Source organism: Pan troglodytes, chromosome 21 (genome assembly GCF_028858775.2).
Source record: "Pan troglodytes isolate AG18354 chromosome 21, NHGRI_mPanTro3-v2.0_pri, whole genome shotgun sequence".
NCBI classification, from domain to species: Eukaryota; Metazoa; Chordata; class Mammalia; order Primates; family Hominidae; genus Pan; species Pan troglodytes.
Genome location: NC_072419.2, coordinates 46914734 through 46986390, shown reverse-complemented (window position 1 = coordinate 46986390; position 71657 = coordinate 46914734). Strand labels below are relative to the sequence as shown.

Genomic DNA, 71657 nt, shown 5'->3' with positions numbered 1-71657 from the left:
AGAAAAACAATGAAGGCATTCTCGTTTTATAAAAGTCGCTTTGAAATCTAATTAGAATATGAAAGTTGAGATCTTAGTCTATTTTTAAACAGAGCATGAGTTCAGCAGGAATAATCAATGCTGAAGCTGTGAGCCTCCCGTCAGCCTTTCACTGGGGCAGGCAACAAGCTTCCTTCTGGAAGTGTCCTTGGTAACGGGACAAGTAGATAGAGAAGCAAGAGACAAGAATCAGAGACAGATGAGGGCTCTACCTGTGTGGGAACAGCTAGGGGCAGAGATGGGGAAGGCCATGAAATCTCCAGACCCTCTCAAATGTCCCCTCTGACACACCTGAAGGCAAAGAGTGGGTAGCTAATGTGTGGTTGGTGTGTGGACTCCTCTGTTGGATTAGAGGAAGTAAATACATCTTATTTTGACTGTCAAGGATAGCTGTGGAGGTGGTTTTGCAAAAAAATGAATTGTTGGAGGCAGATCCTAAATTGAAGCCCAGCCCTGCTCACTGACTGTGTGATATGGCAAATCTTGAAATCTTTCTAAGCCTCAGTTTTCCCATCTGTAAAATGTTGGTACTAATACTGACCTTAGGAATGCTTAAATGAAATTATAATAGAAATCATAGCTAATATATATTGAGCATTTACTATGTGCTTTGTGTGCACACATTATTTCAGTTGGTCTTTACAACAATCCTATGAGGTTTAGGGAGGTAGAGGGACTTGCCTTATTAATGCAAGGAAAGCATTCAGGATAGTGTCTGGTACAGAATAGATACTCAATTAATATTCATTTCCTTTCCCCCTCCCAGGGGATGTTAAGGAGGCTCATTTTTGGAGAACTGAGAACTCTCTGCTGCATTTCCCCAGCAGGCAGTGATAGCCAATTGCTTAAGTCTCCTGAGCCATAGCAAGGGTTGCAAAATCACTGGTGGGGTATTTCTGATCCTGGGACTGTCAAAGGCATAGCAGGCAGATTTGTTGGCACCTGCATGAGCCAGATTGCATAGAACCCAGAGACACTCATGTGACAACTGTGGGGACTTGTCCCAGGAACATCCCACCCAGATTTGCCTTCCTTGAAGAAAAGTAATGCAAAAGGCCATTTTTCACTTTTAAATAGCTTTCATTCTACGTCTTAATAAATGCACGTTTGTTGATTTGTGTAAGCATGATGTGGGAAGTCTGCAAATGGATGTAATCTGCACCCAGGGCACATGTAAGCACCAGCGAGCACTTTTGAATAATGAATCCCTCCCGTAAAAGACGGACGCTATTCATAATAATTCCTTGCTTTTCTCATTTTGCTGCGTACAGTAGCGATTAATCAATTTGCAATGTTATGTCACCCGCAACAAATTGCTAGCACCAAGACAAATTTATTGCTTTATGATAAAAGAACTTGTTTAGGTAGAAATAAATTAAATTTGGGGGCTTGTGATTTGGGTTTGATGTTCATATAGATGACCCATGGAGAGTGGGCTGGGGAGGTGAGAGGTCCAGGTGATTCCTGCCTTGACCTGGCACCCAAGAGAGGCGTACAAATGCAAGAGGGTGTTTGCTCAGTTACGGACCCAGAGACAGTGCAGCTCTGATGGGAGAGAGTAATGCCGAGAGCTTGCGGTAGTTCTCGGGAACGGCTGCCGGGCTCTCCGTGTCAGTCAGTGTAATTTACAGCTTTTAACAGAGAGATATGGACAATCAGCAGTGCTCAAGGGAAGTAACCCTCTTCTCCTTCTAGGCTTCTCCTGAATCCTAAGATCCCAATTTACCTCAAAGTGACAGTGAAAGGAACCTACATGATAAGAACTGGGAATGAGGATCAGAGGTTAGAGGGTCAGAGAGGTCCTGATTCCTTTATTTATCTATGCTTCTGGAATATTAAATATCGCAGAAAAATAGGCCCAAATGGTATTATCAAAATTGTGGTGTAATAAATATTATATTTAGCCAATGAATGCTTTTAACACGCGCACACAATTTAATTCTGTATAATTATTGCCGACACTGTCAAATCTTCAATTTGAGGCCTTTCCTGGTTAAAAAAAAAAAAAAGCTGGACTGAATGGATGTTGTGGTCCTGGCCATGGCAAGGGGGATTTGGGGACATGCATTCCCATTCCTCTATATCAGATTAGTAGCAAAGCAGCTCAGGGAAGCACTTTGCCTGAGGACCCAGAATCAGGGGGTGTCACAGTAGCACTGGGCTTCCAGGACGCCACACATGTTTGTCATTAATTTATACTCCATTACTTTGGAATCTGCAGTGGAATCAAGGGTGGATTCATTAATTCTGCCCTCTCCCAATAAACACACACACACACACACACACACACACACACACACACACACCACTCTCAGGACCAGGGCTTTTTCTTAAGCCATCTGATAGTCTAAATGATTTGTGAAAAGCAGGTTTCAGTTAGGAACAACATCAGTTCCATTGCCCATGGAAATGGATTTCTCTGTCCCAGCTCATCAAAATCCATTCCTTTCTGTTCTTAAAGCAGGCCCTGGGATCACCTCCCTAAATGCCTTGATACACCCTGTCCAACTGCCAGGGAGAGAGCCCCTGTGAAATTTTAGGGCCATGGACTCTGTCATCCTAGTCTGGTTTCAGCCTCGAGGGAGGGGGTTGTGAAGGCCTGCTGCCTGCAGAGGCTTCTTCAGCCTTTCTACAGGATCTGGGCAGTCTCTTGGCCGCTCTGAAACCCGACGTCCATATCCAGAGCTTCGTGAACAATGCGGGGCAGAGCACTGAAGCCCTCTGGCAGCACCCTTTCCACTGCCTTGTGGCCAGGGGGGCCCACAGCAGCCTCCGAGGGTGCTGGACTCACCTGATGACGGCTTCTTTTATTGTCTTCCCTTCTGCCTGCTTGCTGGGCTCCAGCCGGCCCAAGTTCCCTCATGCGCCTGTCCGGGCCTGCCCAATCCGTGGCCACCTCCTCAGCTGGTCCTGCACAGGCTCCAACCCTGTTGGGGCTGCATATCCCCTGTTTGTGCTGCCCGCCCGCTGGCTAATTCTGATTATTTCTCCTTCTCCTTCCTCTCTTGGGCGCCTTTATTCCTGATCGTGCATTTTCTCTGGACTCAGGATTAAAAAAACCCACGCTGCTAATATCCTTGTCAGCCTTTTCCTGAATCATTGCTGTGCAGCTCCAGGGAGCCACGGGCCAGTGCCTTCTGACCGGCAGACTCCGTCCATGGGCCTTCCTGTCCTTGGGGTCCTGGAGCTCTCTGTCTGAGGCTCCTTGGCCACTGAAGCAACACCCAGAGGCCTGCATCCTCTGAGAAATGCCAGCCAGGGTTGCAGATGGAGCCAAGAATTGAAAATCTGGCCGAGTCTTTCCATCTCACAGGTGATTTCTCTCAAGCACCAGATAATTTTTAAATTTTGAAGTGCTTTTCTCCACGTGATCTCATTTGCTGTTATTGTCCCTGTTTTACAGATGAGCAAGCTGAACCTCAGAGGGCTTAGTGATGTGCTTGAGGCACAGCTACCAAGGATCAATGACTGAGGTATGGGGGAAATAATCATTTCTATCTGACAGATGAGGAAACTGAGGCTCACGTTGCTCAAAGGGCTTGTCCCAAATCATACAGCAGTAAGAGGTGGTGATAGAAGTGGGTTTCAGACACTGTAGCCTCCAGGCCAGAGGTACAGAGTCAAGCTCGGTTGCCCACACCAGCCCTGGTCACAGGGGCAGTGCCCAACTCTGGACAGGGGTCTGTTCTGCATTGTGCATAAAAAATCAGGTCAGTCCAGCAGGGAAACACCCACCAGGCAGTACTCAAGAGCCCCAAGTCCAGGAGTCAGAGGTGGCCAGGGGCTGTCCTGGTTACTCCCATCTCCTCCTATGAACACAGGGCTTGGTGGGGGGTTTGTGTTTGTATTTCGGGGGAAGAGGCTGGTTAACTCCTCAGCCCATCATGCTGCTTGGCCTGTCTCAAACTGCTCTGGGGACGACAGAATAAATATGACTGGGTGGTAACAGGGGTTTCCACACATTATGGTTCAGGTGCAGCCCATGAGAGACTCAGGAGGAAGGTTCCATGTAGCAAATGCCCCTTCATCCAGGCAGCCCTTCCTGACTCTTCAAGACAGAGCAGACCCTTCCTTCCCGGTCCCCCGGAACCTACTTCTGTGAATCATGACATTCCCACTGATGGGACCAACTGTTCCCCCATCATCCTTCACCTCAGCTGAGTCATAGGCACAAAGACCTCCACGGGTCCATAGATGCTAGTCCTGGGACCAGCCATGGTCACTCATACACATGCCCACCCACCCTCATCCTCACAGAGAGACACAACTGCAGAGAGACACTGTCCCACACATCACTCTCAGATGCTGTGTGGGCACATACGTGCACATGCACACACACATGCACACACCCCTGCAGACAAACACAGACCCACTTAGAGACAAAGTCTGTCCATTTCTATGCATAGACAGGCATCTGTTCCCTACAGCCGGTATTCTGTGTGTCCTCCTTAGAACAGAGGCCACGGCTGATGGCATGGCCTGTGGGGATTTGGGATTTGGCTTGCTCAGGTCTGAAGCTTCTTGGGTGTCAAGCTCTAATGCTGGGAACTTCTTTCTGGACTGGTAGCCTATTCCAGCTGGGGCCTCTCTTTGCCCTCTCTTCCCAGACAGCCCAGCCGCAACTATCTCTAGGTAGAATCTGCCCGCATGCACTCCCAATCAGATAAGCATCCTTCTTTTAGGCCCCTGGGGCCCTGTCACCACCAGCCTTGCCACCTCGGCACTTTCTCAATAACTCACAGAGGTCAGCTGTTGCTCACTTGGGGATTTTTTTCCCCTTCTCCTCTGATGCTCTGCTTTCCCTGAGAACAAATACCTGTCCCTGGGGCTCAATGGGTCAACTGGCTAAAAGAGGAAGGATAGGTCAGGGTCCCTGCTGACATCTGGCTTGTGCCCTGCCACAAAGGTGCTGTGAGTCCTAAGAGCGGGGCACAGTGATGAAGCACGGATCCTAGAGTCTGACCGGCTTGAGCTTAAACCCCAGCTCTGTCCCCTCTCAGCTGTGTCACTTTGGACTGCCACTTGACCTATGCAAGCCTCGATTTCTGCTTCTGTAAAGTGGGCATGGCCATTTGAATCTTACAGGATTGCTGAGAGGCTTAGATTAGGTTAAACACATGTAAAAAATACTTATATGATGAGTACTCAAAAAATGTAAGTGAATGACGATTATGGCAACTGAAGTGTAATTGAATTGTTGTTACAGGAATTGCCCTACCCCTATCTTCATGGTCTCTTAGGCCCTGTGAGACTCAGACAAGTTCTGAGCAGTGATTCAAAGAAGGTACAGCCTCCAGCCTTCAGCAGAGGAGGCAAATGAAAGGCTGGCAAGGGCCTGGGCCTCTCTTGCAAAGCAAGAAAGAGCTGGGATGGGAAACAGCTCCCTTTACTGACATGGGCTGTCTCTAGGAAACCTGTCACCAGTCAGTTACTGCCTGTAAAGCCCAGGGGATCACTCTTTTTCTATGAAACCAGGAGGGAGAAAACTCATGGATAAGGAGCCCTATCTAGATAAGAGCTTCATCTGCACTGATCATTTTCACATATATTATCCCATTTAATCTCAAAACAATTCAGCAAGGAGGAATTATTACAATGAAGGAAGCTGAGGCTCAGAACAATAACATGGCCTGTAAGTGACATGGCTGGGGCTTGAACCCTCAGTATCTGACTTCACATGATGGGTTGTTCCCCAGCGTCCTGGCCACCTTTAGAAAGTGAACAGCAGAAAAAGTGAACAGAATGGAAATGATGAAACCAGCTTCCTTGTCCTCAGAGGCAAGATGCTGAACAAATCCATCCTGTAAGCAATACTTAGAGCGAATCTTACTCCACAGAACAATTTAGACAAAGACCTAGTTTATGCAGCTGAATATGAAATATGGCTTGTGTCTTAAGACATTTGTATAAAAAGACTATTTCTTTACTGTCACAGCCTCAAAACCACCTCTTCTGAGAGTACTGCTTTCTTACCCGAGGATGGCCCATCAGGGTGATCTGGAAGGCAGAAGACGGGAGTTTTTCTGTGAACTCACTTTGGTGGGGGTGGTCCTTGGGTAAGTTTCATTCTGTCTGCACCCCAGTTTCCTCTTCTATAAAAGGACATGGTTTTCTGGGGTGATTTCTCTGGGTAACTTCTAATTTCCCCTAAACCATGGCTATATTCTCCAACGCAGAACTCATATGAGATCAACAAAGTATGTTTTTCCAACTTATGAATTTCTTTACTAGAAAATCCTAATAAAGGCAGACCACGTAAATAGCATTTGGTTAATGCATTTAGAAAATCCAAGAATAAATTCACATCGGGTATAGAGGCCTAGGTATAAATGGCTGCCCCCTGTCTGACTCTATGACCATCAGAAAAGAAGAACTTTTGGTTTCTGAAGCCTGTGTCCTTGTCACTGATTTAAGTCCTGGCTCTCCTCCATTTAGAGAAGGCAGCAAGGTTCCCGGCCTGAGGTGAACTATCCACCTTTATCCCTGTCTGTGGTGACTGAAAACTTTTGCAGGATTCTTCCTTCCTCCAGAAACAGAAGCACTGGGGGTGGGGAGGACATGGGCAGCAGGTTTGGCCCCCTGGCTGTCCCATGAGGGCTGCTGCTAAGGAAGACACAGGCCTGGAAGTGGATTCTTATGGCACCTTCTTTGGTGGGGGGGCCACGGGAAGGAAGGGCGTCAGCATCTGGCTACTGCTGCCAGCAAATCTGTGTGTTGACAGAGTTGCTCCCACATGTGTCCTTTTAAACGCTGATCCCTGCTAGGGATTTGAGTTGACCGACTCCGTTTGCCAAATGCAAATGCATTAACCTTACAATTGGCTAATCTAATAAAAAGGATCAATGGTCTGATTCGGTGCTTATGGAGTCATTTACTGCAAGTGAGAGCAATTGAGCCAGGATGAGCAGCGTTGGGGAGCCCAGAGAATGGCTTCAGGCGGCCATCCCTGCTGACTTCCCCAGGCGAGACCCACTCTGTCTGGAGGGGCTGGGCCGGGTGGTCAAGGGAATGAGGAGGGTGTTATTCATTCATTACTGCCACTTTAATCACTTAGAAGTTCAATTAAGTATAAATCATTAGTGGTATTTCAAGTTACTTTATCCAGGCCTGTGCGTAACACACTTGACTGGCGGTGGGGAGTTTTCTGTGACTAGATTTAGCGTGCGACTGAACAAGGCAGTCATATGGGTTTTTCTGCTATGAAATTGATAAATGAAGCGGGCATTCGAGGTACAGCAGTAATTTCTGTGGTGCAGTCAAGTGCTCGCTCCCTTGTCTCCTCTAGCAATGAGGGCATGGGCCCCTTTAATATGGCAGCTTTCCCCTGGGGGTCCAAAGGCCAGGCTGGGCTGCAGGCCTAGGGTTTATTTCCTTGCAGAAGTTCCCAGAGTGAGCCCTGGTTCATTAGCAGGAATATACCTGGGAAGGAAAAAAATAAATAAATAAAAGGAGAAGGGGAAAAAGAAGGTTCCCTCACCCTCGTTCACCAGCGCTGATGCTGTCATGATTTTTTTCAGAGTCGCAAGCAGGTAGTGCTGGAAGGATGGAATCGGGCTATCTCGGCAGCTCGTTCCGACTTCCCAAGGATGCAGTTGTCCCCAGTGGCCAGCATCCCTGTCTGGAAAGCATATTTTCTCCTAATCGGTTTTACAGCTCTTTTAAGGTAATATGTCAGATCATTTTCCCCATATACATAGTTAATGAAAGTAACCCTACAAATTCATTTTAAATAGATGGAAGTTGTTATAACCCTGATCCAGAATTTATTACGTTCATTACAATCTTGCTGAAGTAGGTAATGTAATGGACTATTACTTTTATTATCTTTTTAATCCCTCAGAATTATTAGGAACTGACTAATATTTGGCATCACCCTGTTAATGTTTAAACAGAAATTGATACTTTAATTCGTCTAGTAAATGATGGGGGCACTTTGAGTGGAAACAAAAGCCTGATGGGATTTATCTCGATCAGTCCCAAAGACTTTTAAGTGGGACTCAGGGGTCTGAATGCAATTATTTCCAGGCAGGGTATCTTCATCAAGTACTCAGAAAGGACAGAGGAACAGAGATGGCGATAGTGACAGAGAGACCCAGACGAACTCTCTTGTCAGACAGCAACAACAACAAGGCAGAAAAGAGAAAGAGAGAGAAATTCCACTCATACATTCACGTGTGAATTCTGATTCACAAAAAATTAGAGTTCAAGCTCTGATTTGGGCTGATAACTCCAGCAATGAGCTCTATGTATCTTTTCCTCCTTGCCCTTCATCTTCCCTTCCCCTCCTCCCCAGATTAAAAAGATTTTTTTCTTTATAACCATCCCTTTCTTAGTAATCAGCTTTATGGCTAAGAATTCTCAAGTGCTCTAGAATTCGTGCGTTGCCGAGACAAATGATTGGGCCACATTCTCCTAGTGAGGAGTGGAGACCCTGTTTGCTCCTTAAAAAATAATGATGGCTGCTCAATTTGCAAATTACCAAATCTCACTGTGCAATGGGAGGGGGCGGGAGGGGGCATACTGTTATGTCTATTCCAGAAGAGGCTGTGTTTACCCTCTAGAACTCCGTTTCCTGCCGGCGGGTGACAGGTAGGATTTAGGAGAAATTGATCTCTTGCACTTTCTAGCTTTTATAGGGCAAAATGCAAAGCTGGTTACTAAAAGAAAATTATTTTTTAAGTAATAAAAATCTATTAGTTCTAACAGGATGAGAGGAATAAAGTACTTCCCTTTCTGGTTTGATAATAAAAGACATTCGGGAAAGGAAAAGCTGTCATCTTGAAAGGCAAGAGTGTGTTTTCTAACAAAGAAAGCTTCCAGTTAGCAAAGTCATTAATTAGCACAGAGAAGCTCATTAGAATTTAAAGCTGTTTTACTGCGTAGTGTGGCTTGGCTCTCTCTAAATGCTCGGGGTTTCCAAAGCAAGAAAAGTATTGATTAAATTGACTCAGCATGAAATGTACCCCATTTGTGCCGACCCATAAAGAGGTGGGCTTCTCGGCTTTCTTAGCAGAAGAACCTGCCAGGTGTCCTGTGAGCTGGGCCCAGGTGGGTGGGCTGGGGACAGCATCCTGCCTGCCTGTACGCTTACTTACTTTGAGGGACCGACCGACTGCCCATCATTCGGCAAAAACCCGTTTTGATCAATGGAGGGGAAACCTGCCCTTAGTTAAGTTTATTCCCGATGCCTTACAAATCTGATTTTGTAAATGCTGATTGCATTCGTCAACGCTGAGTTGACAAGGGCTACACGTCATTTGGGGCTTGATAAAGAGACTAAGAGGCAGCTTCTCAGCATGTTTATTTTTAATAGACATAAAAAATGAAAACAAAAACAGGCTTTCTCACTCCTTGGAACTCTCGTTGACAGAAAAGTACTGAGTACACAGAAGTGGCGACGGGCAAATGGAGATCCTGGAAAAGGAGGTTTTCTACCAAAATATCCTTGTGAACATGAGGACAGCTTCCAAACTGAGAAAGAGTGGGCTCGAGAAAGCTCTAATGCTTCTTTCCCTGACACGAAGTGCTTCGTGCAGTGTTTGGCATCAACATGTCGGAGCCGTGGCAACGTTCTCCGTGCATCCCCGCTTGGGCGTCATTTTGTGAGTAGGACAAACCCCATCAATTCTTACCTCATCTATTAGAAATGCAGCATTGTGAATGGAAGCAATGTTTTCTGGGGCGCATCATTGGAAATGAAAACTACTTCATTTTTCTGTATCTTTACTGAATAGACCTAACCCTTCCCTTCAGCTTCACTGGATGTGGATGGCCCTAAAATACTCTCATGGAGACCATCAAGAGAGAAAGAATGTTGCTTTAAAAGCCAATTAGAAAATATTCACAACATATGTAGCAAAGGGCTAATGTTCTTCCTATAAAAATAACTCTTTCAAATGGATAAGAAAGATATTAAGATCTCAAAAGATAAATGAGAAAAGGGTGTGAAAAACAATTTGCAAAAGAAATTCAAGTAGCTAATATTTAGTGAACACTTACTATATGCCAGGTATAATTTACATGGGATTTCTCATTCATTCTTTACAAAGACCCTATGAGTTAGGTGTTATTATTCTCATCCCTATTAAAAGATGAGAAAACAAAATAAAGCTTTGAGAAGTTAAATAATCATCCCAAGATCACGCATATTGTAAGTGAGGGGCCAGGATTCAAAATCACTCAGCTTAATCTAGCAGGCAGGGGCTCCTAACTGCTTTGCTGTAACCTCACAAATCCACAGATACAATTGTAAAATAAGGTTTTTTTTTTTTTTTAAAGTTCATGCTTACTAGTAAACTAAAATATGTTAATTGAAAACAATCAGAAAAATTTCATTATCAGAATAACAATAAAAAATGTTAATATTCAGCTGGGTGTGGTGGCTCATGCCTGTAACCTCAGCACTTTAGGAGGCTGAGGCAGGCAGATCACTTGAGGCCAGGAGTTCAAGACCAGCCTGGCCAACATGGTGAAACCCCATCTCTACTAAAAATACAAAAGTTAGCCAGGTGTGGTGGCATGAGCATGTAATCCCAGCTACTAGGGTGGCTGAGGCATGAGAATCACTTCAACCTGGGAAGCAGAGGTTGCAGTGAGCTGAGATCGTACCACTGCATTGCAGCTTGGGTGATGAAATGAGACTCTGTCTCAAAAAAAAAAAAAAAAAGGTTGAAACAGATATTCTTAAATATGAATTACAATTTGACAATACCTATCAAGAGTCTTAAAAATGTACAAGTCATTTGATGCAGTAATGCTATTGTAAATAATTTATCCCAAAGGAATAGAAATGTAAGCAAAGATTTAGGCACACAAGTTTGTGCCTGCGGACATTAAATGCTCCCACATGAAGGGAGTGGTTAAGGACCTTATGGTCCACCCATTCAACAATATTGGTAACAATAAAAATGATGTTAAAGAGTTTCTAATAACGTGGGAAATGCTTATGCCAGGAGTTAAAAGCAAGATATAAAATTCCATGAATAACATAAACTGTGTAAAATATGGTTAGAAATAAGAATGGGAGAAAAGGAGCAAAAAAATGTAAACCAGGAGGTGTTCTCTGTGCAATGGGATTATGTGTGACCACGTCTTTTTGTTATAAATATTTTCCGAATTTTCCACGGTAAACATGTTTTATTTATCATTGGTGTGGGGCAGCGGAGAAGAAATCCTTTATGACTTTTAGAAGTCGACGTCTTAACTTGAATCTCAGACCTAATGGGAAGGAACCATGGGACCTCAAAGTACCAAATTAACCTAAGACACTGGACGTATTTGTTCTCTGAATCAGCCCAGGATGCCCAAAGATAGCCCTATGTGTTCTTCAACTCTCTGAGCCTTCCCCTCATCTGTAATGTGCCTACTCCTGGGGTTATTGTGAGATTACAATGTGAGTAAAGGCCTTAGAACAGTCCCAAAGTGTAGGCATTCAAAAGATATAAATGGTAATAATAAAGTAATACACTAATTGCGGTCACTGCAGCTGTTGTTTTGTTAGTAGGAAGGAAGAGTTGAGCATCTTGCAGGCACCAGGAAGTGTATACAGACTGGCTTGTCCTGAGAGTGCTAAAAGCATCTTTTACTGACACAGTTCCAGTCCTAGATCTGAGCTCTTGGTGCCACCCAGTCTTTTGTCCGCTGCTGCATAGGCAAAGGGGTGTTCTTCGGATTCGGATGTGCGCAGACTTATAGGTAGACCCTTCTTCAGCCTGCCACATCCTGGGCACTTTCTTGGGGCCAGGAACTGTGCTGAACCTTCTCATATATGGATTTTCCCACCCATAACTTTGAGAAGCAGGTTTCATTAGCATTTCTGCTTTATGGCTCAGAGACTACTAGACATCAGTATCATGGGTCACAAAGCCAGAAAGTGGCAAAGCTGGAATCAGAACCTACGTTGATCTGAATTCAGAGATGTCAGAGATGAAGATCAATAATGGCTGAGAACACAGGTTCTAGAATCAGAAAGACATGGAGTTTGGACTATCTGTGTGGCTTTGAGCAAGTAATAAAAGTGCCTCAGTTTGCTCATCTATAAGATGGGACTTAGAGAGCTTGTATGTTGCACCATTATTTTATGAAACACTAAAAAACAGTCAAATCATTGCCAGTGAAACCATGACATAATACTTTCTTATCACTTAGAATTTTATTTTTATACTTATGAAAAGAACTTTCAGGTTTATTTAAACATAGGTGTTTGTCACAAGACCTTTGTATACATACATGAAAAGGAAAATATAAGTGAAATAATTTGTTTAAGGTATTCCTAAAACTTCCTCATATTCAGAGACGAACTCAGCATTGTCAATGTCCGTGTTTTTCAACAGACTATCATCTGCTGTCACATTGTAGGCATTTGTGATAGCATTTCTTTAAAAATCACTCCTCTATTGTCCTCAGGATTTTAAGCTGCAAATACTTGTTCCACAAGTTTTGATGTGTGTTCCCAGATATGACAGTGACATCAAGACTGCTGGCAGGCTGATAGTGATTTTAAAAAGCATCTCAATTTCAGAGGTGTTAAAATGGGAAAAAGAAAATGTATGTCTTAGAATTGATGAAATACAGTAGCTACCATATAGCGTTGTTAGGAGAATTAAATGAGGTCATGCTGGTAAAGAACTTAGACATTAGACTGGACACAGAGTAAATGTTCAATATCATCATCATCATCATCTTTATTATATTGCTATTATATTCTGTTCTCTGAGATGTATTGGATATATATGCAGCTCTGTAGGCTCTGTCTCAGAATTCTGAGCCAACATGCAGTACCAAGACATTGGATCCTGAACCACTGGGGTCCTTGCAATGGCTGGTGATGGATGAGACACTGGACCCTGGGGTAGAGCCTGCCCCCTCTCCTTCTCTGTCTCCCTCTCTCTGCATGCTTTGCGAACCTTCTCTCTCTCTCCCTGCCTTTCCCTCCTTTACTTATTTCTCTGCTCCTTCTCCTTATCTCTGCTTCCCTTTCCACCCCCTCCCCAGCTCTTCTGCAAATAAATGGCCCTGTCACTCTGGCTTTCTTGTAGGTTTAGAGTGAATGGAAGTGTCTTTTTGGAAAGCTTGTTTCGTCTGACATTCCTTACCAGCTCAGGAGCAGGGTCCTTTGCACTCCCCTCTCTTCTGCTCAAAGATCTACTTATTTAGTTAACAATTTACAGGGCTGCCACTAGGCCTTGAGAGCTCCACCCCACAGCAGAGGCAGCTGGGCTGTGCCCTCTGGAGAACGCCTATTGGCAGGCTTGGAGGAGTGCTTCCGTCCTGCCTCTAGTGGTTGTAGGCGAACTGGCTTAGGACCTGCCTAAAAAGAACCATTTATTCCCATTTATGGTTCTTTAAAAAAGAAGTTCACAGCTTTTATGATGAGCCTTATGTATGCGTTTAATGACATTAAAGTATTTGATTATGTGCATTAAGAAGAGGTCTGAGAGCTCTCTGGTGTCCTTAGTTTTAAGTGTATTTTAACTGCCTACAATGAAAGGAACAAGACAAAAAACGAGCTGTGGCAGCATCCTCATAAATTCTGAGCCATAATTGACATACTTTTGCTGGCACCAGGAATGGTCCAGGCAGGTAGACACAGAGAAGAGGAACAACAGAATTTCCACTTTCTCACTGGCCTGAGTACCAGAGGGAAAGCAAGATCAGCCATCCCTGCAATACTTTCTCTTCAACCAGCATCTCAGCCAGGGATGAGCAGAGACTGGGACTGACATGAACTGAAGATCCCACTTTGTACCCAGCCTGTGCCAGGTCCTTTACAATTACTTCTGTGTTTCATCTCCAGATGCAGGTGTCTTTAGCCCCATTTTCCATATGAAGAAGCTGAGCCTCTGCAAAGTAAAATGACTTGCTCCAAGTTGGCAAATGTCAGACCTATTATCTAAAAACAAGTCTTTCTGATCCTGGGGCTTCAGCCCTTTGCACAGGCGCTGGATCTGGAGCTCCAAGTGACACACATTTGGGGAATAGTTAATAGACAAGGAGAAGGGAATAGGTACTGAGGCCAGGGAAGCATAGGCCTTTACAGAAAAGCTTCTTCCTCCCGTTCTCCAGGCCCCAGCCCCCTGGAGGCGTGCATTGCAGTGGAAATGGAATCAGGACAGAAACAGCCACTTGAAATGAACTGCGCCCAGACAGGCCGCCATGGTGGCGTGATTGATACTGGAGCATGTAGGTGTAATGAAACTGATGCTGGCTTCTCTGCACCTGTGATTTATTGAGGACAAATTTAAGATGAGAAAGGGCCCCATACCAGGAGCTGCATCTTCCCCTCCAAGGGAGGGTGGTCATCCATCACCAGCCATTGCAAGGGCCCCTTGCAAGCGGCTCATCAGATGAGCCAATAGTCTCTTTGTTGGGGTTCCTAACAAGTGTTGGATCAGCAAAAGTCTATTTATGCTGGTGGACCTTTCAGGACCAATTTGTAGTGGGTCACTGATTCTGCTGGGGTATTATCTTCTTTACTACTCGGGCCAGTTGGGGAATGCAGCAAAGATTAATGGTTTTGGCTGCTGACTTGCCGCCGCAATCTACTGCTTCTGGACCAAAGATTAAGTTTTTTTGTGTTTTACCAGAAAGGGCCCACCTTGTGTACGAGATGCACTTTGATTTACTGACTTGCTTATGGAGAGAGGAGTCGTGGAAATGTACCTGGCTGTGGTAAGATTTTGGAAGATGGCTGTGAGGTCTGGCATCCATGTTGTTCCTTATCCCAAGGACCCAGACAGGGAATGGGTGGCTCCTGAGGCCAGTGTGGGTCCTGTGGCCCTGGGGTCTGTGGACTGAGGAAGCTGACTTTGAGCTCACACAATATCTTTGCCTTGCCTGGCACCCAGCAGCTGCCTCTGAATTCAGAGAGGCAGACAGCACCCTAAACTTTATCATGTAAAAATTATGTTATGGAAAAAAATAGTTACAGCTTTTCCTTTTTATTATGAAAATAGCATATGCTCTTATAACACATTTTGGAAAAAAAATTCAAGAAGCAAATAAAACTACACATAAGCCAACTGCACAGTGATAGGACTGTTAATATTTTGGCTTACATTTTAATCTAGAATTTTCACAGTGCACAAATATATGCATGTTACTTTACACTATTAAATGTATACTGGATTTTTGTGGGACTTTTTTTGCTATATGATTGTATCATCCACTTTTTACAATGAACATTGTACCATAAGCTTATTTTAATAAGCCATCCTTTTGTTTTTTCTTCTAAAGTTGGGTTTGCTGCAATATCTCCAATGCCAAAGGTCTGTTCCTTTATTCAGCAAACATTTGCTGTGTGCTTCTCTGGATCAGACGCTGTGCAGGGATCACAGAGCTGAGTCAGACACAGCACTCCTGAAGAGCAGCTGCTGGAATCAGCTCACGGGGCTATGCATGTGCCCTGAGGGGTGCTTCTGATATGCATTTCTTAGAAGGGCCCAGGACACTGCACACAGTTTGGAGGCAGGGGCCTGATACCACTGACCCCTTCCAGGTCCCTGTAGAATCACAGTTCCAGAGGAGGAATTACGCATTTTGTTCTGCAGGAGAGGGACCTGCTATTGGCTTTGGATACACCAGCTTAGCTTTTTAGAGTGAATCGAGATCTGAGGGCTAAATCTTTCTGCAGGGGCAACAGCAGCCCCATCTTGGAAAACTGAAGAAAGAGCCCAGTAGCCCCCAAGGGACTAGTCACCCAGGGCAGTTGCAGAAACTTCCAGGGAGATAGTAAGAAATGCCAAAAAGAGTGTGGCCTTGCGACTCCAACAGATCTGAGTTTGAATCTCCTAGCTGATGACCTTGAGCAAGTTGTCTTTCTGAGAGCTTCATTTTCCTTATCTGAAAAATGGGGCTTTTCCCCCACCAGCTACTGGCCTCTTGTGTGTGTTCACCATGTGGAAAGTCCCACGTGAAGAGCTGGTGTTCAGCCCGGACCAGGCCCATTTTCCGGATGCTGTGCTGACTCAAATAGATGGATGGGCTCTAATTGTTCCAACAACACGTCTGAGTTTCGCAGGGCCTTTCCTTGGGAGCCTTTGTCTTAGGGCCATAAATCACTAGGCAACTGTCCCCACGGTTGGCTACGACTTCCTTTCCCTGACTGAGGCTGGCTGAGGGAGGGAGGGCTGAGCTGAGCACAAGCCTGCTTTTCACCATTGGTTTTTAAATCTCTAATTGGGAGTATTACTTACTCAGCGATTCTGATGGTTCCCTTTGTAGTAGCCTCTTCTCTGCCCCAGGGCCGCCTTCTTCCCTTCCTCTCCACCCTAGTCCCAAATTAAAATTCTTTCAGGAAGTAGAACATTTTCTCTAGTGCTCGGACATGCACACGCACTTCCCCCATACCTGTCTTGATAACTGGTGGAGCATTTGTCATCTGGCCTGAGGCCTCTGTGTCTATATGACATGTTCTGTGATGGGAGAGACATTTCTCTTGGTTCAAGAGCAGCAGTTAACAGCCCCAGATGTCCCCCAGCCTGTGAGTCTCGCTTCCCACTCTGCTGTACCTATTGTATACTGAACACTCCTGAAAATCCCTGGCTCCTTTCTGCCCCAGGACATTTTCTCTTGCCTTTCTTTTTGCCTGAACGCCCTTCCCTGGGCTCTTTACATGGCTGTCTCCTTTTCATCATTCAAGTCTCAGCTTAAATGTTATAGAGAAACCTTCCCCGACCGTCTCTCACTCCAGAACAAGTCTTGTTTGCCCATGTTAAACTTCCTGATGGCATGCAATCCACTTCCTACCTCAGACTTTTCAGGGTTTGTGAAGCTGTATCTGCGTAATGGCAGATTTAACAAGCGTTTGACTCTCCTGCCTTCACCGTAAGTGCCAGAAGGACGGGATGATCACCTTTGTATTCTCAGTTTCTGGTACATCTCAGTTTCTGGTAGGCTCTCAACAAACAGGTGTGTTGACTGCACAATGAACCGATGGATGGATGATGGATGAATGAATTGGAGAGTGAGTGAGTGAATAAACAAATGAATTCCAGAGTGGTGTGCAAAGGCTTATTTTCCCTCAGGTGACCTGAGAATGCATGAGGGGCTGAGTGCCTTCCCAGTCCCATCTCTGTGGGGCCAAACCTCACTCACTACCAATGTTTCTGAAACCTGTACCTACAACTCTTCATACTTAGTGATCTGCCTTCATCCTCTGCCCTCCTTTTTAGTTTAAACTTTTTATTATGACATTTTCCAAACATACAGAAGAAGAGAAAATCACTATAAACCTGCATGCACCCTTGACCCCCACCCCCTTGCTGGAGTATTTAAAATAAATCACAGACATCATCTCATTTCATGTATAAACATTTTAGGAGGTATTGTTAGTAGATAAGGACTTACAATTTCTTTTAACATAACCACAATATCATTATCACATCCAACCCAATGAAAAAACCAATTCATTTAATATTTGGTAGAGATTCAAATATTCCCAATTGTCTCAAAACCTCCTTTTTACATTTAGTTTGAGTCAGGCTGTAAACATTGCATTAGACTGATATGTCTCTTAATCTTCTTTATAACAGTCCTTGCTTTTTCTCACATTTAAAAATGTGATTTATTTCTCTTTTCTAAATGCCATTTGTTTCTTGATGAATTTTGGTCATTCTCCTGTAGATTGTTTCACATTCCAGATTCAGCTGAGCGCCTCCTTGTGGTGTTGTTTAACATGTTCCTCCATCCCCTGTGTTTACTGGAAATCAGTAGTTTGATCCAGAGGCCTGATCAGAGTTGTATTCGATTTTTGGCTAGAAGCCTTTGTAGATGGTGTTGTGATGGTTCTTGTTGTATCACATGCTAATGTCTAGTTGTCTCTCCTTTAACAATGTTAAAATTGATCTGTGGCTCACCCTGCCCTAATTAACTCCCAACTCCCTTCTCTATTTCCATTGCTATATGAACTTGTTTTGCAAAACAAGTCAGTGGAGAGCATTGATCATATTGAGCAGAAGTGGGAGCAGCAAGGTCTGATGGCAAATGCACTAGCAGAGAGCATAGGGACCAGGTAAGAGGGTTAATTTCTTTGCATTTCAGTTTTCTTGAGTGTAAGATGGGGCTAATAATAGTAGCTTTGAGAACTAATATATGGGAGAAATGTTTGATACATAATTATCAACCCTCAACACTAAGTGCTTAATGTGTATCTACTCACTTAATCCTCCCAACAATCCAATGAGGTAAATGCTACTATTAGTCCCATTGTACATGTGAAGAAGAGCAGACAGAAGGGTTAGGCAACTTGCACAAGGCCATATAGGTAGTAAATGACAGAGCTGGGATTTGAACCCAGGGAGTCAGGCTCCAGAGCCTGTGCTCTTAAACACAGTGCTGTGTAACATCTACCAAGTCAATGAGGAGCTCCCGGTTTTTCTCCATGCAAGATGCTTGTCAAGTCCTTCCCAGGAATGAGTACCTGTTAATTCTCACCTTAAGATATGTGCAGGGGTAGAGTAAGGCAGTCCCCAGTGACTGGAGGGATTACTGTGCTTTATTCTGAGTTTTCTTACAAAGTCATATTGTCCCCCACCCCCAGCTGCTGTTGGATGGGCCAGAGCCAGCTTCATAAGCTCACATGCTGGAGAAGGGTTTGGGGAACATAAGGTCTCACCCTCATTTGGGAAGGATTCATGTCTCCAGAAAAATTCTCTGAAGCCCAATGAGGTTAAGTGACTTGCCCAAGATCACACAGTAAGTTTGCCACTGAGCTAGGGTTAGAACCCCAGACTCTCTCAAGCCTTGGGTGATTGGGTCTGGATACCTGGGTCCTTCCATTCTTGGTTAGAGGGAGTTGTACGTCTACTCCCCATTCCCAGATCCTCTGAGTCATTTTGGCCAGAACTCCTCTGGTGGTACAAAGGGACAAACCTGCCTGCTGATGTTCTGCAGCCATTCAGGGCTTGCCTGGCATATCACAAGACGTTCCCTTCTTGGTCACTATTGTAGATGTCTGGGCCTACTGATCTCATGCTTCCAAAGGCATTCTGGAAACAGCCCTTTCCTCTCCCCTGGCTTCAATCTTGAAGCAAAATCAAATAAAGGTGCAGAGCAAGAATTCGAACTCAGTTCTTCTGACTCCAAGTTTAGAAGGCCAGAAGTAAAGTAAGTCCATGAACACTGATGCCAGTGCATCTGCCATAACTACAGCTGTACCTTCCAGATGGGAAAGTGAGGCTAAGAGAGGGGTAGGTAATTTAATGCACTCACATAGCCTTACCTACAGCGTGGGCTGCTGCAAAGGAGTCAGGTGGTTCCTTTTGTGACCCAGGAGGTTCAGAGAGTGGTCTCTTGTTGGGTTGCATGTACATCCTGGCCTGGAGAGTACCTGGTGAGCTCAGGGTGCCAGAACTGGGGCTGGAGGGGTTTCTGAGCCTAGGAAAACAGCCTATGGTCTGTGGGCCCAGCTTGTCTGATTACAAAGTCCAAGACAATAATTGAAGGTGGCTTTGGGTTCCCTGAGTAGGATCTGGCGCCGACGCCTGGTGGCTCTGTTGGCGCCTTGAGCCCTGGGCATTCGCTAATGGATTGTGGCTGATCCCAAGACTGATTGGCAGCCGGCCCCAAGGTCCTCAAGGGAAACCTGGAAACTATGGTCTCCAGCTTGGAGACACTCTCCCTTCTGGGAGCCACAAGGGGTGGGGTGGGGGAGCTTGCAGAAGGCCTAAGGCAGAAGTTCTTCTGAGCCCCTGGGATGATCCCTCTCTTCCCAAACACTGGGGTAGAATACGAGGTGAGGTTCCCACACAGTGAAATACGGAAAGCTGTCAAAATGCCGACTGCTCATTTCATCTCCTTGCTGCTTCCCTGCCCCACTCTCCTGGGCTGGCCAGCACTATAGCCCCCAACCCCTGTCCAAGCAATAGTGGAGACAGTAAGAGTGCTCAAAGGTTTTCTAAAATAGCACATAGGGATGGGAGTGGTCTCAAGGGGGAAAACCTTTCTCAGACAAGCCAGGCTACCATCATTCCCAGAACAGAGGAGAGAGGAATTAACCCTTCTGGAGAGCTCAGAAGACTGAGGGCTTTCCTGCTGTCCGGGAAGGGCTTTCCAGATCAGGGCACAGCACAAACAAAAGCAGAGAAGCACAAGCTTGCAAGAAACAGCACAGGAGAACTGGAAGGTAGAGTGTTAGTGAAGGGAGGATAGAGGGGCAGGCCTTGAAAACACTGCAAAAATCTCAGACTTTACCTGGTGGCAGTAGGGATCCATTGAAGGTTTTAAAGGGAGGGCAGAGGAGAGGAACCTGGAATCTTTTCATAGTCATGGCTCTCTTATGCCTGATTAGTCAGGGCAAAAGGCAAATACAAAACGGATGCATCTGACCTTTTTCTAGGACACCCAATATTTATGCGCTTTGTGCATCACCCAAATTTTATTCATTTACCAAAAGAGTGTGAAAAAGGCACTTTAGGAAACTGCTATAAATCCAGTGCAAGTCACCATGGTAACCTGATTAGCAGCTAAATTAAGTTCATGATTAAGAAGAAATAAATAAAAATAACTCTCCTCCTTGGCTGGGGCTACCCACTGTGCCACTGGCAGCCAAGCAGATGCTGAGGCTTTGGGAAGCAAGGGTATAAGCCTGGGCCTGGCCCCCAAGAGAAGTTGAGGTGAGGGTGGGAGGTGTTATCTGCTGCAGAGAAGCGAGAAGCTCAATTGTTAACATTGCCTGGGGGTTAGTGAGTCCCCTGGCAACCAAGCCAGGGAGTGCAGGCTGCACATCTGAAGGCTAAAGCAATGGCTTTCATGACAACAACCCATGCTCTCTAAGGGTGTCTTCTTGATGCGCCTGGGACACGTTCCTTTGTCCAAGCACCAGGTGCATATATTGCTGTCTCTCCAGTGCTATGCCCTCCCGTGCTGGGTGCTGACATGACTCAGACCTAGTTTTGGTCCTAGAGAGGCTGAGTTTGGTGGTGGACACAGATATAACAGATGCTCTGGGCAAAGTGTCTATATAAGGTGCTATGGAAACACGGGCCAGCCAGCAGGAAGGCTTCCTGGAGGAGGTAATGCCCAAGAGAAAAGCACATGTGTGGCTGCTGGAGAGTGCCTATTTCAGGTGAGCATTCTGGGCCATCTGCTTGGGGCTGACTGGCAGACCAGCCTGGAATGAGCTGGCATCAGCCCTGATGAGACCAGAAAAGCCTTCTTGGGGGTTGTGCTGAAACACATCCCAGGGCCCATAAGCAGGAGAGATGGGTGCAAAGAGAGAAATGATCCTCCCACTTACCCTTTCCAAGCCTCCTCCTGGCCACAGCAGTCCAGAGCAATAGTTAGAGTCAAACAGCCTTTGAATCTTTCCTCTGTCACTTGTAACTTGTGGCCTCTGGCAAGGGACTTAATTTATTTAAGCCTCAGCCTACAAAATGGGGTAATAATGAAGATAGTACCTGTCTGTTAAGGTTATTGTGAAGGACTAAGTGAGATGATGCAATCTAAATATAATCCAGTCCCTCACATGTAGAAAACACACAATAAGATGTTTGCTTGGCTAATTTCATTACCTGGGGAAGTCTGCCATGACTGGGTGGCATGATCCTGGTTGCAACTTTCCTAGAGCAGTGCTGCAGTCTAAGACTCTTCCTTCCACATCCTCCTTCCTTCCCCCTCTCCTTTCACAGGGGCGAGACCAACATCACGGTCTGAAGGCTCTCCCTGCCTCCTCTTGCCCTTTCTTCCTTTATACTTCACAGGCGTGTCCCCCAATCAATCTCTTACACATAGAATCCTGTTTTGGCTTCTGCTTCTCAGAAGGCCCCAAATGACATAGAAGGTCTTGGAGAAGAGTCCAACAGGTGGGTGGTAGAAGAGGTAGAATGGAGCCCCAGCAGCAGGTCACAGAGGTGTCTATAGGTGGGGGGGTGCAGGCCTTCAAGGACTCTGGTGAAGAAGTGCCCAGTCTCTTTTTGTGTCCTGCCCTCAAATGTGGGTGTGTGTTCCTGAGTGCGCACAGTCCCCGAGCATGCTCTCTTGTTGCATTGGCCATAATGTAGTGAAAAAGATCTGTTTCCATCAGAAGAGGATGAGCACTCAGCCCTGAGGAAGTCCTTGGGCATAGTAGATGCTCAGTCAAAAACAAACAAACAAACAAACAAACAAACAAACAACCCCAAACCCTGAAAAACTGAGCACTACTGGGACCTGTACCAACCTTAAGTTTTGCTTTGGACCAATTTTGTTTTCATTTCCTCGTGCTTTGAATTGCATAATGTTAGATCATTTAACCTTTTTAACCCTTTGTTTTTGTGACAGAGACATATATTCACAGACACGTGTACATCTTTATGCCCACACAGAAGGGTAACAGCAGCCTTGCTTCAGAGGCCACACCTTCCAGGAAACCCTTCAGCCTGCCGTGTCTTAGCTGATCCCTCTGCCATCCCCTTGCAGAGGGAGCTTGGAGTCTCTCAGCTCAGCTGGACTAGATGAATCTTCTCAGGGTCGTCTTCTCCCACCTCTGGCTCCCAGTTCCTTCCCCCAGTCTCTCCCTCCCTGCTCTGTGAGATCAGGGAAGCTGCAAACCCAACCCTTACATCAAAAGGGAACTTGAAAAATACTTGGAGCAAAAACTGCTAACTGTGCATCCTTGCTGTATGCTGGCGCTGATATTAAATCAGGAAATGGCACTGAACAGCCGCTCTGAACACAGAAACAGGGGTTGTCAACACAGCAACCAAAAGCAATCTCTAACGGGCAGAGGTGAAAGGGACCTGGCACAGGGCCGGGAGGGGGGCTGCAACCCAGGAAAGAATTCCTGAGCTGAGTGTGTCTGTGCCACCTCTCCAGTGTCCAGAATGAAGCCTGGATCTCCGTCCCTGGCATGGAATGCACCTTGTCTCCATGAGGGATGAAAGATAATTAAGCATGTTGCTTAAATACCTTTGAAATTCTCCTTTTTATTTCCATACATGTTTACCGAGCACCTACTATGTGCCTATATGCCTGACAGTCCAATAAAAAAGATGCCTTCCCATGTGGAGATGACCTTCTAGCCCTCAGGGCAGAACTCTGACCCTTTGACATGGCATTCAAGGTCCTTCGAGTGTTGGCTCCTGCAGAAGCTTTCATCTCTGTTTCCAGCCTCCCTGAAATAGCTCCCCAAGGGCACGAGGCAGTACCTTTGCTCCATGCCTTTGCTTGGACTAGTCCTACCACCAGCTCTTCCTGCATTTCTGTGTTTGGCAAATTTCTGCTCAGCCTCCAAAGCCTTAACCAAGTGTCACCTTTTCTCTGGAGCATTTTCTGCCACCCTCCCCATTTCTTCTAATAGAACCAGGGATCATTTACTTGGAATCCAGCAGTACTGTGGACATACTGCCATCACAACACCTTTCATGTCACAATGGCAAGGTTTGCACTGTCTTGGAGGAGAGGAAAGAAGCCATATTCATCCCTGAACCCTCATCTCCCAGCACTGGTTGTAAAACTGAAACAAAAATGAAAAACCTTGATGAAATTCATTGTTGGTGTGGCTATGGGGAAACAGATTTTCCATTTCTGATAGTAAATGAAATAGGCACCATCTTGTTAGAGGCTAATTTGACATTATTAACACTGAAAATGCATACATCTTTCAACCCAGCAATTTTATTTCTTGCTTTCTAGAGGAATGTTTGCCCATGTGCAGAAAGGTGCATGTAAAAAGCTGAGTTGCAGCATTGTTTGCAATAGTAAAAGATTTGAAATTGCTTAAATGTCCATCAATATGGCCTGGATAAAAAACTATAGGGCATCCATTGGATAGAATGCTATGCATTAGTTAAAAAGAAGTAGATTTCCATGTATTGACCAAGCATTTGCTGAGTAAAAATCAAAAGCAAGCTGTAGCTCTAGACATAGATGTTAAAATTACATTGCTGCATTTTTTCACAATGAGAATGTGATCTTCTGTAATTTGTTTTAAAGAGAGATTGAATGACCACAGCAGCTCCTGGCTGAATGGAGACTGGGCTTTGACACAGCCAATCAGCCTTATTTCCTCCACCACTCCCAGGCAGCAGGTCCCAGGGCAGTGGGAGGGTGCCATCTACTTCCCCTGTACCTGAGAAGTTTGCTCTCCATGTGGTGATGAGCATGTAGTGAGAAGCTGGAATTCTGGGCCCTTGAAGAGCATCCAGACAAAGGAGGAAGAAAGCGAAAGCAGGGAGGCCCATGGGGTGGGATAACTCAAATCATGCAGATTTCTTGAGTTAGTCCTTGGCCTCAGGAGGAAGAAGGAAGGATTGGTTCAGGAATGACTGCTAACTGAGGGAGAGGAGGGGGCTGGAGGGTGTGCAGAAAAGGCCTGACAATTCACAGACCTCACACTGTAAAGAAGATCAGCCTTTGCCTAGTTATTAATTTCATTTATTCATTCATTTATTCCACACGTGTAATTGAGTTCCTCCTGGTATGGGCATTGCACTGGCTACTGAGGACACAGAGACAACTCCACCTCCTGGAGACTTCCTCTGGAGCTCATGATCAAATTCCATCTAGTTTCTCAGAGTGTGTTTCTTGAACTCCAGGCATCGGAATTACCCAGAGAACTTATTAAAATGCAAATTCTTGGGCTCTACTCAGACCTATAAAATCAGACTGTGGCTCACGAATTTGTGTTTGTAACCCATTTTCTCAAGTGTAAAACATTTGGACTAGCTGACTATATCATTTCCTTGAATGTCCCTGTGTTATTTCCTAAGGCTTCTCCCAAACCTGAGGTCTACCCTGATCCAGGTTGAAGAAAGATGGGATGGAGGTACAAGCTTTGCCCTATGACTCCAGTGTGTAGGATTTCCCTAGAATGACCAGGACCTTGTCCTTGCTAATAGGCTTTTCACCCCACTCCCATGCCTAGGTACACCCAAGTCCCTCCAAGGCCTGGGAAGATCCATAAAACATGTCTTCTAAGTTCCTCAGAAACAAGAGATTGACTCATTGTAAGCAGGGGAATGGCATATTCAAAGGTCCTGTGGCAGAACACAGCTTGGGCTGTGGAAGAACTTAAATAAATCAGTGTGCCTGGAGCATTGTGATGGGGGATGCAGCAAGATGAGGTGGGAGAGGGTAACAAGGGTGGACCATCCATGGCCTAAAGGCTATGCCAAGGAATTTGGTTCTTTTTCCAAGTGTTAAAGTGATTTGTATTTAAGCCAGGGGGTGGGAGAGGGGGAATTATCAGATTCATATAAAAACTATTTCTACTGCCCTGTGGAGAAGGAGAAAGTCTACAGCCAAAGCCTCTGCAATCCTTTAAGGAAAAGATAAGGGTGGCTTGGATGAAGGTTAAGGTACCAGATGAAGAACCAGAGAGATCTGGTGGATCTCTCTGGTGGAAGGATAGAGAGGCGATAGTTAGACTATGGGAGGTGAGGGCCTCAGCCCTGGGGAGCAATAATGAGGTTTCAGAATTCCTGACACTGGCTCTGGGGTCATGGGTGGGGGAGGTGTAGTGGGAAGGGAACTGTCCTGGTTATCATTCACTGCACAGTGGCTTTGAGTAGCAGTGAGCTTCTCATCAGCACTGAATCATCTCTCCCCTCTCTTTTTCTCTGTCTCTTTCCTTTAATATTTAGGGATTTATGAATACGGACTGAAGGTCAAACTCAGACCAGAGGCAGGACCAAGGATCAGAGGCCAGGCTGACGCCAAGGGTAAAGGACAGGATGAGAGGACTCTGCAAAATTGTTCTCCTTTGGCTGGTACCCCTGCCTTGGTTTCTCTCCAGCCCCACACAGTCAAGGAAGAGAAAACGGAAAGAGAAGTTTGACTGCCACTGACAAGAAGGCACATTAAACACTGTCCTCATAATCAAATTATTGGCAGGGACTTGACACTTGGTAAAGGTTCAGCTGTGAACTGAACAGTCACTAATCTTGTGGCAGCTGAAAATCCTGACCCAGAGAACAGGTGGAGAAGCACTGTACTGACACCAGAATCCCCAGGATGCTATTCAGTTGACACAGAAACCACACGCTTCATAGTATTCAGAGCACTGGACTTGGGACCAGAAGTTCCAGCTCATCACTGCTGTATAACTGTAAAGAAAACATTTGGCCTCTCGAGCCTCATTCTTTGTGTGAGATGGAGATAATCCTACTCATCTCATAGGGCAGTTGTGAGGACTGAATGAGTTGAAATGCAAAATGCTCTTAAGACACTGTGATATATCTGCATCCACCCACTTATCTCCCTGCTTACCTATCTCTGTAAAATAGGGATAATAATAGTTACTACTTCACAGAGTTGTAAGAGTTGAGTGAAAAGGTGAATGATGGAGGCTGAGGTGGGCGGACCATCTGAGGTCAGGAGTTGGAGACCAGCCTGGCCAACATGGTGAAACCCCGTCTCTACTAAAAATACAAAAATTAGCTGAATGTGGTGGTGTGTGCCTTTAATCTCAGCTACTTGGGAGGCTGAGGCAGGAGAATCGATTGAACCCAGGAGGTGGAGGTTGCAGTGAGCCGAGATTACGCCACTGCACTCCAGGCTCCAGCCTGGGCAACAGAGTGAGACTCCATCTCAAAAAATAAAATAAAACAAACCAACAACAACAACAACAACAACAACAACAACAACACAAAAAGGTGAATGACAAAAGGCTTTGCAACTCCCTGTACAAATGAGAGTGACTATTATCAAATATCCCATCTGTGTTGGAAGCAATACTGCCCAGTGGTTATCTAATGCAGGCTTGTCCATCAGAAATAGAATGTGAGGCACACGTGTAATTTAAAATTATTTATTGGTCACATTAGAACACAGTAAAAAAAAAACAGTGAAATAGTTTTAATAATAATTTCCTACCCCTAAGTGTGTGTGTGTGTGTGTGCTCGCGTGCACATTTCTGCATGTATTGGGGTGTTGTCCCTGGTCCCCAGGAGAGACAGCCAGGGTCTTCACGGTCAGTGTAACTCTGGCTCCCTACTGGGACCCTCTGAATCTTTTGGTTGCCTAAAGACCACCAGGACCTAGAAACCCAAGAATACCTTTTTAGAAGCACTGGGTTGGAATCTGACAGCGGTTGTATGGGGCAAGGGAAAGTGGAAGTGATAGCTGCCTTTGGGAAGAGGAAAAGGAAGAGGAAGGGCAAAAAACAGAAACAAAAATCCCCCAGAAAACCCTCCTGTCTCTTTTTGGGTCCCATAGACTTTGGGAGAATCCCACGGAATGGGAGCAACATAATACTTTTCCACTGAGCCTCACAAAAGGTGGCAGAGACCTGAGGGCTCCTTGGAAAAGACAGGTGACACTACATCTGGGTGATGCAAAGGCAGAAGTCAAGCTTCCCACGGAATGGGAGCAACATAATACTTTTCCACTGAGCCTCACAAAAGGTGGCAGAGACCTGAGGGCTCCTTGGAAAAGACAGGTGACACTACATCTGGGTGATGCAAAGGCAGAAGTCAAGCTCCTGCGGCGGGCGGGAGTGGGGGGTCCCCTGATTCAGGACCCTCCCTGGCAGAACTTGCCTCTGAGGCCCTTGAGACCACTGGCCTCTGCTTAGCGACTCCGCATAGTACGATCCGGAGCCCACCGAGCTTTGAAGCTGGAAGTTTCCCGCTCCCGCATCCCGCGTGCTGCTGCGCCTCTCCACCAACACACACGCGCGCGGAAACAGCACACGCACGAACACACCCCTCCCGCACGCCTCCAACAGCACCCATGCGTGCACAGAGACGCCTTCTCGCTCACCAACCACCGGCAACCCTCAGGGAAATAACGCCGAAGGTGAACGGCGCACCTTCGGGCTGAATGAGGATGCCAGGAGTGCCGCTCTGGTTTGCAGGCGCACGGGAGGACACGCCGCCGGGCCTCTCTGGAGTTATTCCCTCGGCTGAGTGGGGGCCAACGAGGGCAGCGCGGCAAACCTCACACCTGGCGGCTGGCTGTGGGCTCCACGCTCCCTTAGGGAATAACCTCTTCTCTTACTCCTACCCCGAATGCTCCAAGGCTCTGCAGCGGCTCGGACCCTGCAGAGCTTCCTCCATCACCATTTGTAGCTAAAGAATCCCGAGGCGGTGCGTCCCAGAGGCATAGCCTCTGGCCCAACCTGGCGTGGGTAGACAGGAGGTCACTCTTGGATAAACACCTTAAATGGGAGTTTTGGCAACAAGCTGTTCACTAGAGGGGCTGTGGCTGCCGCAAAATCCCCGACTTTCCTTCAGTATGCCTTGGGACTCCGTGCACTGCTCGCGTGTCTCCTGGCCTCCCTTTACTTCTCCTCGACTCTTCACTTCTTCCACCGTCCCTTCTTTTACTTTTTTTCTTTCAGCGTGTCGGACTCCCAGTCAATAGGTATACAGCAGCAACCCCTCACCCTCCTCACCTCAACCCTGCTTACGTTTTAGGGATAGGGTGAAGACTGCGGGTACTGCTGTGTATCCATGACGGGGAGCCGAGCCTGGCATGCTGATCCAGAGACCCCAGAGATGAGAAGCGGCATCCCGCGACAGCAGTCGGGAGTTGGAGGCCATAGGGCCTGGGGCTCCAAGTCAGCGCAGCAGTAACCGGGGTGGGGGAGGCCAGGCCACGAAGTGGGGCCGGCTGCGCAGCAGCGGCCTTAACTCCTCGGCCACCTGCATGTCTCCGTCATTCACCCACAGACTGGCAGGGGTAGGGCTGTTTCCAACATTTTTTTTTTGGTGGGGTAGGTTGGGGGGTGTGCAGAGGAGGGAGTGGCTAAGCTGGGAGAGGGGCAGAGAAACGGATTTGGGTGGGGAAGTGAGCCTGGGGATGGACAGAGATACCTCAGTCAAAGCCCAGGCGAAGGGAGTGACCACAACAGAGACAGAGGCACAGGGACAAAGAGGAGCGCGGTTGCCCAGACAAAGCCCGAGTCCAAGAGACCCTGAGTCGGAGGCAGGCCGCCCGCAGGAGAAGAGGAGGTTCGGAACTGCAGACCTGGGGCCTCAGGAATCCCCAGGGCCTCAATGGGCCACGGAAGTCTTCGACGGCCAGTGTCAGGCAGAGCCGAGGGGACGTACGGGCGGGGGTGGAGTGGGTCACAGCTTGGCCTGTCCATCTTGGTGCTCGCGCAGAAGTCCACAGTGGCAGAAACACTCTGGGAGCCACAGGTCTCTTAGGACCCTGAGGGAGGGTGCTACCAGCTCTAGTCCAGTCGGGACCAAGGGAGTCAGGCGTGCTTGTCCCGCCCTGGCCGCCTGAGGCCGGAGCCATACATAGTCTGCACAGATCCGAGACACCCGGTCCCGAGTGATCTGGAAACGAGTGTTCTCTCACTGCGTTCAAACAAGACGAGGACATTTACAAGGTGCGAGTCCCCAACCCCCAGCTTCTGGCAGGGGCTGCGCAGCGGCACCGCCCAGGCTCTCTCTCCAGGCGGCCGACTCATTTCTGCGGAGAACACGCTTCTCGAAGAGGGTTGTAGACGCGCTCTTCCAGCATTTAAGTTGCCACCCCACAAGATTGAGTTAAGTTTTAGTTAAAATACACTCATTTTATTAAAAATAGGCGGACCAATACCACGCCGTACCCCAGCCTCTCCGAGGGCGCAAGAGAATAGAGAGTTTTCAGATTAATTGGAGACAAATATTTTACCTTCTAACATTTAAAAATAATCTAGGCGCGTCTGCACTGGTGTGGCTCACGCGACCCCTACGCGCGAGGTCAGTCGGGCTGGTCCAGCGCAGACAGCGGCCGGGACTCACTCACCCAGTGCGCGCCTCTCCTGCCTTTCGCTGCGCGCGCCCAAAGCTGGAAAGAAGAAGGTGACGCGGGAGGCGGGTCGGGTCTCCGGGTCCAGCGAATTCGCGATCTATCCGGTTTCGGCGCCTGAGCCGAGGTCTCAGAAAGAACCCGTTAATTCTAGCCATCCTGGATCTGGGTAGGGAGGGTGCGCGGCTCCCAAGCCCAGTCTGGATGCCTAGTGCGGTGTGCTTCGGTCTCCCCGTCTGCCCTCCGGGGAGGTTTCTCACCAGGTAGCCCTGGGCCGCTTCACTGTGGCGCTTCCACTTTTGGCTACCGGCCTTCCTCCGCCCAGGACCTTCCGGCCCAGGGAGCAGCCGACGGGCACCCCCGAACGCTGGGGCACGGAATTTCAACAGGGGCGACCAGAGCGGAGCTCGCGGCTCGAGGCTCGCGGCTGAGTACGAAGACGGGACCCGAGGACCTCTACATCGCTCGAGGGGAACCTGTCCTGGGCTCTGGTGCACACACAGTATGCGTTCTGGGCTGGCTTGGGTTGGGCCAGGTAGGGGAGACCTGGCTGGGTACAAGGCGCCGTCCAAGCCTTCCGGCCGTGGGCCGGGCGGTCGCGGCGCCTTTGCGCACAGTGGCCACTTGGGGTCGCACTTTATGCCTGTTTGAGCCTCTCCGCGGCGGGCTGAAGCCGGGATCTGCTTAATCGTTACAAAACGTTCAAACAAAAACAGGGCCGGCTCCCCAGCAGTGGAGAGCCACTCGGAGCACCGTCCCGGGCCGGCCTCGGCCCCGAGGCTCCGGGCGCTCAGGATTCCGTGTGTGTGGCGGGGAAGAGGAATTCAGAGCCTTTGGGCTGCTTCTTTTCCCGTCGCCTTCACTGTGAACATTGTGCGGTGGGGTGAACGCGGGGAGCGGCGGGGCCAGTGGAGTCGAACCTCAGGGCTCTGCCACTGCACCCGCCAGGAGGGGCACGGCCCTCGCTTGGCCTGAGAAAGGTCCCCTGAGGTTAAGAGTTGGGTCTGAACACAACTCTCGGAGCCTCGAGCCCGCCCTCCCCAACATACAAATACGCGCAGATCTCCAGAAACAGGAACGCACGACACACACGGCCAGAAGCCGCGAGGACACACAGAGCGTCGTCCACTGGGCGGGGGCCGCTTGGGAACAAAGGGCCCAGGAGGCGTTGTCCCGGCGCTCATTCTGAGCCTCCTTGGGGGTGACACGGGATGGGGGTGGGGTGCAAAGGGAACTGAGGGAGGAGAGTGCGCGAGGAGGGGAAAGCGGTGATTTGGCCTAGAGGTGGGGCGCGCACTCCAGGCGAGCGTGCGTGGGCCGGGACCTGCAGGGTAGGGGGGTGGGCCCAGGCTGGCCGTCCCACTCCGCTCCAGCGCTCCGCCAGGCCTCCGCCGCTCCGGGGCCGCTCGGGCCGCCAGTCAGCTGACGCGGGGGGCGGGGGAGCTGTCAGGCGCGCCCCGCCCTGCGCCGCTGGGCCGCGGAGGCCGTGCAGCTATTGGCCCGCGCACCGGGCCGCCCGGGCCCCCGCACCCCAGTGACATCAGGAGGCGATAAAAGGCTGCGGCGCCGCCGGATCCAGCACAGCTGCACCGCCGAGCTGCGAGCGGCTGCGAGCGAGAAAGCGTAAGAGCAAGAGAGCTAGAGAGCGAGCAACGGGCACTCGCCCCACGCCTCCCCTCAGCCCCACCGCGCGCTCAGCTGGCCTCTCCACCCCGCCCGACTCTACCCAGCCCGGTCCCTGCGCGGGCACAGCCCAGAGCTCTGGGGCGGTGCAGGCAGCCTCGGGACTCTCCGGCGCGCCGCCGCGTCCCCAGACAAAGGCTTGGCCGGCGGCCCCGGCCCGCTGCGCCCTCGCTCCCCGCCTCCCCGGCTCTCCGCTCTTCGCCCCCGCGCTTGGCTCGGCGCGCTCCGGCCGGCCGCAAAGTTTCCCGGGCGGCAGCGGCGGCTGCGCCTCGCTTCAGCGATGGCCGCGGAGCTGAGCATGGGGCCAGAGCTGCCCACCAGCCCGCTGGCCATGGAGTATGTCAACGACTTCGACCTGCTCAAGTTCGACGTGAAGAAGGAGCCACTGGGGCGCGCGGAGCGTCCGGGCAGGCCCTGCACACGCCTGCAGCCAGCCGGCTCGGTGTCCTCCACACCGCTCAGCACTCCGTGTAGCTCCGTGCCCTCGTCGCCCAGCTTCAGCCCGACCGAACAGAAGACACACCTCGAGGATCTGTACTGGATGGCGAGCAACTACCAGCAGATGAACCCCGAGGCGCTCAACCTGACGCCCGAGGACGCGGTGGAAGCGCTCATCGGCTCGCACCCAGTGCCACAGCCGCTGCAAAGCTTCGACAGCTTTCGCGGCGCTCACCACCACCACCATCACCACCACCCTCACCCGCACCACGCGTACCCGGGCGCCGGCGTGGCCCACGACGAGCTGGGCCCGCACGCTCACCCGCACCATCACCATCATCACCAAGCGTCGCCGCCGCCGTCCAGCGCCGCTAGCCCGGCGCAACAGCTGCCCACTAGCCACCCCGGGCCCGGGCCGCACGCGACGGCCGCGGCGACGGCGGCGGGCGGCAACGGCAGCGTGGAGGACCGCTTCTCCGACGACCAGCTCGTGTCCATGTCCGTGCGCGAGCTGAACCGCCACCTGCGGGGCTTCACCAAGGACGAGGTGATCCGCCTGAAGCAGAAGCGGCGGACCCTGAAGAACCGGGGCTACGCCCAGTCTTGCAGGTATAAACGCGTCCAGCAGAAGCACCACCTGGAGAATGAGAAGACGCAGCTCATTCAGCAGGTGGAGCAGCTTAAGCAGGAGGTGTCCCGGCTGGCCCGCGAGAGAGACGCCTACAAGGTCAAGTGCGAGAAACTCGCCAACTCCGGCTTCAGGGAGGCGGGCTCCACCAGCGACAGCCCCTCCTCTCCCGAGTTCTTTCTGTGAGTCGTGGCCGGTCCTGGCCCCCGCCCTTGCCCCGGCCCGGACTCCCTGTCCCATGTCCCTAGTCCCAGACTACCCCGGACCCTGTCCCTGCCGCGGCCCCAGCCTTGACCTGTTTGACTTGAGCGAGAGGGAGGAAGGGCGCGCGGGCCGCGGGCGACGGGCGACGGGCGGGTGCGCGGGCGGGCAGGGGACCTTGGCTAAGGCGAGAGTAGCGCACGCCAGCGCCGCCTCCTAGACTCGAGCAGAGCCGGAGAGAGAGACGAGAGGGTGGGAGGTCCCGGAGTAACTTCTCTCCTGGCTGGAGGGCGGCGAGGCATAGTCCCGAGAAGTCACCAAGGCCATCTGGAGACTCCTGGCTTTCTGAACTTTGCGCGTTAAGCCGGGACAGCTGCTTTGCTGCCCGGAGAGTAGTCCGCGCCAGGAAGAGAGCAACGAGGAAAGGAGAGGGACTCTGGCATCCCGGCAGGCGAGAGGCGAGGCTGAGCGAAAGAAGGAAGGACAGACGGACCCGTCTGTCAGAGTTCGGAGAACACTGGCTCTCAGCCCTGAGACACGGGCCTCAGTTAGGACGCTCGGCGCCCAAATCTCATCAGTTTTATTGCCTGCTCGATTATATAGAAAAATACAAAAAATCTGCATTAAAAATATTAATCCTGCATGCTGGACATGTATGGTAATAATTTCTATTTTGTACCATTTTCTTGTTTAACTTTAGCATGTTGTTGATCATGGATCATACTCCCCTTGTTTCTTTGGGTGAGAAGGGATCGCAGTTTGGAAACTCCGGCGGCTGCGTGCGGGGTTTCAGTCCCAGCTGTAGGCTTGTAAATACCCGCCCCGCCAAACCGCATAGAGAACGTGGCAGCAAGCTGAGGGTCTTTGTCTGGGTTTATTATTACGGTATTTTTGTTTGTAAGTTAAAAAGAAAAAAAAAAAGAAAAAGTTCCGGGCATTTTGCATCAGAAAACAACTTTGTCTTGGGGCACACTTGGAAGTTGCATGTTTTCTTTCCTTCCCTTATCCCCATTCGGTCCTCTTTTTCCTCTCCCGCTTTAGTTTTCAACCTTGTTGGTGCTGAGAGAGAGAACCGAGAGGTCCCAGTACAAGGGCAGGGCAGGGCAGGGAAGCTGCCAAGCTCCGCACCCCAGAGGAGTGTACTGGACTCCAGCCTTGTCTTATGGTCAAATTGATACCCTTAATAAGAAAGGAAAGGAAAGGAAAACAGATCCTCCCCTCTGCTTTTTATTGTAACCAGAATCACCCTGAGGTCCCTTCTGAACCGTCTGGGCCTGCGCTAATTGTAGGAGCCACAGCGCTCCTAGGGTGAGAGGCTTAGCCATCCCTGACCCTGGCAGTGCACTGGTGAGCAGACACTGCACTGAACCAACTGCTATGCTCAGAATGTACCAGAAACCCAAACATTGGCAAGTAATTTTGCAACTTTCAAGTGCGTTCTTTAGACCAATGCATTGTGTTTCTTTCCCTGCTTTTGAGATAGTAGGAAGAGTTCTTGGTGGTGTCCCCCCCCCTTCAATTCTTCAGTTGTATAGTAGTTATAGGGAAGATATGGGTGTTTTTCTTTATTATTACTTTTTTTTTTCTGCAGGTCAGTAAAAGGATTTAAGTTGCACTGACAAAAATACCAAAATAAAAGTGTATTTTTAAGTTCCCATTTGAAATTGCTGGCGCTGCTGGCCGGATGCATTTTTGAGTTTGTATTAGTTGATAAATTAACAGTAATAACAAGATTGTATGAACCGCATGGTGCTTGCAGTTTTAAATATTGTGGATATTTGTCCTGCATCAGAAACGAGCTTTGGTTTTTACAGATTCAACTGTGTTGAAATCAAACCTGCCGCAACAGAAATTGTTTTTATTTCATGTAAAATAAGGGATCAATTTCAAACCCTGCTTATGATATGAAAATATTAAAACCTAGTCTATTGTAGTTTTATTCAGACTGGTTTCTGTTTTTTGGTTATTAAAATGGTTTCCTATTTTGCTTATTAAAACCATGGAAATGGTGTTTATTTAGAGGACTCTGTGTTCGCATGATTTTGACTTTCTTCTCTTGCTTCCTCAAGAGTCGCACCAACTTTGGGTTACTCTCACCCCATGGCCAATGGAATAGCAAACCAAGCCCTAGCAAATCCCTTCCTTGAGTGTCTGACTGTGTGTGTACATGAGCCTCAAATATGTTCTCTGCTTCCCACCCTAGGTACAGACCCTGGTCAAGAGAGCTGGATTATGAGCTGAGAGGGCGCAGGTCCAAACAGCCTTGGAGTCCCTGGGTATGGGGCACACGCCGCTTTTTCAGTGCTTTCAGGCTTGGCCACCAGAACTGACTTGCTAGTCTGTCTGCTCTGAAATAGTGATTGATGGAGACTAGGAAGCCAAGAGCTGCCACCTTGATGGGGAAGCTGGGTCTTTTTGGCGCTCTGGCCCAGCTGACCCGGGCCCTTGCCTTCCTGCCTGGGGTGCAAGTCTCCTTTCTCTTACCCAGCACATCTCTCTGGGAGCAACTGGAGCTGCCCAGAGCCAGATGCCTTCTCTGAATGGGGCCTATCTCCCTCACCCCAAAGCTAATAGAAGCAGGTACAACCCAGCACTGGATCTTGGGGTGCAAAACCCTCCAGGCAGGACGCCCCTCTGTGCGGACTTGTGTTTTTGACGGTAGTATGCCTCGGGTGCACTGGCGCTGAGGCATGGATTCCTCAGTTCTGCAGATGGGCACTGTGTGGCCGAGTCTGAATTTTAGTGGCTCCTTGAATTGGGTGTTGGAGGGGTTTGTGTCATCACTCCAGTGCAGCAGCTTCGGCTGCAGCCTGGAGATCCCCGACTGGGAGGTGGCCCTAGAACATTTCCTTTTCCGTATTCTTGGAAGAGTGGTGCCCACCTAGGTCACCCCCAACCCCTCTCAGCCTCCTTGGAGTCCTGTCTATAACTCAGGGTTGGCCTCAGACACCCCTGGGACATGGAGTAGGATCTCCAACCCCTGTAGAGTTTTTGTGATCCTTTGGCAATGGCTAGCTCCGAGGGGCTCCGGTCTCCTTAGACTCATTATCTGCAGTCCAGGAGGCTTAGCGTTTAGTTCCTGGGGTTCTCTGGCTCATGGAGTTTCAGAACCCAAATGGGGAGGTATAGGAGACCCATGAAGTGGAGCCCCAGCTGGGAATCTGAGCTGGGAGAAGGAAAAGGAGAGTGAAACTAACAGGGAATTTTGGCCTGGATCCCTGGAAGCCTGGAGGTAGTGATGGCTGAGGTCTAGAGAAGAGGAAGGGGACCTAAAAATTTAGGATACAGATAACATTAACATTCATGTACATTTATATAGTGTGTTGGTGTTGTTCAATAGGAGAGAAGCTTGGAATTCTAGCTCGAATTTAATTCCAAGGCCCAGTTGATTTCACTGGCAGAAAGATGAAAGATGTGTCTGGTGGGGAAGGCTTTGGCTGTGATCTGGGAGGAGAGGGCAGCTGAGCCTGGCTCTGTGGTACCTTTGCCCCCACGTGCATGAATGAAGGAGCAAGGGGCTTTGATGAGTTGGGTAACTGCATACACACATGCTCCTGCACAGAATGTTTTCACATGTACACATGTATCCTCTTTGTGGTGAAAGAGGCTTCGCTCAGGTAGGGTGCCAGAGGAAATCCCACTGCATGGCTCCAGAGACCAAAAAGATCACGAACTCCTGGCTGGTGGAGACCCTAAATCCGGTGGCCTGACTCCCTTTGGAATCGTCCCAAGCGGACTGACATTCTCCATCCTTAGCCTCTGAGCTGGGGAGGGTTGCAAACTCCAAAGTGTTGGCTTTTCTTCCCCAGAGCACAGAAGCACAGACATCGACCCAGTGACCAATACCATCAACATTGCATCCAGAAGACAAAGTGGTTCAAGCCGGTTTGGAGTGACCAGCTGCCTCTCGGAGAATCTGACAATCCCAGAACACAGTCTTAGTGATACAGTGACACACAGATACACAGACAGATCCTGCACACATTGATGCCCTCATTGATACCCACATTGATGGTGCGGGGACTGACATTGAGGCACTGTCAGTCCCCGCATCAACCCTCCAAGTGAGCACTAACCCGCCAGGGGCGCAAGCAGGCGAGAGTCAGGCGGAATCGGCAGCTCCTTGGAGGAGGCCCGGGCTTCCGGAGCCTCCAGGGCGGACTCGCACATCAGGCAAGCCCCGGCTGTGTCTCCTCCTGTAGCCTGTCGTCCTTACCCGCCGTGATGCCCCAGAGCCCACAAGCCCAGGAAAAGAGAACCGAGTCCCAAGGCCCTCGGGCACGTCCCATCCTAGCAGCACCCCGCCACCGTCATCCTCCTTTTCCGTTCCCACCGCTCCCTGCGGCTCGCGGGCTCCTTGCAATCCTTCACATCCCCGGGGGAAAATCCTCCAGCGCCGGGAGTCTTCCAAGTCAGCACCCGTCCCACGTAGACAGGCTGGCGCCTGCACCCGGAGACGCACTCAGAGACAGGCACGCTCAGACACCCGGACGCACGCACGGGGCACAGCAGGCCCCCGGACGAGGGCTTCCCTCCGGACCGCGCCCCTGGCTGGAGCAGCTGCAGTCTAGTCCGGCGCGAATCCCGGCTCTTGCGACCCCGGATCTCTGGGGGTGTGCGGGAGGCTGTGCGGACTGGATCCGCCGCCGCCACTTTCAGAGAGGCAGGTCGGGGAAGGCGCTCAGCTGGGCTTGCCGGGAGCCTCGGGTCCTCGTGCGCGGGGACGGGTGGGAGCCTAGGCACCATTCCCTTGCCTCCTGGCATCCTTTTTCTTTCTTTGACATTTCCCATTCTTTTAGCCCTTCCTTCGTAACCTCTTTCATTTCAGAAAACTTTCTCCTTCTGTTCTGATTTCTCTTCTGTTTTTTATCTCGGCGCTGCCTGGCGGGGAAGGGCTGCCGAGCGGGGTCCCGAGGTGGCTGGAGTGTGCGGCGCGGGGGAATGAGAGTCTGGAGTCCCCCGAGCCACCGCGCAGCACTAGGACCAGGGCCCGCTGCTCCGGGCTCTCGTCTTGACCGCTCCAACTATCCCACTTTTCCCTTCCAGGTTCCCCCAGTGGCGAGGTTCGCTGGGGATCGGCGCCCCGCTGCGGGGGAACCGGCACCCCACTGGCGGGGGAACCGGCACCAGTCGGTTCTCCGGGAAGGGATTTCCGGGGAAGCTGAGCCTGGGACCTGGACCCAGATCCCTCTTTCAGTGAACCAGGCAGGCTTCCCTCGGTCCCGGGTCTCTGGGCATTTCTGTGGCAGGACAACGCCCCTGCCTGTCAGAGGGCACTCGACTCCTACCCACTGCTTCAGCCTGTGCCCGCCCAGAGGCCTCTTGGACCCATACTGCAGTGGGAGCTGCCAGGAACCACGCCAGATCCACCAGGCTGGTCACTTGGCTTTCTCTGTGACCTGGAGTTGCAGCTTCTGCCACACCAGGCAAACCCCCTACTCTCTTGCTCTCCCATCCCCACTCCCCAAGCTCTTCCTGTCCCGGCTTCTGGAGACAGTGGGTTTAGAGTTTCTGGTCATTCCCTTGCAGGCTTTCAGGTGCAAAATCTGCACTCCAGGCCCTTCTGTTTTCAGAAAGGAAAACTCTGAACTGGCTTCTTGCGTAACCCTTCCCTCTGCAGCCTGCAGTCTGCTGGCCTGGCCTCCCATCCCAGAGATAGTTGTGTTTGGATTTGTTATGTAAGGAAGAGAAGATTAGAGGTTTGCTCTGCTCTTCCTCCCCCCCAACAAAATAAAAGTCCTCAAATGGCACATCCATTAGGCAGCATGGTTTCCAGCAGCCCTCCTAAAAGAAATCAATCTGGTTGGTAAAGCTGCTCTGTGCTGTTGCCTAGCCCAGTACACTCAGAAGACAATCCAGCTGCAGTGAAGGGACAGTTCTGCGTCCAGGGAGTACCTGGTCCGTGGAAGTAGCCCTTACTCGGCTTCCCAGGCTGGGCGTTCCCGGCCTAGAAGCCTAGCCTTATTTTGGCGAAGGCGGCAGCTACTACTGCTGAAATTTTATTCTTTCTATAGTTCCTGCCTCTTAGAGCATGTGCCCAGACCATGGAGAGCACCTCTTCCAACTGGGGAGCACATATTCCGTATCTCCTCCGCATCCTCCGTATGCCTCCTTCATTTCTGAACACCGTTACCACGTTCTGTCAATTTCCTGTGCCTCACACTTAGTCTTCTTAATGTCTTTCTCCGTTGTCTTACACATATTATCCTAAAAGATGCATACTAAAAGATGCATCTTATATTATCCTATCTTTTAGGATAATAAAAGATGCATTATATACATTATCCCAGAATCCCTCCTAAAAGATGCATTTAGATAAGAAAATCAGAGCTCAGTGTTCTCACTTGGAAGAAATAAAATACATGAAATAAGTTACTACTTCAATGTGGAAAATCACCTATATTAATGATTTGTTATGAAGCCAAACTCAGTTTTAGCTGCCTCTCTGCATTCTTTCATGTGAAGTTACTTTCATGAAATATACCAGCCACTCATTACACATTCTTTCGTATTTGTATCAAAGGGATGTTGTCTTTGGGCTGGAGGGACAGCTTTGGAGGCAGTGGGAGGAGCCCTGGTACTTTCTGGAAGAAGCCAGTTTCAGCATAAGAAGGGAGATGAAATCCACAAGTCCAACATTTATATTGTTGTGTTTTCTTTTTTGGGGATCTGTATATCTTACCTAGGCTTGGACTCCTTCCAGTAAATGGACAGCAGGGTGGGAGACTACAAGGTGCCCACTTCAGAGCTTTGGAGCATGAGGCAGACATTGATCATAGCCCAGGACTCCATCGGATTCAGGAGCCACAGCTGCCCTTAGCTCACTCTTTGTGTCCCTTTGTTTCTTCTCTGGATCTGGCACCTTCACTTCCCTGCTTCTGCTGGTGTTACAGGTACCTGAGCCTTACTCTAGAGAGATCATGGACCTGGACTGGCCTGGGGGCTCACTTCTGCCTGTCCTGAGTGGACAGAGAAGGGATGTGCTTCCCATTGCAGGGCTTGACACCCATCCTCCTTTGTGTTCTGGGAGCCGGAGCATGGCACAAATGTCCCTTTCTGTGGACAATGGGCAGGAAGGTCACAAAGCAGAAGTGTAACCAAACTGTGAGATTAGTTTCATTATTACATTTCACTTAACTCTATGAAGCATGGGTTACTATTATCTGCAGGTCAGAGATGAGTAAAGCCCAGAGTGGTTACTATTTGCTCAGTGTCACCCTGTGGAGGAACTAGAACTTGAGTCCCCACCTATCTGGTGCTGAAATTTGTATTTTTGTCACCAAACTTCGTAAGTCCACTATGCCTTATCTGAAACACTTGAGTGGGGGGAAGTATGGAGGAGTGGGACATAGTCATCTTTGATGACAGTTTCCTCTCTAAATCCCTCTGCAGAGGGTAGTTACATTTACAAGGGTGTGCTTCATGTTCTCCAGCCATAAGATGATCTCCTTGCATCCCCAGGCAAAGAGATGGGTGATGGGAAGTTGGAGATGCACAAGTACAAACATGATGACAAGGGTGTCAGAGAGAAACTGCAGCTTTGTTGCTCATTTCAATCTCTGGCAGAGTAGTATGGTGGTGGGAAGTGTGTGTGTGTGTGTGTCTGTGTCTGTGTGTCTGTGTGTGGTGGAGGAGGACACTTTGGGCATCATTGTCTTGGGACATTGGTACTGTTTGCAATTAATGAACAGTTAGTTCTTTCACCTTTCATCTGTTCTCAATTGAACTTACCAGTAAATATATCATAATTACCAGAAAAAGTGTTTATAGAAGCAGCAGCCTCTAGGCGAGGCAATTTTTATGGAATCGCCCATAGTTTAATGAAAGCTGTTTCTGGGGTAATGTTGAAGCTCTAGACCTGCACATAGATATGCATATGTTCTTAGAGCAGGTGCATGAATAAACATGCATGTGTATACACTCATGCTTACAAATATGGAGGCAGGCCTGCATACACATTGGAGCACAGAATCCACGTGTGCTCATTTGCTAGATACAAACTCTCATATTCATGTGCCCACATACATGCACACAAACATATACACATACATTATACATGTATGCATATGTATGTATCCATGCCTATATGCATGCATGTCCAAATATTCATGCACATGCATTTACAGTGTGGATACAATGTTCACAATTATGTGCACATAAGTGTATGTATTTATACTCACATTGAGATACAATTGATTACACATGCTCTCCCAAAATGCATAGGAGTCCATGTACATCCTCACACGCACATGCATACATGCATGTATAACTGAACACGGGTGTTCACATTCATTCACAGACAAGCACCATGTAACAAGTGAAATGTGGTACTGGTAGGGTTAATGGAGGCCCCAGACTCCCATAAATATTTATATGAAGCACTCAAGCTCTCAAAGTGGGAGACAAAACCTCTTCCCACAAGGCCTTGTAAATCATGCAGCTGCTGCGTGTTACCTGTCAGATCCAGGGCTGTGCAGTCCGGCATTTGCTCCATGAGGGCGGCCACATACGTGCTGGAGCACACGGCACTCTCCTTGCCTAGCCAGGCATCCCAGCAAATGTGCCAAGGTCGGTCCCCACTCCTCGGATTCGCGAGCAGCAGAAGGAAGCATTTCAATGCTGCCGCTGCTGCTGCTGCTGCAAGCACAGGACTGAAGGAATGAAGAGGCATTATGTGAATATCTGAGACTTGGCTTCTCTGGTAAAGACAGATGCTATGCTGTTGTTATCCTGGAGGGACAGCATGTGGGGGCCTTGGTGAGAAGGTGGGTGCAAAAATGATTAAGGGTCCTGAGCTGAATCCAAGTTTGGCGCAGTAGGGACTCCAGCCTCTGGAGATGCTCTCACCCAGCAAAATTTTGGGTCCCAGGAGCCTACTGAATCACAGTTCTCCACGGTGCTATAACCTTTTGTTTAGTGAATACCCTGCTTCTAGTCCTGCCACCTAAAACCATTCATTGGATTGTTTAACAAATTATTTGTCTTTCATACGTCAGGCACTGTGCTAGGTGCTGGCAATATAACAATGAACCAAATCAGAAACAACGGAGTTTACAATGTATTAGGAGAGAGAGACATCAGTAAGATATTGTACTAATGAGCATAAAATTTCTTCCTCCTTCTCCTCCTCCTCCTTCAGTGGAGTCTCACTCTGTCATCCAGGCTGGAGTGCAGTGACCATAGTTCACTGTAGCCTCAAGCTCCTGAACTCAAGTGATCCTCCCACTTCAGCCTCCTGAGTAGCTGGGACTTCAGGTACAAGCCATCAAGCACTGCCAATTAGTGTACGATTTCACAAAGAGATAACTGATACGAAGGAAAGCCACCTGGCTCTCTGAGAGCATGCATAGGACAGTGGAGCTGATGTACAGGAAGAGTGGTCAGAAAAGCCTTCCTGGAGGAAGTGATGTTTGAGCTGTTAAAGTCGAATAAAAGTTAACCAAGCCAAAAAAGGAGCCAAAACACTCAAGGTCAGTGTCATCTGATAGAACTTTCTGTGATGAGAGAAATTTTCTTATCTGTGCTACCCAATAAGTTAGCCACTAGCCACAAGTGGCTATTAAACCCTTGAAACATGGCTCATGCAGCTGAGAATCTGAATTTTAAATTTCATTTAGTTTTAATTACATTTAAAATAAGTGATCAGAATCAGAATCTGTCTCCTCTGATTTTCTCTCCCTCTACTTTCTTGCCTTGCTCACTCTGTTCCAGCCACACTGGCCACCTTACTATTTCTGGAAGAGGCTGGTTATGGCCCTTGCTTAGGGAATTTGCTGAAGCTCTTCCCTCTGCCTGAACCACTCTTCCCCCAGATAAACCTGTAGTGAACTTACTCACCTCCTTCAAGTTCTTGCTGAAATCTCACCTCCTTCATGAGGCTTATTTTGACTACTCCATTAAATTTGGGAACCTACCCCCTTCCCCCTCCCTGGGCACTGCTGACCTGCCTTATTTTTCTTTAATATTTCTTTTCTTGTTTTTTTCTTTATTTCTTTTCTTATAGCACTAATCACTTTAGAATTTATCAGATTATTATTCACTTCTTGCTTATTTCCTGCTTTTGCCTGCCAGCATATAAGCTCTGTGAGATCAGTGTCTGGTGACTGTTTTGTTTACTGATGTTCCTAAGAACGATAAATGGTGCCTGGCACTTAGTAGGACCATAACAACCCAATAATTGGTTGAATGATCATGTGTTGTGTAAAATGTGCTTAAAAAGGAAAGGGGTAATATCTGTGAAAGCATGGGTTTGAGGTCCTGGCTCGCCCTATCAATCAATCATTAATCTATCTGTCAATCATATCTATCAATCATCCATCTGCCAATCATTATCTACCTATTATCTGTCATTCATATCTATCATCTATTAATCATCTCTCTGTCAATCATATCTATCAATCATCTGTCGATCATTATCTACCTATATCTGTCATTCATATCTATGATCTGTCATTCATATCTATCTATCTATCTGTTATAATCTATCTATCTATCTCTGTGTTTTTTGGTACTCTAAAAAATATGTACTGCTAAAAATTTTTTTAAAGCTTATTTGTATGTCAACCTCCAAAATCTTGTATACCATCAGTGGTGCACTTGGGGACACACTGTGGCATCTGTGGAGAGAAAGAAGAAGTTGACACCTGATATGAGAGGTAGGTGGGGGAGCGCTGGGGTGGGACTGCAGGGGAGGGGGAAAGGGAAAGGGAGGGGGCAAAGTAGAGCTCAATCTTGTTTTCTCCTAGATCCTGGTGGGTTTTTGGGGGAAAAAGGTGAGGGAAGGAGCAATCAGAGAAGGGGTTTGGGATTCCGAAGGCAAAGAGCTAACCAACATCCCACCTGCTTTCCAACTGCCCCTCCTACTTCTCCTACTCCTAGCTCTAACCTCATGCAAAATAAAAAATCCCTCCCCCAAAAAAACCAAAAAACTCCAAGGCAAACCATTCCTCCTCCCTATGGCTTTCTGAGCTGAGAAGAAAGCCTCTTAAATACTTTTGTCCCCTTGACAAGTTATTTTTAAAAGGAAATAATGTCTGTAAATCCAACATTTACGGCGATATTTTTTGAAAAGAAAACACTCCACAAATCAGCAGCTCTCTTGTTTTAAGCAGTTGCTAGGGTTTGGAGAGTGGCTGCTTGGTAAACACACTTTGTAAACACCCAGAAAAGATTGTATTCAGTGTCCTCAAGTCAAAATCAGCCTTCCCAAACTCCTACTTTCTGTTTCATTGACACAGGAAGAGGCTCTCTAAAAGCAGAACCCAGATGAAGGGTGGCTGTCAGGCTTCCAGGAGGACATTTCTCTGGGTAATCAGGGCTGGGAGCCCAAACGTATCTGGGAGCAGCCATGTCCCCCTACTCCCCTTGTATTCCTCTAAAGATCTTTGACTATTTACCTCGCACTGGAAGGGATCAGGTATAAATGTCACTAGGTCCATTTCACAGCTAGGTAAATACAGTCAGGGGAATCTGTCTCCAAGCAGAGCTGGGAGAGATTGTGTCTCCAGGTGCCTGCTAATACCACCAGCCCAAATAACCTCCTTGAATCCTTGTTTCAGTTTTTGAGAAACAAGCTGATTTCTTGGGGACAAATCTGTTTTTGTATCCCCTCTCAGAAGCAACTTCCTGTCTGTTTCCACCACCACATCTTAGTTTGGAGTATCCCCCCCACTTCCTTCTTGGTCAATTCCCAGAGTCTTAGAACTCACCTCCAGTCCCCACCCTATTCCTCTAAGACTACCAGGGTCCTCTTTCAAACATGGATCATGTCACTGCCTTGTTTGCAAAATCAACAAGTCATTGGTCTTTGCCCCAGAAAAGAGCAATGCTTCAAAATTCAGTTCTGTTAATTGCCTGAGAGTCAGATTCCCCGACTCCATTTACCTAGCTGTGAAATGGACCTAGTGACATTTATATCTGATCCCTTCCAGTGCGAGGTAAAGAGCCAAAGGTCTTTAGAGGAATACAAGGGGATAAGGGGGACGTGGCTGCTCCCAGATATGTTTGGTTTCCCAGCCCTGATTGCCCAGGAAAAATGTCCTCCTGGAAGCCTGACAGCCACCCTTCATCTGGGTTCTGCTTTTAGAGAGCCTCTTCCTGTGTCAATGAAACAAAAACAGAACTATAGCTTTGGCAGTCCAAGATGCTGACGTCAGACTCTCAGGTGATTTGGGGAAGATTGAAGGGCAGAAGCTGAGTGCAAGAGTTTGCCCTGGCCCTCACATAATCTTCTGAAGGGGATCCATAGTTGTCTGACTGTTAGCTTGTCCAGCCTCTGTCTTCTTCAAGGTCAACAGAGAGTGACCTTGGGTTTTATATTTTTTGTATAATAGGAAAGTTACATATCATTTAGATTGTAGATACCATATGTCTCAAAGATCTTTCTTTTTCTCAAGGTCTCTGAAAAGGATGTGTTCTTTTGGGAACTCACCTTCCTTTCTCTGTTGACATGAGGAAAGAGAGTATAAAAAAGAGAGAATGCTAAAATGGGTCAAAAACTCCAGCTCTCAAAAAAGTGGAAGCATTAGGCTGAGCCCTATGAAATTGTTGATATATAATAGGTTTATTCTGCATATGATAGACCTGTGAGCCCAAATGTTTTGAGGCATATTATCCAAGGGGTTGTTTTTGGGTAGAAGAGGAATTGGTGATCACAAGGACCTAGAAATGGATCATTAAGAACACACCATATCATACTCATTCTATTTTCATTTTGATAGATAGATCAGGGTCTGTGAACACAAAGATCCTTATTTGACAGACACTTGCCATATGCCTGGCACTATTAAACGTTTTACCACTAACTCACATAACCTTCATAATAACCCAGTGAGTTAGGGGGATATTATTATCCCTATTTTCTGAATGAGGAAATGGAATCACAGAAAGGTTAAGCAACTTGCCCAAGGATGCACAGCTAGTAAATGCCAGTGCTAGAATTCAAACCCGGGAAGTCTGAATCTGGGGGCTATGTTGTTAATATTTCTCCTTTTCTGAGGCCAGGGTTTGGATGATGGCTGAAGTTGGTGAATTTGTAACAGGCTGGAAAATGCTTCTGGGATTTTATTCAGTAGAGATTTAACTTTGAGAGGAGTGTCCCCCTCAGCCAGCTGTGCTTCCACTTCTTAAGCCATCTGTGCTTTGTTAGGGATATTGCCTTTAAATTAATTTTCTTGGCCTGGCATTGTGGCTCATACCTGTAATCCCAGCACTTTGGGAGGCTGAGGCAGGTGGATCACCTGAGGCCAGGAGTTTGAGACCAGCCTGGTCAACATGACAAAATCCTGTCTTTACTAAAAATACAAAAATTAGCCCAGTGTGGTGGCTCATGCATGTAATCCCAGGTACTTAGGAGGCTGAGAGGCAGGAGAATCACTTGAATGCAGGAGGCAAAGGTTATAGCTAGCCAAGATCGCGCCACTATACTCCAGCCTGGGTGACAGAGTGAGACTCTGTCTCAAAAAAAATATTAATTTTCTTTGGAAATACTGGCATCTGGTCCTCCTCAGAAACCACTGATGGCTCCCTATGGTAACCAGGACACATTTCCAATCCTTTAGCTTGGCCTTCAGGGCTCTGCAGCTTCAGCCCTTGCCCCTCCATTCTTTACTCTTCATCCTGTGCTCTGGCCAAACCAGTCTCCAGAAGCTGCCTGGAATTCAATGGCCTCCACACGTTTGTCTGAGCTGATTCCCCATGAAGCTCTCTGTCACTTGTAATCCTTCCCTCTTTAGGGAAGGATGCACCTTCTCCTGCATTGCTCCTAAAGGACGACATTTTCTTTCCTCTTAAATGCTCACTGGAGCCAGAATGGGGGTCTGGAAGAAATTCAGGTTGCAGAACCAGGTGAGGTAGGTATGGTAGATGTAGTTTTAAACCCAACTTCTCCTCTTCTGGTTGTGGAGACTGGAGCTGGTCACTTCATCTCTCTGAGCCTCCTTCGTTGCCTCTTGGTAAGGTGGGGAACATCTTGCTCATTTCTGATTTCAGGAGGGACCTTTGGAGACAGAACTTGTCCATGATGTTTTGTGTGTGGTGGCTGCTGTGATTGTCATGGGCATGGCTGGGCTTATCAGTGGTGTCTCCCCAGGAGGTGTAAGGGGGCTGGATCTGAGTGTATCAAGTGTCTATGGCCAGGACTTACAGGAAGAGGCATGAGCTTAGGAAATACTCCTAGAAGCAACCTGGAAGGAAGAAAGCCCAGACTCTGCATGGCAGCTGGGGAGATCGTCAAGCAGGTACAACCAGTTTTATCCTCTGGCCAAGATCTCTGGTTCAATTCACACTGAAATTAACTGGCAGGGAAGGAAGACCTTGGAAGGTGGTGTGCAAACCCCAGCAGGAGCTCCTGGGAAGTGGGATTTACAGCTGTGAATGTACATTGAAAGGAATCTGGAGTTTCAGTCCTGAGCGCAAATATTCTTACCCCCACACCCCCACAGTTTTTGTCCAGATGCTCAGAGCCCTGGCTGGGGAACGAAGATTTGCATAGTTGCAGCACAGACTTGCTTCCCACCTTGGGAACTACTTTATGGAGTCCTGAGACCAAAGGCCTGGATCCCTAACTTATTGATGACACAGCCAGCTTTTGGTGTCCATGTTGCTGTGAGTCTGTGTGGGTTAAGTTCGTCCCGGTATGCATGTGTGTGTGTGCACATGGGCTCATGGAAGAGTGTGTGTGCACATGCATATATAGCCACAGAAAAGCACTGTGCCTCAGTGGTTAAGATGGGGAGACTGAAGTCATCGTGCCTGGGTTTGACCATCACCTCTGCACTTACTGGCCCTGTGACCTCACACGTGTTATGTTACCTCTCATGGTTTCAAATTTTACATCCTGTGAATGGAACTATACTATTGCCAAGTGTTAAAGCTCTTGTGAAAATTAAAAGAGATAATGCAAATAAAGTGCTTAGCACAGTTTCTGATGCATAGTAAATGCTCAATAAATAGTGATTGCCATTTTCATTGTGTTGTAAATATAACATAGGCATTGTGAAGAAAAGCGCAGGCTCTGAAACTTGAGTGTTACCTCTAATACACTATTTGTGTGATCTCGGACAAATTACTTAACCATCCATGTCTCAGTCTCTTCCATAAAATGGGGATAATACTTGTGCCTACTCCATAGGATTATTATGTCATAAAGTGCTTAGAACAGTGTCTGGTGGATACATGGGCCTCTGCTATTATTGCCATCATGATCGCCATCATTGCCACCACCCACCTTCTTCTTCTTTTTCTTCTTCTTCACTGCTGTAATCATGACCTTGCCAGCCATGATTGGTGCCCACTTACTCCTCTAGAGGACAATCTACTGGTGAGGAGATCTCTAAGGCGCTTGGTCCATGCTTAGATCTTAGAGAAGGGCCCAGTGAAGTTCCCAAGTGTCATCTAGGATAGCATGTAGCCTTGAGTTCAAGTCCTGCCCTGCTGCTTTAGGCCCTCTTTGCACAAAGTGCAGTCAGCTACAGCTGTCCTTCTCAAGGCACTCTGAATGGTGAGCAAGGAGCCGGCTCCTGACCCACACTCTGCCTTCTGGTAATGACACTTGGCTCCATCCCCTGCCAGGAGAGCTCAGCTGGCCCAGCAGCCTGGGCCCTCAGCGCTCACTGCTCACTGTTGTCCACTCTTGGCTCCTTGTAAAGGATCTTCATCCAGCACTTAGGAGAGCAGAGGCTAACCTTCCTTGGACCCAGGCAGGAGGTTCTTACTGGGGGTGGGGTGATCCTCACTTTGGCATATTAGCAAGACCCTGGCTTCTGTAGATTGACAGTCCTGGCCTGAAATTCTGGCTTCAACCCCTGAATGGCCTGGGGAGGCCGGGTCATCTCTCTAAGCCTCACTTTCTGCATATGTAACATGGATAGAATCATGGTAATCTGGTAAAGTGGTAAATGAGAAATGAGGGGTGAATGGGAAAATGCCCATAAAGCATAAACACAGTGCCTGGCACAGAGGGGGTGCTCATCAGCAAATACAGCCCGCTCTCTACCTTCCCCTCCTAACATCCTTCCCATCCTAGGGGAGTTCCATGGGACAGGAGATGGTGAGAAGCTTGAAGGGGACAAAGGGGCTAAGACATGCTCCCCTAAAAGCAGGGACAAGTGTGGGTTCCTCTGAGGGTGAGATTGAGGATGGGCCAGGCCTGAGCCCAAGGTCTGTTGAGGCCTATCCCTCTCTCCAGGGTGTGTGCTCACCATGCCCTTCCTGGTGTCCCTGGGATCCAAGAAGGTCATGGACAGGTATATGGGCTACTGCCCAAGAGTTTGAGAGTGAAGTGTATATGTAAGTTACTGAGAACACGCTCAGCTTCAGGCACAAATCCACTCATTCACTCATCAAATGCTCGGCGCCTGCTCCATGCTCAGCCCTTCTGCACTCCTGACTTTGCTGATTCTCGCGCAACCCAACCATAACTCCATGTGACTGTGAGTGGGGGCTTCCAGAGCCTGGGAGGTTTGCCAAGTCCTCCTGCTAAGTGGCTGAGCTAGGATTTGAACTGAGATCTGTCTCACCACAAGGCATGTGGTGCTGGCTCCAGAGTCTCTGTCTTCCTGGAGGCTGGCATCTTGTGAGGGATGTTTGAGCCTTATGGAAACTCAGGGTGCAGGGTCAGGAAGGTGGATAAAGGACATGGAGTGGGAGCCAAGAGGAGGATAAGAGCTGGTGGGGAGGATGGAGCAGGCTTAGGAGAGGAGGCAGCCTTTGTGTTTGTCATCAACTTAGACAGATGGAGCTGGGGGACAGGGCTCTCAGTGGAGGAATTAGCCTGGGTGAAAGCTCACAGGTGGCAATGGAGGGAGTTTCCAGAACAGCAAGTAGGCCCCATGTGGCTGGGGAGTGAGGTGCCGGATAACTGGAACTGGGAAGCAGAGGCTGCACACAGGTCCTAAGGGACCTTGAGAGCCAGGGTAAGGAGCCTGGGTATCACCCTGCAGGGATGGAATGCTGCTGCCATATTTCTGCTGTGTGACCCAGCCCATGGCCACAGTTGTTTGGAGCAAGTTGGGCCAAAAGCCTCATCTTTCCTTGGAAATTGGTGTTTGGATTCTGGGTACTGGTCAGAATGTGGTGGGAGCTTGAATGGGAAAGGGTGAGAACAGGAAACCAGGAAGCCTCACCCAGGCCTTGTGCATAAGGAGCCACAGAAAGGCTCTCTGCAGAGAAGGAGAGGCAAAGCAGACATGTAGAGAATGCAGAAGAGGTTGGAGATGGCTTAATGAAACTGTATAATAGAGTGAGCCAAAGCACATTAAAAATTAGTTTAAAAAGACCCCCCAAACAGAAAACAAAAACAAAAGGCAGAAAATAAAAGCAAGGTAGGTAAGTCCAGATTGAACTAGAAGTGACATGATGACGTAAAAGCTGTGTTGAGATGGGCCAAGAGTTGATGCTGGGCCTCCTAGTGGCCAATGGGAAGAGGGAAAAAAGATCAACTGTGAGACCCATGGTGTTTCTCAAGGAAAAGCAAACCCACTGCTCAGGAGAGATGTAAGTATTGCTGGTTCTGGGCTGGAAAGAAATTTCTCTGGTGGCTTGTCAAATACCTGGGCAGATTTTTGTTCAGAGGGGACATGGGTAGAAGCAGCAGAATTTACTCTGGGAATCAGAAGACTAGATTCTGGTTCCAACATCATACATGAACTTGGGAGGTTGCTTAGCCTGTCTGAGACTTAGTTTCCTCTACTGTAACATAGAGGCACATGCTTTAGAGGGCCATGAAGGTGATCTGACAGATGCGATGAAGTAGCAGGGACACAGCAGCTAGTCAGTAAGGCTAGCCTGCTTTATTCCCTCCCTCCAAAAGCTGCCTGTCTTTAATTAAACTTTTTATTTCTCTTTTGCCCTCTCCTGCCCTGGGCCAGCTCCTCCTAAGATCTACTCACTGCCTCTGGGACCAGGACACAGCCAGGCGGCTGCTGGCATGGTGCCTCCTCAAATCAGCAGGGCCCACAGCTCCCTCCTGGGCCTGTGTCCACAGCTGACTGCTCTGCAGAGCCAGGCTCTGCCAGCCTGCAATCTCCTAGAGCCTCCTCTGTGCCCAGCCCTGGGCGGGGCTGAGAACTGTGCCCCCAACCCAGTCCAGCCCCCATCACGTGCTCCGTTAGCACCCTGTACACCTCTTTCCTGCACAAATCCCAGGAATAGATAAATAATTATCTGCTAGAACACACGTTTCACAGGACAGGGATGTATGGGGTGCCTGGTCAGCACTTGCAGCAGAGTGGGTGCTGTATGTTGCTGGAATGAATGAATGGATGAATGGAATGAATTGAGTAAAATTTTGTCATGGCTGGTCCTGTGGGGTCAGGAGATCGCTGTTTCCATTTTATAGTTAAGAAACTTCATTTCCACCGCTTTACCCATTTCTACCTGCCTTTCGGGCTACTGCCAAAATGTTATTCCCTTAGGAAGGCAAGGACTAAAGCTTTAGATTGGGTCAGCTACTCCCCACCTCCACCATGGTTAAACCCCCATGTTTCCAAGATTTGCTCTGATTCCCTTGTAGATATATTCATCTGCTGGGCACTGTTAATTTGGATTTATGACCTCTTAACTCCTAACACCACCACTTACATAATGTGCAGGGCCCAGTGCAAAATGGAAATAAAATAAAATTTTTGTTTAAAAAGTATGAAGACATTCAAGATGGCCAAAGCAGAACATTAAACCAGGCATTGCCCTTTCTAACTGCAGAGTCCTGTGTGACTATGCAGGTCGCATGCCGGTGAAGCTGGTCCTGTCTCTGTGGCAGCATGGACATTGTAGGTCTGGTTTACTGCCGTCTCCTCCGGGCCCAAGCCTCATGCAGTGCCTACTTCTCATGCACATCTCATTTAAACATCAAATGAATCAATGACAGAAGATGTAAAAATAGAAGTTAAATAACCTTAGTTTTAGCTTTCCCATCTGCAAAAGGGGATTATCTTTCTTCCCTCATAGGTAGGCAGTGATGACTCTGAGCCTTGGGGCCACCAGATCATGTTACACATGTACTGATTCATCTGGGACCACATGTCTGGGTGGCTAGAGGACAGAAGTCAGCTCTGCGTGGGGCAGAGTGAGGCTGACCTGATAAGATCAGTGGACTCTGCTCTCTCCAGGTGGCCAGCAGGCCTCCTATGACATACTCCTATCTGGCTGGAGCCCAGGGAGCCGGGATGGGCTGTGGGCTTCCTCTTCTTCATAAACCCTATTCAGTGAGCACCTACCATGTATCAGGTCCTGCAATAGGCACTTTGCATGCATTATCTTTTATCTGACTTCATTTTGCAGAGGGGCAAGTCAAGGGTCAGAAAGTAACAATGCCATGTCCAGGGTCAGGGGCAGTCAGCTGTGGAAGCCGGATCTGCCACGGCCTAGACCAGGGCTTGCTGAGAACAAATAATGTGCACTGAAAGGGGGATTTGTGCATAGAGCTCTGTGTGTGTTGCTTGTGCCTGTGTGCAGGACTCCAGAAAACATCCCGTGTTTTGGCTTTAGATGCTGCTGACTTTCTCTGGGGTCCAAGCAGCGACTCTCCAGGCAGACCTGCTATGTGCCTGGGGCTGGAGGGATCACAGATTTCCCACCAGCCTTGACTCGAGTCAGTATCAGGAATACCCAGTGGTACTGAAACTGTAAGACAAACATTGCTGATTTTCCTGGTGTAACGTTTTTACACAGACTTTTGTCATATATTTCCTTTTTTGTCTTTGTTTTTTTCTGATTAAAGGAGTAATAGTTTGTTAAGCTTAAACTTGCACTAAGACTTTTGGGATACTTGTATAAGCTTGTTTTAAAAAACTAAGAAAATGTACAATGTAAACAGAAAAAAAAAGACTCAGAGTCCTGAAACTCTTTTCTCCCACTACAAAGCCATCATGAACTTGTATATGCACACACATACTATTACATATATACCACACACATGCACATATACACCCCCCCACATGCACACACACCACAGAAACAGACACCATGTATACAATCCACATATACCACACACTCTCACATACATCATCCCTTCACACACACATATATGTGTACACACACCATGTGCACACACACTACACACACCACACACATGCACACATACACCCCTCCACATGCACACACACACCACAGAAACAGACACCATGTATACAATCCACATACACCACACAGTCTCACATACACCATCCCCCTAACACACATTTTTGTACACACACACCATGTGCACACACACACTATTACACACACCATGCACATGCAAGTGTACCACATACACACGCTACACACACACACAATGACACACCATACACACGCACACACACACCACACACACGCCACTTGCACATACACATCATACACACATACCACATACATAAGCCACACACATACCACACATATACACACATATATGCACACATATACACCACAGATGCATACATACTGGACATGCACACACACACCCCACATGCACACACACACCATACACACACAAACACGCAGCACCTGCATACCCACACATACCACATTTTTTTCACTCTCTTTTCAAAGACTATAGAGGTCAAAAGCTGACTGCCTGCTTTGAAAACTGGGATTTGAATGTTTTTACACGGAGCTTACACTGTGCAGTTTGACACAGGCCACACTTCTCCCTGGAGCCTCACATCTGTCCACTTTCTACCTTGTGCCTTGAAAACATTTGCATTTTAAAACTTGGCAAGATGGCTACTTTAAAAAAAATGGGTCCAATCCATACTTGATGCTATGACACCCACTTTTTTCTTTTGCTTAACAATGTGTTTGGGACATCTTGTCTGTACAGAGTCTGACCTCATGCTTTTTCACAGCCGCTCGGTATTCTGAGAATTTGCAATGTGAAACATTGCCCTTTATAATACAACAGCAGTGGGCATCCTCTGGATTAGGAAGTGTAAAACAGGAGACTTCAAAGCCACGCCTTGCACTGTGCACCGTGGTCAGGCTCGCAGAACTGTGGGGGGCTGTGTGCGCTGGCTTTAACTTTCAGGTGAACCTGGGTGGGAGGCTCTGGGCCCTCGGGAAGGGGCACGGGGCTGGGTTCTGCATGCCGGGACGCCCTCTCTTACACACTGATTTCCACTTTCTTGCTCCCACATCCACACTCTTTCCTACACACAACACAGTCCCCCACCAGAACCTAGTCACAGTCCCTGATACCAGTATGGGTTTCCTTGCCACACACCTGACTGCTGTGGTAATTGTGCACCTGACCTCCAGGTTGTGGAGAGGGCAGATTGAAACACTTACCGAGCCCCTGCTGCATGCCCCGCTGTCCTAGGAGCCTCGTGTGTTATTGCCTGTGGTCCTCAAAAGGTTTACAGACAAGGAATCTTAGAGGCTTAGACAGGGAGCTGCTTCCACACAGACACACGGCGGGTCAGTGGCAGAGCCTGGTCCACACCTTGCTGCCCTTTTGGATCTGGGAGAAGTTGCCAAACCTGGCCAGATGTGGGATCTGGGGCCCTTAGTGGAGCTGTCGCTTGTCCATCGTGGGTCCAGCTGTCTTCAGCCTCTTTTAGCGCCCAAAGCCCCAGAAGAGACACTCACTGATGCGATTCCACCACAACAAATTGAGAGCCACGAGGGCCTGTTTCCATTATCCCCCTAGGCTAGAGGCAGAATAATGGTTTTCCAAAGATGTCCACATCCTAATCCCCAGAACCTGTGAATATGTTGCCTTATTGTGGCAAACAAGGACTTTGCAGATGTGATTAAAGTCAATGACTTTGAGATGGGAAAGATTGCCTGGATTATTTGGGTGGAACAAATGTCATCAACATGGTTCTCAAAAGTGGAGAACTTTCCCAGGTGTGGTCAAAGGGAGATGTGGCCAGGGAAGCTGGGTTAGAGAATGCAATGGTACTGGCTTTGAAGATGGAGGAAGGGAGGCATGAACCAAGGAACGCAGGTGGTCTCTATAAACTTGAAACAGCAAGGAAATGAATCTCCCCCTACAGCCTCCAGAACTGAAGGTTGCACCGATGACACCATGAATTTAGCCCAGTGAGACCTGTGCCAAACATCCAACCTATAGAATTGTAAGGAAAGCTATAATATAGAGCTACCGTTTATCCAGAAAGATTTGCGCATCCACGGGGCCCTTCTCCTATCATACCGCACACATGTGCATGAATACAATTAGTGCTACCAGTGAACTTGGAATGAATGCTTATGGGGTCAGGCATGTTTCTAAGTAGTAATCATGGTCATGATAATATTATTAATACTAATTCTATTAATACAGATACTAATGATAGTAATGATGTTGAACACTTCAGTCATGCCCACCACCTGCCTTCTGCTAAGTGCTATGCATTTATTAAATCATTCAATCCTTATTGCCATGCTAGGAGGCAGGTTACTCTTCCTTTATCCATTTTATATCTACTCATTTTACAGGTGGGGAAACCAAGACACAGAGAGGTTAAGTAACTTGCCCAGGGTCACACAGCTGAGAAGAAGTGGAGCTGGGATTTGAACCTAAGCCATCTGGGTTACATTTACTTACTCATACAGTTACAGACACGCATCCCTATACATTCACACTCACAATCACGCACGCACTTTTCATGCTGTTCCAACCAGCCTCCCTTCCCAGACTCTGCTCCCCTCCCCCGCCTTCCCCCCAACAACCCCTATCACTGGCTAAGGGGCATGAAGCACCAGGTAGATAAAACAGTCTGGAATCCCTGGCTCTGAAAGGGGTTTTCTAAGACAGGTCATGTCAAAGCTTCAAACAATGTATCTGTCAAGAAAAAAAGTTGCTATTTTTTTTCCTGGATTTTACATCTCCTTTTATGAAACTTCACTCATTTCAACCAGATGATTGGTTCCATGTGTAATTTAAACGTGAGTCAATGTGTCAGGTTTGGCAGAATTGTTTAGACCTGTCAGCTCACAGAAGAGGGAGGGACATTTTGGGATGTCCTGTCCCTGCACTGTGGTAGGGTCTGAGATGCAGCCCCCTTGTCCGGAACAGCCTGCCCTGCCCACCTCCCCCACCAACCCCAGGGCCCCTTGCTGGGCTGGCTGGGCAGGCCAGCGGACTGCAGAGGTAATTGGTGCTTTCAGACACCCCAGGAGTCGCCGCCCCACCTCCTTACCTGCCTCTGGGGCAGGGACAGGCCAGGCCAGGCCAGGCCATCAGGTCGTCTGGGACCGGTTGGGCCGGTTTGGAGGTGGTTATTACCGGGGCTCTCTGGGAAGAGATGGAGACCCAGAGGAGGAGGAGGGAGGGGATGGAGGAAGGGGTGATGGGATGGGGAGGATGGAGACGGGGAGGGTGTGAGGAGGGCAAGGGGGATAGGAATTGGGTAGAAATGGAGAAGACAGAAAACCATTTTGAAAAGCTCCCCCTAAATCACCAGCAGCCCACAAGATGAGAGTTGAGCCCCGCCCTGCTTCTGAGGCTTTCCACTCAGTCCAGTCCGGGGTGTGGGGGACCTTAATTGAGTCTGAGATGCCTTGCGGGTAGGAGGTAAGTGGGGCATGGAGTCCAGTCCACGGGGATCCTGACAAGTGATGGGCCTGCTTACACAGCCAGTTACCTGGGCAATCTGGCTGAACACAGTCACCCGCCTTCCTGTTTCGAGCCACTTTGGACCTAATTACCAAATAATTAAGGCCCAAGTCATTTTCCACTATTATTCTCCATTGTCCCATCTCATTTATCAACCCCCAGCTGCCTTCTTCTGACCCACTTAATTTTTTCCTCTCCCTCCCTTCTCTCTTCTTCCAACACACACCACACAGCTGGCCCTGTGCTGGGGCTCACAGCCCAGGGGCCAGCGCTCAGCCTCCCTGGTCGAGGGACTCACAGAAGGCATCTCAGGGGAGGGGATGTTTGAGCTGAAAGATGAACGAATGTGGAGAGAGGGTGACCACATGGGGCCAGCACAGGGAATATCCACTGAGTTCTCACTCCATGCCTGTCACGCCTCATATCCCTTCTCAGGGAATTCCTTTGAAAACAGTATGAAGTAGGCCTGGTGGCTCCAGTTTTACAGTTGAGGAAATCAGTGTTCAGAGAGAGGGGATGACGTGCCCAAGGTGACACAGTTGGACCCAGGGACAGCGGTGGGATTCAGATCCCCGTAGGGCTGACTCAAAACCCCATTGCCCGATCCATTGGAGATGCCTCCACTGGGAAGGGTGTTCCAGGCTGGGGAAACTGAATGCACAAAGGCACAGGAGGGTGAAACCACGCGGGAGTTTAGAGAAGCTCCAGTGGTTCTGGACTGTTGGAGTGTGCCTTCTCACCTGTGGGAGAGCAGTGTGTGTGAGGGCCATTACAGGGTAGAGGCCAGACTAAGACAGACCTTGACAGCCAGACTAGAGAGTTTGGGCTTTATCCAAGAGGCACCAGGGAGTTTAACCTGAGAGCATTGGAGGCCTAAGAGGCAGGATGCCTGGTGCTTGGAGGCAGACAGGCAGGGTTTGAATCCTGACACAGCCTGTCTTACACACTTACTGCTGCTCGACCATCAGCAAGTCTCTTCATCTCATATTGCTCCCCATGAGGCGATAATAGCACCTACTTCCTGGAGTTGTCCTGAGCATTGAAGAAGTGTGGTGTTCAGCACAGAGCCTGGCGTACAGTAAGGGCTGACAGTTATTTTTTCAGAAAGCTAACAACAGGGGCTGGTATGGGGAGTTGTCAGGAAGCCCTAGGAAGGGTGGTTTTGATTTCCAGAAGAGAGATACCGAGGCCTCTGGAGGCTGAGATGGGGAGACTTCTACAGCTCAGGGTGAGAGTGGGCCTGCAGGTTCTGAGAGGCTGGGCTGGGGACAGTTGTCTCCCAACCCCTGTGCCCAGTCTTCTTGCCAGGAGTGATGGGGGGAAAGACAGAGATGCCAAAGGTCATCCATGGGGACCCAGCTCTTCCCAGGGAGCAGATGTCAGTTGCTGGAGCTGACAGTTCCAGGAGGAGGGCAGAGAGCAGCCGGAGCCTCTGTTCCATCTCCAGTGCTGGGGGAGGGGCAGAGCTGGTGCTTCAGGTAGGCTGGATATTCCTGCCGTTGCTCTGTGTGCACAAATTTGGCCTGGTCTGAGTCTCATGGCCGCTGGACCTTTTCTGTCTCTGCCTGTTCAGTTGAAGAGGTGGAGATGTCTCAAGAAGTGCCATGGCGGCTGGGTGTGGTGGCTCACACCCGTAATCCCAGCACTCTGGGAGGCCAAGGCGGGTGGATCACGTGAGGCTAGTAGTTCGAGACCAGCCTGGCCAACGTGGTGAAACCCCATCTCTACAAAAATGCAGAAAAATTAGCCAGGCATAGTGGTGCATGCCTGTAATCCCAGCTATTCAGGAGGTGGAGGCAGGAGAATCGCTTGAACCTGGGAGGCAGAGGTTGCAGTAAGCCAAGATCACTCCTCTGTACTCCAGCCTGGGCGACAGAGCAAGATTCTAAAAACCAGGGCAATGCCATGGTCAGGAAGCTGGCCTCCTGCAGGGGTCCCTGGCATGTGCCACAGGAGCACCCCTGACCCACTGGGTAGCTCCCAAGGGCTACATCCTCACAGAGTGGATTTGGTTAGTTTGAAAGGGGACTGACTGCTTGCTTAAGTACAGAGATCACACCCATGAAGCATCTTTGACCAGGGCCAACTTCACCAGCAGGCACAGTAGGCACTGTACCTACAGCCTGCAGTACTTTCAGGGGTCCATGGAATTGTTTCTATTTCTTTAAAATCAGCAGAAAAAATGTTAATATAATGCATCCTGGATTATATTCATCTTTATATTAATAGCCATAAATTAGAATTTTAGCATATTTTTATAAAGAAAGGGGACCATAAAAACAAAAGTTCCTAAGGGCCCATGAAAATCATATGCAGCCTGGTCTTTGCACTTCCTTCTCCTGCAGGACAAGATCCCAAGAGAGACAAAGAACTCAGGTGTTGGATTCACATGGAACTGGGTTCAAGCCGTGATTCTATTACTTACAAGCTTTGTGACCCTGGCTAAGCCACTTAACCTCTCTGAGCCTCTGTTTCTTCATCTGTAAAATGAGATAAAGAATGAATGGAAGGCCTTTAGCAAGGGTGCCCCTGAGCACATAAAAAGGATCCAAAGTACCAAAGCTGTCAAAAAGCTATCAAACCTATCAAAAAAGGCCGTCAGCCTGGTGGCCAAGACCATTCTGAGCATCTGCTATGGGTCAAGCTGTATCCTGGGTACTCTTATTATTTGGCCCCTGCCTGTTCCTGTCTCTGCAGACCCTGGTCCCCAGCCCGCCCATGTCTGGATCTTCATCACCCCACTCACCATTCCTGTCTTACAAAGACCCTAAGATGCCTTGTCTAATTTCCCTTTCTTTTCTTTATCTTCACTTCCTTACTTGCCACTGGATCCTTGGAATCTTCTCCCTGACCTGGGCAGGCAGCCCTACCTGACGCAATGGAGATCAGCTATCATCTTCTCACCTTTTTCTCACTGCAGGAGGAGCTGCCCCAAACTGTATTCCACCCTCACCCCCACATCCCAGTGAGTCCCAGCTGGACACAAGACCCACCACTTCCTTCTCTTCTGCAGAGCCACATCCAAATTCACCCCCAAAGTTGTCTTCTTTAACTTTTCCCCAACAATCTGCAGAAACGTGGGTCAGGTAACCTCCCATTTGAAATGTTGACAACTCCGCTTCTTAATAAAATAAAAGCCTGCTTTCTATCTTTTTCCTGCCAAAGGCATCATGAATGATTGATTGATTGATTTAAAGAAATTAAAACATGTCACATAATTTTATAAGCAACTTAACCACCCGTACTGGAGTCTGGACACCTGACGTAAAAAAAAAAAAGCTTTATTTTTTTTATTTTTTATTTCATTTATTTAGTTATTATTATTATTATTTTAGACGGAGTTTTGCTCTTGCTGCCCAGGCTGGAGTATAATAGCGCTATCTTGGCTCACTGCAAACTCCAGCTCCTAGGTTCAAGCGATTCTCCTGCCTCAGCCTCCAGAGTAGCTAAGATTACAAGCATGGGCTAGCTACCATGCCCGGCAAATTTTGTATTTTTAGTAGAGATGGGGTTTCCCCCTGTTGGTTGGGCTGGTCTCAAACTCCTGATCTCAGGTGATCCACCTGCCTCGGCCTCCCAAAGTGCTGAGATTACAGGAGTGAGCCACTGCACCTGGCAGATTCCAGCTTTAAATGTGGAAATAAATATTTTTCAATACCAAAATCAATATAAGATATGAAAAAGGTGAATAATGAGCAAAAGTAACTTTTTTTCCCTTTTAAATGGCACTAAGAACTTGTTTCTGGAGCTGAAGATTTTTCATGGCTGTATCTATGACTTAAAATAGAAGAAAAACACAAAAAGTAGGTACACAAAAGTAACCATGAATGCAGTCAAGGACACTAGGTCAATGAGTTGGAAGTTGACTCTTCCCCTTGACACATGTACAGCCAAATCTAAAACCCTCCCCTCATTCTCATCTGCTCTTAGGCACTCAGAGCCCTCTAGACCCTGGTCCAATTCATCAGCAGCTTCTTCTCAACTTGCACTTCATACATGCTCCACTTGATGAACCCCATATTCTTCCTTCCCAAGACAAACCTCTTTTCCCTCCCTGCTCTACATGCTCCGCCTGGAACAACCTCACTCCCTGGTCCTCTTAAATATAAGTCCCCTGAGGACAAAAATCTTACATCCTCACTGATGGATCCCAATCTCCTAGAACAGTACCAGGCATGTGATAGATGGTTATTAAATATTTGGAGAATGAATGGCCAGCCCAGAAAACTCCTATGTAAGCTTCAAAACCTCAATCAAATGGAGTCTGCTTTTTGTGCTGCCCTTGGCCCCCTGGCAATGCCTGACACTGTAGTTTCCGTTTCCACACTGCTTTGTGTTGACTCCTCTTAGTGCACATTTTACATGTCTGCAAATTAAGAGACATCTTGGCCGTTGGAGCAGACAGACCCCACTTCCAGTCCTGCTTCTGACACTTCATTCATTTATTCAACTCACTCATTCAACAAAGATTTACTGGGCATCTACATCTGTTGTACCAACCATTGGGAATTAAATGGTGAGCAAAGGCAGATTAGCACCTGCTCCTCATGGAGCTTCCCATAGGCATGCCCATTAGCCTTGCTGTGTCTCTGTTTCCTCAGCTGTGACACAAGTAATGGCCCCTTCCTGAGAGGATTGTTGAGCAGATTAAATTGGGAGGTGCAATAAGGCACTCAGTGCATGGTAGGTGCTCAGTAGATTTTGCCCTCATTGGGGACTGAGCTATTCCTCAGGGTCAAGGAAGGATTCCCATTTCTTTCCTCTTTCCGTGGGCACAGAGGAGGTAGCAGTAGATGCCGGCTAGTAATGAGGACGGTGGAGCTGCACTTGGTGCCTGTCTCTCTGTGGCTCTCTCTGGCACACACACACCTACACAGACACACAGACCCACACACGCATACAGAGAAAGAGAGAGAGAGAGAAAGAGTCAGATCCAGCCTGTCCTTACCACACTAGCTCTTGCAAGGCCCAGAACAATCCTTCACCTCTGAGTGGGCCAGTGCTAGGGACAAACAAGAGTCTCTAGCACATTGGGACAAAAACCCAGGATTCCCAGGCCTGGGAAGGTGCAGGATTGACCAGGGGACATAGTATGCCCCATCCCTGACCCAGGCGGCTGAGGCTCCAGAGATGGTGCGCTTTCACCCAATTTCTCAGTATCTCTGGGGACAGTGATGCAGAGCAGTTTAAAAAATTACCCTCCATCCTGCGATCCACCCCCACACCTATGCCTCTGTCTGGCCATTCACACTCCAATGCCTGACATGTGACCAGATGGCCACAGGCCTGTTCCCTTGAGCAAACAGCAGTACATGTGAGCAGTGTCTGGCCTCAGGCTTGGACATGGCCAGCTGGCCACTCAGGACTCTTGCCCCACTCTGCAGGAGTGGAGGGGTAGATGGAGCACTGGGACACCTGGTTTCTAGCCCTAAGCTCAACTTCAAGGCAAGGTCTGATGTGTATCCCTTTTTGGCTCTAGGTCTCCTCAGTTTCCCTATCTGTATCAGGCAGGGTCTGGCTGGCTGATTGGAGAAGTAAGCCTGAGAGCCTTTTTAGCCCCTGTGTTTTTCTATCGTATTCTTGGGTTCAGGGCAGAAATAAATGCATGGGCCTTTCAGATTTAGATTCTGGGCACCTTGGACACCTGCCATAGGCCATTCTCAGCAATTGCTGGGATCATCTCCAAACTTATTTCATTCTGAGTTTCAACCTCTCCAACCTGCTGTTTTCCTCAATTCCCTCTAAGACTTTTAATGTTCTTAGGAACCTTCCAGTTGATGTGGAAGAGTCTGAAAAGATGAGGGTGGTGAGAACCCTCTGGACCAAAATGGAGTAGTGTCTCATATCTAGGAGTTGGGGTTGAGGCCTTGGGAGGTGTGGTTAGAGGGGCATGGTGGAATTCAAAGGTTTCAGATTACATAATTTTATTTGAAATTATTATATAATTTCATATTTGGAAAGATTTGAAAATGACAAACCTCAGAAAATAATAAAGTCAAGACTTTCTCTGCTGATTGGGACACTGCAGAAGATAACTTGAAAGGGGCAATAGCTTAAAATTAAGCTGAACCATTGAAATTGCTGGGTGATGTTTTTTCTTAAGTCACACATGGTCAAACATTGCCATTCCCTGTGTTTCAACTTAATATTTTGGGGTTATCAGAAGAGCGCATGAGCAACTGAGAACTATGAGTGTTTTGTGAGGAGGGAATGCTCACATGTGGCAATGATTGGAGAACGAGAAGGCAGCCAAGGAAACGGAGAAGGAACAGTCAGAGATGAGAGGAAAGCCAGGGGACTCCAAGAAGCAGACGTGGTCAGCTGGCCAGCAGTTTGGGACTGGGGCTGGATGGGGACCTAGGCTGGGATAACCCATCCATTTCCACCCAGCAGCCCTGTCCAGCATCTCCTCTCACCACTCTGCCTCAGTGTCTTCGTTCCAGCCACACCAGATATCTGTTGTGTCCTTGAATGCCTCATGCATTCTCTCAACATAGCCTCCCCTCCGGCTGTTCTCTCTGCCTGCAGTTCTTGTCTCTGCCTCTTCCACATCAGATGGGCACTGCCTCTGTTGTTCAGCCCTCGGATGGTCACCTTCTTAGGCCTGTCCTGCTCCCTTGGCCACACATGGTTAGATGACCCTAAGGCTGTGCATCTCCATTTTTAACTTAAAATTTCTTATGTGATATCTGTCTCCCCCACTGGAGTGTGAGCTCCTGTGGGCAAGGCCGATGTCCATTTTGTTTATCGTGGTATCTCCATGCCTAGCACAGTGCCTGGCACAAGGTGGCAATGCAATAACTACTAATAAATGAACAGATGGGACACCAAAATTATCAGGACGCTGAAGTCCAGGTCTCTAGCAAGCCTAGCCTCTTAACTCAGCCAAAGTATCTGGGTCAGATATGACTTTCTGAATGGTCCATATGGAACTTCTGACTTTGAAAATCAAAGTGCATTTCCATCAACAAGTTCAGAGCATTGAGAAATGAGCTGTTGGGTCAGATGGTGTTCTGATTATCTCTTTTTTGCTGCAGAACAAACCACCCCACAACTTGCTGGTATAAAACAACACCCCTTTCAGTACACTCACAAGTTCAGTGGGTCAGGAATTAGGAAAGTCACAGAAGAGACAGCTCATCTCTGCTTCATGACATCTGGGGACCTCACCTGGGATGACTTGAATGGCTGGGGCTGGGGAATCCACTTTCAAGATGGCTTCTTCATTCTTATTTCTGGTGCCTGGGTTGGTCTGGTTGAAGTCAGGGCTCACATGCAACTGTCAGCTAGAACACCTACATATAGCTTCCAGCATTGTGGTCTCAGGTTAGTAGAGCATTAGAGTTTCTTAATAGCGGTCTCCTGACTCTCAGTACAATGGCTCCATTAAATAAGGTAGATGCCTCATGGCATGTTATGATATAGCCTAGGAAATCATATAGTGTCACTTCTGTACTCTATTGGTCAAAGCAGTCATAAGTCCCTCTGGTTCACCGGGAGGGACCATAGGTGCACATCCTACTGGGAGTAGTGTCACAGGATTTATGGCTATGTTTTAAAACTGCCATAGATGGTTTATGCTGTTGCAGCTCTCTGGGATCAGGCTTGTGAGCTGAACTGCATGACCAAATACATTTTCCCCTCAACTTTTAGCATTAGAAAAGCACTTCAAAATCTTCCAGGTCACCAGGTGTGGTGGCTCACACCTGTAATCCCAGGACTTTGGGAGGCCAAGGTGTGTGGATCACCTGGGGTCAGGAGTTCGAGATCACCCTGGCCAACATGGTGAAACCCCGTCTCTCTAAAAATACAAAAAATTAGCCCGGCGTGGTGGCACATGCCTGTCGTTCCAGCTACTCTGGATGCTGAGGCAGGAGAATCACTTGAACCCAGGAGGCGGAGATTGCAGTGAGTGAAGATAGCGCCATTGCACTATGGCCTGGGCAACAAGAGCAAAACTCTGTCTCAAAAAATAATAATAATAATAAAAATAAAAAACAAAAAATAAAAAAATTCTTCCAGGTAGAGGAGGAAGGTGGCTTGTAGCTTTATAGGCCTGGGTTCAAATCTTGCTTCTATCACTTCGTGTCCATGGGGTCTTGGGCAAATCACTTAATTCATCTGAGTCTCAGTTTCCTTACCTGAATAGTGGAGGCAGCAATGATGCCGTAGTGAGGATTTGGTGAGCCAGTACAGGAAGATCTGATGCCTGCTGAATGCCTATAACAGCTACCATTGTGATCATTAATGCTGTTTCATGTAAAATGAGAATAAAAATAGAGACCTCACAAAAACTGTCTTCCTGGCTCTAGGCCATCTGTGAATAGGGGAAATTCAATTCATGTTCTTGGGCCAGTCACTCGGCAAGAATCTGGAGACACAGAGATGAACGCAACAGCGTGGTCAGCCCTTGGATCTCCACATCCAGGGGACAGGGGAGGCATAGCGAGGCTGAGGGAGGTGGTAGGGGGCAGAGCATTCATTCCCATGGAATCGTCATCAGTGCACTCATGGCACTCTTGATGGGGAGTCTCTGGACCATGCCAAGGGGTCTTCTTTGGTCCATTCTTAGTCAACATATTTAACATGGACTCAGTTAAAGTCTGACAAAGTCTTGCTGACTTTGTTGGAAAAGACCAAAGATGGGAAAAACCCAGTTTCAAAAGACCTCACGTGAAAGAGGCATAGCTATGGCTTTTAGCCGGCTCCCAATATTACCTACACTTTTTCAGTATTGTGTTAAGAGCTTTTCGTGTATCATTCCATTTAATCATCCCAACAGCTTTATGAGTTAGGTGCCTGTATTGTCTTTACTTAATGGATAGACACTGAGACTCAGAGAAACCAAATGGTTTGCCCAGGGCCACATGCTGTGTTCCAGCTGCCAAAATGCTGATGCAACCCCTGACTGCATGAATAGAAGAAAGTGTCCCGAGCAGGGGATGAGATACATTGTGTTCTGCACTGCCTAGATCACCCTCACGGGTGGCTCTCATTTAATTTAGAGGTACTGGAGACCTTCCAGTGGCGGGAAAGAGTGAGACCTTGGAGACATAGGACCTCACAGTCATGTTCTGTGCGGGAACATGCTCCTGATGTGGGAGAGAGAAAGCTGACATCAGGACCCCTCCCTCATATTTCCAAGAGGCTGTTGTGGGCAAAGAGAGCTCCATGTTTCCTGTGAGCATGGTTCTGTATTAGCCATTTAGAGCTGTTTGAAAATCTATCTGGTTCCCTTGTGATGTAGTGAGTATCCTATCACTAGAGGTGTTCAAAGCACAATAGGTTAGAAGTGCCATTGAAGGCAGGCCCGTAGTGGATGGGCTGCTGGACGTGTGTAATGCCTGTAGCACAATGCCTGGCATAGGGTAGGTGCGTGTATCAGGGAACCCTTAAGGTTTAGGATTAAACCTGGCTTTTCTGTAAAAATCATTTTTTTTTAAATCCAGGCAGCTCATTATATACTTAGGAGGTAAGAATCATTTTAATGATGACCAAACATATTACATACACAATTTCATTAGAATTTTGTAATAATGCTATTAATTGTGCCTACCTTATGGAGTTACTATAGTTGAGGAAACTGAAGTACAGACAGATTGAGCAACTTGCCCAAGGCCACACAGTAATTGGCAGATCTGGGATTTGAATCCAGGCCTCTGGCTCTGCCTGCGGTTGTCCTCGCCCACGGATCTTCCAGGGGCAAGCTTGACCCTCGAAGTTTCTGGCCAACATTTATAATAATGGAAGGTGCTCCAAGTTTCTTCTCAAGGCTCTGCCTCTGGGATCTTTGGGTTTACTAGCTGGAAAAGTGAGGACATGTGATAGAATCCCTCAACCAGTGGTTGGCTTGTGGACCCACCCCAAGCAGGACATAATTTTGATTCACCCAATGTGCCTATGTAGAGAATGCAGTCATAAACAAAATGGAAGAGATGCCTGTCTGCCTGAAGCTTATTTTCTGGTTGAAGAGACAGCAGAGAAGAGGCAACTGCAGTGTGGGCTGGTGGGGCTGTGAGTAGAGCAGATGTCAGGGCCCTACTTATCTCCCTTTGGACCTCACCACTGTAGTCCTGACTTCCCCCTGACTACTCAGTCCCTGCCTGGGAACTTTCTCTCCCTGCCCAAGCCCACTGTGCCTACACTTGGGGCAAGCTAGAAAATTGATGTCCATCTGGAATAGCTCCAACCAATGATTGATGGGCCTGGTGGATTAATACCACGGCTCCTTCCCTCTAGGCTGAGATAACTCAGAGCTGTGTGTTCTACACTGAACTCTGGAGCTCCTAGCAGAGTGAACCTCTAGTTGCCCATGGTGGGAACTTGCCTGATAATATTCTTTATTGGCTGCCTTCCTGTCCCTGCCTCATTTCTCATTTCCCTGCCAGCAGATGTTGCGTTCACCTTCCACATAAATTACCTTCAATCTTCATTGTAGAGTTTACTTCCAGAGGGACCCAAATGACCACGGCATAGGACAAAGCTCGGGGGCTCTGTGAGCCTAGAAGAGGAGGCACTAAGCCCAGCTGGGACAGAGGTCCACAGAAGATCCCTGAAGGAAAAGAATGGAAGGAAAAGAATGGAGACCTCAAGGGTGAGTGGGAGTTAGTCGGCTAAAACGGGGTGAGCAGAGAGAGAAGAGAGACAAGTGTTCCAGTAGGGGGACTGGCATTTGAGGAAGCTCAGAAGCAAGGAAGGGTGATGTGTCTGTGAATGGTGGGTGGACCATTACAGCTGGTCTGTGGGGGTGGGGGGTGGGGGATTGTGAGTGATGAGGCAGACCCCAGACTTGGAAGCCACAGGGAATGATTTTTATTTTATTCTAAGAGTCCCCAGGGACAACTGAAAGATTGTCGGCAAGGGAGTGCCAGCCAGTGGGCCAGGTAAGAAGACCTGGGAGCTGGGAGGGTGTCTGAGGAGGCCAGGCCCCACAGTGCCTCCTGGCTCTGCTTTCAAAGCCCCTCAGAGAGCAGGGAGAAAGAGGCCCTTCTGGAAAGATTCCTGGGTCCCTTTCAAGGAACTTCCTCTTGCTGCAAAGTCCCCCTCGCTGGAGCCCATAAAGCAGGGCACTGAAAGTAATTACAGGCTGGGAGAGGCCAGGGCAGAGATGCTGGGGATGTGCAGGGGGCAGGGAGGTGGACAGGAGCCGTCATGCTGGCCTGGCTGCCAGGGAGGGAGCATGCAGACACCAAAGCCCCCATAAAGTCACCCAGAGTAGGCCCTTTTACAGGCATTCTGGGCTGGGGCATGACATCACCAGCAGCCAGTCAGAGGCTCCCTCAAGCCCCTTTTTCTTCTTTGGGGCCTGTTTCTGTGGTTATTGAGGTACATTCTTGGTGAAGGGGGTGTTTTCTTTTGGAATGCTTGAACCCAATAGGTTTTGCAGCCGCTGGCTGGGCCAGTCCTCCTTCAGGCAAAGCCAGCCAACTGTATGTTCCCTTTCAAGACAGAAGGGCCTCCCAGGCAGCCTGAATGGGCTGCCGGGAGTTCCCTTCAAGCCACAACTTCGAACTTATTTTAGTGAATCAACTTCTTTTAAACTATATCCATTTGAGAAAAATAATCAACATGAATTGGGAAACACAACAACAAAACAGGCTATGGAGTGAAGAGTTGTGGATTTGAATCCTGGCTCCTCTCCTTACCACCTGTGTTGTTCCTGGACAACCTTCAGTTTTCCCATTTGTAAAATGGGGATGATACAATCCACTATGCAGGGTTGTGGAGGACCAATTTTTCTTTTGACAGAGTTTTGCTCTTGTTGCCCAGGCTAGAGTGCAATGGCACAATCTTGGCTCACCGCAACCTCCACCTCTCAGGTTCAAGAGATTCTCCTGCTTCAGCCTCCCGAGTAGCTGGGATTACAGGCATACGCCACCACGCCTGGCTAATTCTTGTATTTTTAGTAGAGACGGGGTTTCACCATGTTGGCCAGGCTGGTCTCCAACTCCTGACCTCAGGTGATCTGCCTGCCTCGGTTCCCAAAGTGCTGGGATTACAGGCATGAGCCACCACGCCCGGCCCACGAGGACCAAATTTAATGGATGGGTATGAAGTGCTCAACTACCATCAGCCGTTGTTTTGACAAATCCATTCTTCCTCACAGCACTGGCCTTAGAGACTTAAAAAGACTTGCCAGGCCCGTCTATTTCCCACACTACATTTATGGGGCAAAGGATCTTAAGGAACATGGAAATGAAGCCTAGACAGGCTGAGGGTCTTGTGAAAGCTGCTGTGTCTAATTAGGCACTGTTTGTAGTTCTTTTGTGAAGCATGATCATTTGTTAGCTCCAGTTAAAAGAAACTATAAAACCATATAGAACCCAACTGGAAGTTTAGAAAACAAGGGCAAAAACCTTCTCCATAAGGCTACCAGCCTCCCATTGCAAGTACAGTGGCTTATATGTTAATATGTAGTTTGTACATGCTGGTCTTGATAATAAACTTGAAAGGTGAATACAGTATACGTGTGCCTTTGCTTGCTCCACCAATATTGCAGATTATCATGTTAATGGTTCCCTATTATTTCATCAAATTGACGTTGAGTATTGTTGAATTTTACTTTCAATTTCCCCCTGTTTGAAATATTGCTTCAATGAACTCTTCTCCTTTTCCACAGAGAGTTTCTCTTTGTCTCATTTCCTTAGGATAAATTCCCAGAAGCAGAATCAGTGGGTCTCAGGGTAGGAACATTTCTGTGGTTTGTGATACATATTTTCCAATTTACTTTCCATAAAGGATGTCCTAATTTACATTGCCTCCAGCAAAGTTCGTCCGTTTAGCCACTTCAAGGAAACCTTACCAGCATTAGGTATTATTTTTTATTATTTTGTTTGCTGCTAGATAAACAGTTATTCCTTATTCTTCTAAAATAAAATAAAATGATTGATTTGTGGATTCAAAGATGTATACATATATAGAATATGTATCAATAGATTTATATTCTCTTTTTAACATTATTTGATATTTGGGGAGGTGTTGAGTCAGGTGAGTCTTTTGCTACAAAATGCAAGAATGCCATTCCTATGTGCTTGTGAAAGGCAAGTATATTCTCTCCCATGCCAGACAGTGATAATTGTAATAAACCGGGGCTGCCGCCAAAGTTGAAATAAACAAATGGTTACAGCAGACAATGGAAGCTCAATCCTGACCCTGATGAATGAAGTTGCTAATGTGACTTCCTGGAGTGGATGTCAGCCAATGGCCTCCCCTCTGACTTACATTAGGTCCTAGTGACAGTGGTAAGTGGTTTGAGGAGGTAAAAACGTGCTTATGGGGCTGAGGAGGGGGTGCTATTTGGGGTGAGTGCGCAGTCTGGTTTCTATAGCCAGCAGAAAAGGACTGATTTGGAAGAACTTCACATGGAAAGTTTACAGAGTGTTCATGAAAAGACAGAAAATGAGAGTATTTGAGGTAGGGGCATGTGGTGGTGAGGTTAGCCACCTCAAACTGAAGCTCATAACACAGCCCAGAACTGAGCACCTCTGTTGAGTCTGACAGAGTGTCATGAACAGCCAGGTACAGGTTCCAATCTTGGCTCTGCAATGGACACTTGTGGAAGATGTCGCTGTGGATTGAGAGACCACTGAGAACTCAGGCAAAACATTCTGCCCTTTTGCTCCTCCTGCTTCCAAGGCCCAGTCTGAGTCCAGCTGACTCCAAGCTTCTCAGATTTCTGTCCTCAGAACTCCACCACTTACTTCTCTGTACACTGGAAGGGTAATGAGTAAAATCTGCCTGTGTCCACCCCTCTTGTGTCACTGAAGACATTCTGATTCTCTTATTAGAGTGTAAGCTTGCTCAGACTTAAAAGGTGAAGCTTCAATGTCCATTCATCCTTGCAGCACCAATGCTAACTCTTTTTCTTCCAGGAAGCTTTCCTTGACCTCACCAGTTAGCTAATGACCACCTCCTTTGCCCTCCTCTGTAGAAGCTTTTGTGGCTGTTCTTATTGCGTCAGGATCATAACTGATCTTCATTCCCAGATGCCGGACTCTGTAGCCACATCTGTGTTTCCCTTACTTCTTGCTCCTGTTTGATAATCTCATTCCTAGCTGTAGCCTTGGCCCTTTGCAGGCTGTCAAGGAATGGTTAGCTGAATGAATGAGTGATAAAATAAGCACTCCACCATTTATAAAGCACACTTACCACACATGATCTTATTTGATACAACTTTATTATAAAGGTGGAGAGGCTGGGTATTGTTATACCCATTTTACAGAAGTGATCAATGACACCAGCTGGCACTCACTGAGAGTCTCAATGCAGCAGGCCCAGGGCTCAGCACTTTACAAGCAATGTCCCCCAACAACCAAAGGAGGTAGGTACCAGCATCATCCTCAGTCCACTTAATGGGGACTGAGACTTGCTGAAGACAAGTCACTTGCTGGGGTTGCATTTCTGGGAAGGGACAGATCTGAAATCTGACCCCGGTTCGTGTGTTGCCAGTTTCCACTCTGCTATGCTGCCCCTCCTGATGATATCACCTCCACTGTCTCCACCTCTGGCACTCGAGTTCTTAGAAACAGTGTCTTATTTGTCCATTCACTTCCAGTGCCAGGTACGAGGCTGGGCATAGGTAGGCATCCATAAATGCTGATGAAATGGAAGGATAGATGGATGAATGGACAGTTGGTGTCTGCTCCAGCTCTGTTGCAAATGGAGGGAGTTTCTGCTTTCATGCAGTGCAGTCAGGGGATGGGAGTTGGGTTTAGCTTGGGGCTGATCTTGTACCTGAGTTCTTCTGGTCATAAAACATGAGGGTGTGTCTTCTTGGGGACGTGGTGAGCCATGTGCCTGCTTTCCAGTGCATCAGATATGTCTTGCCAATCTCTGAGGGCAAAATGAAATGTCTTGGGAGAGCAAACAGCCGCCTCCCTCCTGTGCCAGGAGAGCAGGATCATTTTGCTCTGTCTACACACGCATTCCTGTCCTCTCCCTGCTGATGGCCTTGGGAGATAATGTGTTCCATGTGTGTCCCTGAGTACTGGGACAGCTGTCATAAATGTAGTGGGAGCTGCAATGGCCTATGTGTCTGGGTGAAGTGGGTTCCATGTCTTTCCAGGTTGCAGACTCTTGAGGGAAGCAGGATCCTGTATCCCAGGGCTGTAATGTCAGACAGGGCCTGCCAGGGTCAGTATTTGCCTCTTCACCCAGCTCTGGGCAGAGCCTGAAGGGCTGGCTAGCAGACTCCAGCCATGGAAGGTAGAGCTGGAATTAGTTCTTCTGCTCTAAGAATGGAGTGTGGGGCCTACCTGGCTGGACATGGAGCTTAGTTTTTGATCTGCACCCAAGGTCCCAGTGCAAAACACAGGGCACTGGTTTTCACGTGTGTCTTATCTGGTTTTCCCATCAGAGAACTCAACTTTGTTTATGAGACCGTCTGTGGATTCCAAGATGGGCGATGATAGAAATGAGCAGAGCTAACATTTATTGTGCATTTGCTCCGTGTCAAGCACTTTACACGGAATTTCTCTT

The 71657-nt window shown here is 48.2% G+C and overlaps 1 protein-coding gene and 1 long non-coding RNA gene across 2 annotated transcripts; both read left to right on the top strand.

Annotated features, from left to right (window-relative positions):
- Positions 1–31156: 31156 nt before the first annotated feature.
- On the top strand, positions 31157–34671 carry MAFB (MAF bZIP transcription factor B). Its single transcript, XM_525325.9, has one exon. It carries the CDS (start codon positions 31664–31666, stop codon positions 32633–32635), a length of 972 nt encoding a protein of 323 aa, XP_525325.3. The 5' UTR covers positions 31157–31663; the 3' UTR covers positions 32636–34671.
- Positions 34672–40824: 6153 nt separating this feature from the next.
- LOC104003582 (uncharacterized) lies at positions 40825–52388 on the top strand. The gene is made up of 4 exons (XR_010154025.1): positions 40825–42120; positions 43239–43305; positions 46640–50143; positions 50518–52388. It is a non-coding gene; the product is annotated as an uncharacterized LOC104003582 (long non-coding RNA).
- Positions 52389–71657: the final 19269 nt, after the last annotated feature.

Coding starts and splice junctions, on each gene's coding strand:
- MAFB (XM_525325.9), top strand. CDS start 31,664: ATGGCCGCGGAGCTGAGCATGGGGCCAGAGCTGCCCACCAGCCCGCTG.